Here is a 72,089-nt window from a genome sequence, read left to right on the forward strand (position 1 = left end):
GGAAAATTGATCCTATTTAGCAAACGAAATTATTTTAAATTGTATCATGCCCAAAGCATTCTAGCATTTACATACAAAAACGGAAATAAGGTCTGCGCCTCAAAGAGCATACATAGCCCAGCCCCTACTAACTGGAGAGAAGAGAGATAAATACTACTTTATGAGTACATTCCTTAATTTTAGGAGGCTCTCAGGTACCTCAGTTACAGGCAGCATTTAAGTAGCTAGCTAGATATGTAAACAGTTAGAACAAGTTTTCTTCTATCCTCTATTGATGAACCAGGGGAAGAGACTTTAGGAGCAGACTGTATTTGCATAGACACACCTGATTAGCAGAGAGACCTGCTTTGCGAAAGTAATCAATTTTGGCTGTTTTGGGTTAATATGCACTTTAATCTTGGACCTGGGGATAATGAAATGTTATTATCCTGATTGTATGACGAAAGGGCAGCAGAACTTAATGTGTCCTAACTGAGGCGGTTACCCTCACTTTAACCTCACTCTCTTACCTTGCTCATTAAGCAGGGAGTAGTGACGCCAAATCCAAGGGAAAGTCAGAGAGGATTGGAATGGGTGTTCCTACTGGGTGATGTGGTGTTACTTAAAGAGCCTGTACCAGTTGATACTCCCCTCCAGTGTCTAAAGACAGAGCTGATCAGACTCAAAGGAGAGTCCTTGTTTCTGCTCACTAATTACTCACTAGAGGTGAAATCACTGACGGCAAGGTCTAGGGCAGCACTTCTCAAACTGGGGTCTGTGGACCCCTGGGGGTCTGCAAGGGTATTTCAGGGGGCTTGTGGGCCCCACTGATCAACTCCTCCCCCTCCCTCCCAGCGCCTCCTGCGAACTGGAGAACAGCTGTTCAGTGGCATGCAGGAGGCGCTGGTAGGGAGCGGGAGGAGTGGGGACGGAGTGCACTTGGGGGAGGGTGTGGAAAGAGTCAGGGAAGAGGAGTAGCAGGGATGGAGCGGGGATGGGAAGAGGTGCAATGTGTGATGGGGTCTGGGGCTGATCGGGAGGTTTGGGGATCCATGAAAATTTTAAAATCAAAATGGGGGTCCTCAGGTTGCTAAAGTTTGAGAACCGCTGGTCTAGGGGGTTGAACCTTAGACCTTGCGTAGAGACAGTATTGCACTGAAATACAACACAAAGGATACAGCAGCAGCAGCAGCAGTAAGATTCCCCACTACCCAATGAAATCACTAAGAACTGGACTAGGTAGTGGAACCATCACAGCTAGATGCAGAGGTGGCAGGCAACAGCATAGACAACAGCGGTAGCAGCGAGCAGCAGAAGGGGCATTGCTCCCCTCAGGGGTAGGAGCTGAACTCACGTGAAAGCGCCCCTGACTTCTGGGACTTTGCTGACTTTGGACAACTGACTGTGAGTGAGCTGCAGCATGTTAAAGGGACATTTGTCTGTCAGGCTTTCACTCCACCAGGTGAGAAATTGAGGCAAAGGACACTGCCGAAGATATTGTGGGGAGGTGTTCACTTGTAGTTTGCATATTTTTGAATCATTATTGTGGTGTTTTCCCAAATTAATGCTGCATTTCCTTTCCCTTTCAATAAAAGTTTTCTTTTGTTATTCACAGACTCCTGCTTGCAAGAGGGGAAGTATTGCCTCTTAGAGGTGCCCGGGATGGTATTTAGTTCTCCCAGCTTTTTGTGTGGGGGTGTTAGGATATAGATATTCAGGCCTGTCTGTAAAGGCCTATACTCTAAGAATTTAGGTGTATTCTTATCACTGAGCTAGTTATAGAGATATAAAAGAAAGAATCAAAATCACTGTCTGCTGGTGTAAGGGCCTTCTCTGACTGTGACAGTCTGAGGCCCTGTTCTTAGGCCTTTGGCTAAGCAGCAGAGGCAGCCATAAGTTGAGAAGCGACCGGTCACATCCTCACATTCCAAACTAGTCACATTGAAATAAAGTGCTATTGGGCTGTTAGGAATACAATCCTGTCCTGATAATGCCTATCGCCTCCAGAGAAAGGGAAGTGCCTAGAAGACGTAAAAGGAAACTTAGTTTGATAGCATCCTGTTTGGTAAGAACTCACTTATCAATCGACACAGCTGGGAAACCCTTATGTCTTTATAGATGTAGTTGTGAAATCCTCACTTCTGTATTGTTTTGTCATTATAGTTCCCACTTTGCTATTGTTTATTTGCATGGTCTCTGTCTGCTTCTGTGATTGTTTCTGTCTGCTGTATAATTAATTTTGCTGGGTGTAAACTAATTAAGGTAGTGGGATATAATTGGTTAGCTAATCATGTTACAATATGTTAGGATTGGTTAGTTAAATTTCAGTAAAATGATTGGTTAAGGTATAGCTAAGCAGAACTCAAGTTTTACTATATAGTCTGCAGCCAATGAGGAAGTAAAGGGGGGAATGGGAAGAGGGAATGGGGGTGGGGAAGTTGGAATCACGTTTTGCTAAGGCGGGGGAATGGGAACAGGGACACAGGTAAGGCTCTGTGATGTCAGAGCTGGGAAGGGGGACACTGAGGAAGGAAACTGGAATCATGCTTGCTGGAAGTTCACCCTAATAAACATTGAATTGTTTGCACCTTTGGACTTCGGGTATTATTGCTCTCTATTCATGCGAGAAGGATCAGGGAAGTAACCGGGTAAAGGAATAAGCCCCTAACAGGGGGCTTGAGGCATTTCTGTTTTGCAATATTAACAGGAATCTCTAGATATGGAACCTGGCCCTTGTTGCTGCCAGCACCACCAGGTGTAAGCAGGGGTGCTAGAACAATTTGTATAGTGGGGGTGCTGAGAGCCATTTAGCCAAACTGTAAACTGTATATAATGGAAACCACTTCAAGCCAGTGCGTGTTGCAGCACCCCCAGGACCCCTAGTTCCAGCACCTCTTGGAGCAAGGGTGACAGAGGGACAGAGTCAGAGAGCAGATAGAAGTGAACAAATTTGGCCAGTTTATTCACAGATGCTTATAGGTGTCATGGAAGATTTATGTTTTGAGAAGGGATATGAAGGAGGAGAGGATGGAATGGGGGACCTATGGATGAAGAGTACAGGAGTGTGAGCCCCAGGGTGAAGGCACAGAGACAAGTGTGGCAGAGGGACATGAAAGGATCAGCTAGACGCAGCTTGGAAGGGGCAGGGAGCAAAAGTAATCATGAGCTGAGCAGTAGGTAGAAGTTAAATTGTGCAGGGCCTTGAAGGCAAAGACAAAGAGCTTGAATATAATATAAATACTGCTGTAATTCATCTTGCCAGTTGTCTGAGAGAACACATGCCAAAGTGAAGACATGGGCATGAGGGTCCAGGCCATCTGTCAGGAGAGCCTTATCAACCAGTCTGAGGACAGATTGAGTACCTCAGTCACATGATATAAATCACTCTGTCACTTCACAGCTATTCTCCCTACACTGGTTGGGGACAATAGTTTATGCTGCTCAGGGGATGACAGAGGCTGTGCTAAATAAAGGAACCATGAGGCTGAAGTGGGTTACCTATTCCCACCCTATTCAGGATCCTGGTTCATTGTTCAGGGGCTCCTAATTTAAATAAGTAACTGGTGGTTTGACATAACATCTCTCAGGTCACACCAAGTCATGTGTCCCTGTGTCTGTCAAATGGTTCTGAACATTCTGAGACATGATGCCCTCAGTCTCAGAGACTTGATTTGGGGTGACCCAAGAGCTATTTTCTCATACACAGCTAGATGCAAATTCGAGGAGCATTTGTAAAATGGAGGCTGAGCTGGGGGTGACACAGGGTAAAACACTGCACAAAAAGAAAACTTCTACAGGGACCTCCATGTTCCAGGCTATTCAGAATCATCAGATGGATATGGAGATGTATGACTTGGGGTAACACAGAAGTATAAGGAACTGGGGATAAGTAATTGACTTCAGCTTCATAAGGGATCAATATCCTTATCTCATAATTATAAAACTATGAATCTGCATGTGCACTTCACGGATACACAAATAACCTCACTGTAAGATTTTTTTTGGGGGGGGGCGCTAATATTTGGGAAATTTCTGAATGTCTGAACTGGAATCCAAGCCAATTTGTACATCCCAAAGGCAGTGTGGGAAGACAATGGCACATTCATCTGGACAGTCTGTCAGAGTGGAGTGGTGAGGGAGGACCCTGCCCCTGGACCTCTGCTCAGGTCTAACCTTTCTGTAAACTCTCACCCCCCCAAATAGGGCCCAGCCACCCCTCTGTAACTGTCCTTCCCTGTCACTGAGCTTTAGGGGTCTTGGGGGAAGTAACCTAGACTCCCACTCCACTCATGAAACCTTCAAGGGACCACCAGCTGGTTTCTCTAAGCAGAGGAACCACGCCTCTTAAATCGTCCCAGGAACAGTCTTCAGGGAAGTGGGCTGCTGCTATTTTGTACCAAGCTGGAATGCACACAGGGTGCACCTGCCACCCTGGAATGTATACTGGGTGCAGAAGGAAGAGAATCAGAATTCCATTTCTTCTCCTGCTGGAAATAGATACTGGTGCTTTTGTAGAAGCAGCAGGAGAAGCACATCTGGATTTTTGCACCTTCTGCGGGTGGAGGAGCACCAGAATGTGCTCCTCATTATAAGTGTCATTATCTTGGAGGTTAGCAGAGGCCTCAGGGTTCAGACAGGCAGGTTCAGCAGGTTCAGACAGGCAGTTAGAATATCAGAGCAGGCATGTGGAGTGGAGGGAACAGCAGGGCAGCTGGGGTAGGAAAGAAGAAGTGGTGAGTTGGCAGGGGGAAAAAATTGCATATTTGTGACCAACATGGGTTCCTGGCATGGCAGAGAGGGGGCAGGTGCACAGGGTAACTTAGACAGATAGGCTGTGGTGGAACCTTGTTCCCCCAAAGGGAAGGAGAAAGCGAAAATGCACTGACGGGGGAGGAACGGGTATCAGCAGGAGAAGGTGGGCGGGGAGCTGCAGAAATGTATCCATATCTCTCTCTCTCTCGGCCTCCTGTTTTCTTTAAGGGTGTTTTTCAAAGCCCTTTTTCTCATCTCCTCCTCCTCCGAGCACTCAGCCAAGGTGGGAAGGAGAGACTGTCTGTGATCTGAACTGTGTTCTTTACCAGCTCTTGGGTAGGAGTAGGGCATAAACAACCTAGCAGCAGCAGCAGTAACCATACAGGGAGCAGGAGAGTCTCCACAATGAATGGCATAAGGACGCCTCAGCAGGTAGGGAAAGAGCTCTAGTCCCCTATTCATATCATTTAACACAGTTGTGCTCCCTCTCTTTTCCTTCCTTTCTATGTCTCTTTTTCACTCTTACCCTGCTCTGTGCCCTAAGGGGGGTTGAACAGCTGGACTCAATCGCACTTGAGAGTTGGGGTACAAAAGCACTTGCACAGGGCCCAACACTAGGGGTTCAGGTTCCAGCATGGGGATCTACAAAGTTTGAGTTTCAACTTTGTTTTGGATTTGCCTAATTTACACATAGATAACTCTTGGCTCCCCCTCCCTGCTGCCGGTGAGACAAGATATCAGAGTTTTCTGTCTCTATATTTATCTGTATCCCCTGCTTTGCCCACATTTGTCTCTAAGAGTCTTTCTTTCCACATCTCTGTATCAGAGTGAGTGAATTTGCGGGGGAGGCTCATTTTGCACGATTCCAGTTGGTAACTGCTGCTAGAACCACCAGTTACAATTCAGAGTCATCCCAGTGGGCAGTTTTGTCTTGGAGTTGCTGTCCACAGTTAAAGATTTTAGAAAACCGGTTCCCACTGGTGGCCATTTTGAGGTTATACTGAGACCTAAGTGAACAATTTGCAACAAATAATGTATCTGATGAGGTTTTTTTATAGTATCCATAATTTGTCCACACACAAATTGCAGAATTCCAGATACACTCTTTATTCAGAATTATTTGCAATTTTTTTCAACATTTTTTTTTTAGTGTGAGCTCATTCTTCAGTTGGAAATATTTGCAAATTGAAAATCACATTGTATTGGCTAATTATATGTCATGTGGTTTTGTTTCTCTTTCCTGACTAGATGTCTTATGTAATTAATCAACATAACTGCACATTTATAATCAAATGTACATTTGCCAAGTAGGGCTAATTTGGTTAAATATATAAGATCCAAATGGAACAGAAACAATACCATATGAGTTATGTAACTAATCAACATAACATTAATTTCAAAATGTCTATTAGGTTATAATTAAAGCTGTTGAATTCAGCAAAAAGCAGAGTTCATAAGCCTTTGTTTGTATTCTAAATTGCTGTTCCATTTGTTCGTGTTCATACCCATTTTTATTTTCTGTTCAGACAAATGGGGTTTTGTTGGCATGTATATTTGGGGAATGGCTGTTTTACATACAAATACCCATATTCTCATGAGAACAAGAGTAGTTGTCATTCATTATTTCAATTTTTTATTGGCTGTTTTTATGCTTCACACTTTTCAGTCTTCCAGGTCAGGGTTCAGCAAACCATCTCTGTTCAGCAAAGCACTTTAGTATATGCTTCACTTTCAATGTGTGCTTCAATCCCACATTTTCCAGGGATTTATGCACATGCTTAAGTGCCTTGCTAAACAGAGATGGATTTAAGCATGTGCTAAAGTGTTTTGCTGGATTGGGGCTCCAAATCTGAGAGGATAAGGTCTTTGGTGCAAGTGCACCCACAGAAATCAGGCCCAGATTAACCAATGTGCACTGGGTGCACTTGCACAGGGCCCCCCATATCAAGTTTTGCCCAGTTGCCCCTCCACTATGATGGAGGGGTGTTGGGGCCCTGTGCACCAGGTTGCAGCACCACTCAGGTTTGGATCAGCCAGTCCTCTGTCATGATGGAGGAGGGCGCTGGGCCAAATCTGAGTGGTAGTGTGACCCTGGGTGCCAGGTCACAATGCCTGGAGCAGGGAGCCGGACAGAGCCCCGTGGGACAGGAACCGCTGCCTGGGTGGTAAGTGTGAGGCAGGCTTGTTCTCCAACCCACCCACTTCACCCACCGCTCCCTGGGACCTCCCATCTGCCCTGTGACAGTATTAGGATTGTAGTGCTGAGGCGGAGGGTGCTGCTGCTTGTGGCCAGTGCTCCCGCAGCAGGGCAAGGAGGAGGAGGCATTGTGCCTGCCATTGAATCAGGAGACTGCATCCACCCCTGCATGTGATTACCGTGGCAAATCATGCCTCAGGCCCACTGAATAGCAAATGGTCAAAGTGAACAGTTTGTGAACAACCCAATGGCTGAAAATAATTCATTCAAGTTATTTAGAGAATACTTACAAATAATAGCTCTGATTCACCACTGCCTTGCACCTTTTGTTTCATCATTTACACCCATACTGAGTGCAAATTAGATGTAATATGCTACCATTCTGCTTTGGTAGTGTTTTACACCTGCTTTGTGCTCATTTTGCACAAGTGTAAATGTTAATGACAAGGGAGAACCAGGCCCAGTGAATGCATAGGCAGAAATCTGTCACAAACAGAAAAAGGGCTAAATTATTTGGAGAATTTATTTGCAACAAATAATTCTACTAGCTTTAACTGTAACAGTCTCAGTTCATGTCCTCCTAGTTTATAAATCACATGGTTGTTGTATCAACCAGACAAGGTACTAACAAGCTTCAACAGGACTTTATTTTCAAAGTGGAAACCTTTTTACCAAGCTGCTTCTGCACCCTCTGTAGCTCTCTCCCAGCCTCTCAACTCCTCCCCCCTCCTTCCTGTTTCCTGTCCTTTCAGACTCCCAACAGCCCCTGCTCCCAATTCTAATAATTACAAACAACATCTAAACACCACATTCCCTCCTCTCTTAAGAAACTCTCCCAATTAAAATAAACATTGTTGTTCTAACCACAGGAACAAATATGAAACACGACACTATATTGTTGGCAAAAATATTACACTGAAAACACTGTAGATACTACATAAATAGTCTCTAGTCCAGACAGGAGGTCATCTGGGTCTGACAGGCCGTCTCTCAAGCCCTGGTTCCAGTGTAATGTCTTGTGGTGTTGGTACTACGGTGAAGTCATCCACTGCAGACTGGGTGTTGGCATAATTTCCTCTTGGTGCATAGGCAGGTGCAAGATAAGAAGCATTCCATACCCACCCATCAGAAAGTCATCGGTGTAAGGTCCTTTCTTCTCTATGATTTTAAGAGGAGCTGTGAATTTATGGTCCCCTTTGCGTAAAATTCCTGGTTTTCGTATTCTAACAAAGGAACTACACTCAAACTTTGGTTCCTTAGCATCTCACCGCTTGTCTGTGAAAGCCTTATACTTTGCTTGGCTCTGTTCAGCTGTTTTTCTCACATCGTCCTTGGTTGGGGCATCAGGTCTTGCCTTTAACAATCCAGCAATGCGTTGTGGCATATCTTGTAGCCTGGTATGCTTGCAAGAAATCAGTAGTGAAGGGTATCCACAATCGTCCTTCCAGTATAGCCGTTTGCAAACTCTCTTTCAAATTTCTGTTAAATGGTTCGATTTCCCCATTGGCTTGAGGGTAATATAGGGATGACCTTCTGTGTAAAATGTTCTTCTGTGCTAGAAAAAATTCAAACTCCAGGGAAGTAAATTGACTACCATTATCTGAAACCAGTTCTTTGGGGTTACATTCCCTGCTAAAAACTGAAGAGAGGAACTTAATTACTGTATCAGAAGAGATTTGCGATGTAAACACAAATGTTTACTGTTTACTCAGGCCATTTACTGAAATAGTCTATTAAAGTCATGGCATAATGGCAGTCAATTGGAGCAGTATCAAAGGGTCCTACAATGTCAATTGCCACTTTTTCCCATGCAGATTCAGAAAGAGGAACAGGCTGTAATGGAGGGGTACATATCACTGCTGTCTTATCATGCATTTGGCAAGTGACACAGGATTTTATGAGTGCTTCAGTTTGAGAGTCCATCTGTGGCCACCAATACAGATCCTGTAGTCATTGTTTGGTTCAGACAATTCCCTGATGTGTATCTTGTGCCAGGTGTATGAGTTTTGACTGTAATTCTTCTGGCACAAGGAGCCGGTGTGTACCTCGTAGCACACAGCCATCAAACAAAGAAAGTTCATCCCGAACTCTAAAATAAGGCAGCAAAACTGAGTGGATGACTTATGTAATTAACCTACACACTGTAAATTCCAAATTGTGTATTTTACTCTTAAATAATCAGTTAGAAATTAGCTTCCAGTGACTATTCAAGCATTTGGGCTGAAATGGCAAATTTGGCAAGAGTTGGTGTTAGTAAAACTTGAGTGCCTGAATTTTCATGGAAAGCAAATAGGATTGTGAACATGGCTGAGTCAAAGTACACCTTCCCCTTCAGACTAATATTCTTAGAAAATTGTTTCCTTGCTTTGTTCACCTCTAGATATATCTTTGCTTTAAATGCTGATTCTTTCTCTTTCCTCTCCCTCCAACCACCAAGAATTTCTCCCACATTCAGCACTTCAGTATCTGAGCACTTTACAAAATTATCATTACCACAAGACAAAAGCTTCTTCCTTAGACACTCTGGGCTGGTTTTTTTCAGCGATTTCCTCTCCTCCTCTGTCATCCCCTTTATTGCAGATGTGGGGAAAGATCAGCTGAAGAAACAAGTTTTATACTTTGCGCTAAGAGCTGTGAGCTCTGAGCTTATTTTTCATGGGAAGTGAATTCTATCCGCTTGAGCCAGCTGCTGAAAAAGCTCTGCCTTCTCCTCTCCCAGGATTAATTCTCCAGACTAACATTTTCATAGTTCCTTATTAGACATCTATGGAGACGGACAAAGATCTTTTCTAGCGCTGCACTAGTTGAAATTATGGGCCAAAGATTCAGCAAAAAAATTCAAAAGTAAATTGAACAGTTTTGTTTTGTTCAAAATTTTTCACATTGTTTTCAATTTTTGAAAAAAAAAAGGGAAAAGAAAATTAATTTTGAAAAAATGTGTTTTGAATTTCTGGATTTCCCCCACCCCCCATATCAGTTTTTACTCCTGCCCATTTTTTAAAAAGGCAAGGGGGTGTAAAAATGGGGGGAAGGGGAGTGATTTTCTCTCACTATATATACACATTTTCATACATTTCCTGTAGTGAATCATTTAAATAGAGATAGTCGGGTTTTTCCACGTATTTCTCTAACTTCTTTACCTTTTCTATCCCCCTTTTTCAGGGGAAGGAAGTTAGGAAGTAAGTAAAATTGAGAGAAACTCGGAAATTTCCAACTATTTTGAAATAAAAAATTCAAACGTTTAAAAGATTTGGATATTTTAACATTTTTGTTTAGAAATTTTTCTAAACAAACAAGTCATCAACAATAATATATTTATTTATATATTTATTCACCAAAAAAAATTAATTAAACCCTATTTTTGGAGTCTCACACACACACACACACACACACGCACACACGTACGTATCTGCCCAGGTGATTACTTGGCTTGGCTTGATTCTGTGTCTAACCTTAAAGACTGAAACAGAAAATTTGAATTTGGCCATTTATTCTGTGAGGAGCTCATGAAGTAAGCAGAGCTTTTGGGAGATCTGCTTTTATTGACATTGGAGCCTGCCTTAGCCCTGCTGCACTGCCGAATGGACTTTTAACGGCCCGGTCAGCGGTGCTGACCAGAGCCACCAGGGTCCCTTTTTGACCAGGTGTTCTGGATGCCTGGCAATCCTATCTTTATTAACATATGTAACCTATAAATGACAGGGTTCATACCCCATTTGCCCATGCCCATCCCCCACCCTGGAATATCCAGTCCCCACAACATGGAGCAGCACTGAAAATGCTGACCCACTCCTCAGTCTCCTGTAAACCATTCAGACTCCACACTCCTTCATGAATTGAAGCTAGTGATGGCTTGGAGGTGAAAGGCTCTCTATCCTCTTCCTCAGTCTCCTCCAACCAGACAGCCAGTTTACCCACTCACTCCTCTCTTAGCTGGAAGGGGCAACCTGCACATGATAGGCTCCATATCCCATTCCTCAGTCCCCTGTAAGCTATCCAACTGTCTTGTACCCCACAACTTCAGGCCAGATTGGAAGATGTAAAAGCCTCCATATCCCATTGCCAAAACCCTTTGAGTATCCAGACCTACCTGAGCTGAGACCAGACTGAAGCCAGAGACTATTTGAAAAATTCTGTAGATCAGTGGCACCCTTTGCCCCCTACAGTTTCCCAGAGCCATTTTATCCCCTTTGGACCTAAGGTCAAGGGTAGTTAGTTTGTGTTGGGCCACGTGTATCTAGCCATGAGAGGCAGAGGAGGCATTCCCCCATTCTGTATCTTCTTCCCACAGCGCTAAGGGAGGAGATCAGTGTCCTTCTGAGCAGACCCAGGACATTGTTATTTCAAAAGTTGAATGTCATTCCTTCAAACCCAACATAAAATACAGATAAGCTAAATCCAAACGCTATTATTTAGGAAATATGAAGTGTTTTAGGAACATTTGTTCTTGTCATGACCTTCACAGCACAGACCCTAAAATCTCAGCTTCTTCGCATTATTCAGAATTGTGGGTTTGGAGGGAGCACTGTAAATATCTGGTTTGTTTGCTTGCTTGCTTGCTTCTTTGTTTTAATCACTGTTCTTTAAACAAAGGCATTATTTAATAAGGAAAATATTAATACACTTTATGTAGGGTCTACTGTGAATTATAGATTACACAGCAAATGAAAAGTCATATCTTGCTGCTTCCTGTCTTCTTATACCACAACTTTCAGCATTTGAGGAGGAGATATAAATACCCTTCAAAGACCACAAGACCACAGTACTCCAGGATTTTGAACACCTTGTAATCAGGCTGCCAACCTGAAAAACAGAGAAACATATTGCAGGGGCACGGAGGGGGCACAAGGGATGGTTTTGGAGGGAGTGAAGGAGTTGCACACAGAAGAAAAGAGTACCCACTCTCTCTGTTCTTAAGCCATGCAAATTCTCCCTCCCTTTCCACCCCTTCCCTGAGACTGTCTTCACTTTCAGAGTAAAACCCAGTGTGTGTTTTTCTCCTTTTTTTGTGTTTGGTCTGGTCACTTTCTATGTTTTCTACCCTATATGTGCAGGCCCAGCTCCTGTGTATTTGATTTCCTTTCTCCTATTCCAAATCCTGCCTTAATTAGTTGGGGGCAGATTTTCAAAGGCACAGTTATGCACCCATTGAAAGCCAATGGGAACTGGGCACCTAACTGGAATGTCTGCCTTTGAAAATCCCACATTAATGATTGTGCTACCTTTCAAGGATGTAAAATACTAGATGTGCTAAGCATTATGGCCCCAGATCCATAAAAATATTGAGGCAGGTTCCTAAATTCCATTGAAATCAATGGAAGTTAGAAGCCTCAATACCTTTGTGGATCTGGGGCTAGAACCCTGCTTTTTGCTCTTCTTCTATTCAGCTCTGTATAGGATCTTATATCATGCTCATCACTATAGTATGTGAGCAGCTTCCAGCAGAGGTAGGAGCACTTTCCAGCACTGCATTAAGCAGCGGGACTAACGTCTGCCATGTCTGGTTAGTTCTCTCATATTCTCCCATGGGGAGAAGAGTGTGTAGGAGTGTCATAAAAATAAAGGGAAGGGTAACCACCTTTCTGTATACAGTGCTATAAAATCCCTCCTGACCAGAGGCAAAACCGTTTTACCTGTTAAGGGTTAAGAAGCTAAGATAACCTCGCTGGCATCTGACCAAAATGACCAATGAGATGACAAGATACTTTCAAAGCTGGGGGTGAGGGGGAGGAAGAGAACAAAGGGTCTGTCTGTCTGTGTGATGCTTTTGCCAGGAACAGATCAGGAATGCAGTTTCAGAACTTCTGTTAGTTAGTAAGTAATCTAGCTAGAAATGCGTTAGATTTCCTTTTGTTTAATGGCTGGCAAAATAAGCTGTGCTGAATGGAATGTATATTCCTGCTTTTGTGTCTTTTTGTAACTTAAGGTTTTGCCTAGAGGGATTCTCTGTGTTTCGAATCTGATTACCCTGTAAGGTATTTACCATCCTTAGTTTCTGGAGGAGTCCATTCCACACTCTCAGATCAGCCCCTGAGAAAGCTCTGTCTCCTGCACCAATGACCTTATAGAATCATAGAATATCAGGGTTGGAAGGGACCTCAGGAGGTCATCTAATCCAACCCCCTGCTAAAAGTAGGACCAATCCCCAATTTTTGCCCCAGATCCCTAAATGGCCCCCTCAAGGATTGAACTCACAACCCTGGGTTTGAGCAGACCAATGCTCAAACCATTGAGCTATCCCTCCCCCTTCTGTTTCTATACCATCTCCACATTCCTCCTCCCCCACCTGGGTTTTCTGTTATCTTTTCTCTGCTTTTATTATGATTATTGTTTATTATTAATCATGTTTATGGCAGTAGTGCCCAAGGCCTAGATACAAACACAAAGCAGCTGCTGGTCCCAGCCCAAAAGAGCTTACAGTCTGAACAGACCAGAGAGACACAGGGTTGGGGCAAGGGGGTAAAACACAAGCAGAATGAACAATGGGATGGCAGCATGTTAGTGCCATGATTTTGGGGGAGGATTTGGGGGGTCAGCTAAATGGAAAGAAAGGGAAGGATCGCTGCAGTTGGTGAGGAAGAGGTGCAGAAACTGCTGTTGAGGGTTCTGCAAGGCATGGATAGAAGCAACTGGGGAACTGGTACAATTACTAATGTCTCTGGTTACCACCCCTCCTGTGTCAATACTAGTTGAACAGGTGGAGCTAGGAAGGCATGTGACCTGGTGTGACTTTAATAGGAATGTTTCTCTCTTCATCTCCTCTCTTTTCCTCACTCCCCCTTTTCAGGCCTGTGAGGAGGATCCGAGAGAGGCTTCAAAGAAAGGAAGATGGCTCCGGGGGAAGAGCCTGCTCCTGTGTGCTCTCATGCTCAGCACTGTCCTTGGGTTTGCATTGCTTCTTGCCTACACCATCCTGACCGGTGGCCTGGGTACAAGACATGACAGTCCTTCTCCTTTCCCTCACACCCGACCCACCAGTGAGACCCCTTCCTCTCTCCTCTCCCTTCATTGCCTTTTGGGCTGAGCATCTATGCGAGGTCCAGGCCCTGGATGATTCCTAAATCTTAGGAAAACAAATGTCTGAAGTAAATAAATTGTAATAAAGAGATATTGCCCTACCCCTCTCCAAGCCCTCCCTGCCATGTGAAGGCCTCCTCACTCCCAAGCTTCCTGCCAACCTAGTGTGGCCTGGCCCAGCTTCCATGAAGAGCAGCACTGCACCTTCTAAAAGCTATTGTATTACAGTACTCTCATCCCCTTTCTCTTACCGACAGCTTCTGTATCCCTGAGCAGTATTGGTCTGTCTGTAGGTGACCCAGCAGAAATAGGGATAAGTCTGGAATTTGGGGCTGGGGCTTGGAATTGCCCCTCCTTTCCATCCCTGAATTCATAGGCCCGTCCTAGTTTTCACAGGTCCAACCAATGGAATCCTTGTACTAATAAGACAATTAGAGAGTTCCTGTCAGTGGCAGAGCTGGAAATAAAGCCCAGGAATCCAGATCCACAAGCAGTCCACTTTTCTAACCACTAGACAGATCTCTGCTATAAAGGATCTATAAATATGAAGAGGCCAAGTCATACATATCCTGTTCCCCAGTTTACTTATTTTACCCTTAGCTGGCCTTTCCTTTTAACTCCTCTCCTATCCTTTCCCCATTTGTGAGGGCTGGGGATACCCTCACTATAGACCCCTAGAAGGCTGCATTATTTCAAATCTCCCACCTTTTCCCACGTACATCATACCAACCAGTGAAGGTCTGAGCCCTACTTGTATATTATACAGGACTTTGTTTAGGCCAGTTTCCTATGTCTCAGACAGATAATGGCCCTTCCACCCTTCACCTTGAGACATTATGCTGCAGCCTATGGCCTTGTCTAGACACAAACATCCAAGGGTTTAACTAAAGATGTATTATTATTTTGACTGAAGAGTAGCTTATTTCAGCGAAGAACTGACTTAACTGGAAACCAACATAAACCACTCTTAAAACAAAATAAGAATGTCTACCCAGGAGTTTACACAGGCTTAATTAAATCAGTTTTTAAATCAACATAAGTTGGACTGGTACAACTTTCCTCTGTAGAAAAGGTGCGACAGATTTCACTTTTGGGAAATGCTTCCTGATATATCATTGTTCAGGTTTCTCTCTTTTCCCCTAGCTATGCCCTTCTCTTCCTCTCTGGTGTTTACACTCTTCTTAACCTTGTAATGGTTATCATATTCCCTTGGGGTCATTACTTGGCCAAACACCCACTGACACAGTGAATGTGGTAAGAAGATGGAAATAGGAGAAGTTCGTTGATAATCAGCTTTGTGGCCGCTTGGGTTGTGCCAAGATGGGACCTCCTCCCTGGGGTGACCCTACAGCCTTTATTTTAATGGCTTCCCTTAATTGGTACTTATTGTCATCCATCCACAAAGTCTGACATAGGATAACACTTTATTCTCTGTTCAGCAATCGTTTTTCAAAGAATCCAACACTGTGCCAAAAGCATAGGATTTTTACCACAAATAAAACTTCACAATAACCTCTCTCCTATATTTTCATACAGTTGTCCTGAATTTCCTTCACCCTGCTAATGATGGCTCCTGTCTTTTCTTCTTGCCCAGAACCTTGTGACACCGAGGAATGTCTCACGCTCCTGGCCAGACTCCTGGAGGTGAGAAATGCCACCATAGACCCCTGTGAGGATTTTTATGGCTATGCCTGTGGCAACTGGGAAGCCAACCACTTGCGCACGGAGACTATGGAGTCATCAAATGTGTTTGATGTCCTGCTGGAAGAAAACCAGCTGATCCTGAAGAGGCTCTTAGGTAGGGAGGGGAGATGGATGGTGTATGTACTGCCAGCATCCTCTTCAGTCAGAGATGTGATTACTGACATACAACAGTGCAGCCATTCCCAACAGGGACCAAACCCAACCCGTCACCTCTCTGTCACTGCAACCACAAGCATGAACCCCAGCATGCACCAGTATGGGACCGCACCACTGGGAATAACACCATCCCCCTGTCACCACAACCCCCAACATGCATCACTACAGCCTTCCCCAGAAAATGATCAAACAATTTCAATCACCATAGACACAGGAACAACCACATGGTCTCTCACTTCAGCCCCTTAAAGTCCAAATCATTTTCCTGACATCTCACACCACCACTGTTGAAGTAGCCGTGCCAATCAGGCAGCAATACAACCAACCGTGCATTGACACACAACCACCCCCATGTTATCTCCCTGTCATTGCCACCAGAGCTATAACCATCCTAGATGGGAACATAAAGCTCTCTTGGGATTCTCCAGTGCTGACTTGTGACTGTATCCTTCTGTCTCTTAGATTTCGGATGTGATCATGTCTCTCGTTACTCTCTTGGCCCCTAAAAACTATAGCAGAAACCTCCTTGCTTACAGCTAAAGCTACTGCTTTGGTTTAGGTGATTGTGGGTTGTACTTTTTAGTGTGGAAAATCCAGATTTGATCTGTACTGGTGACCATGGCGTTTATCTATGCAGCTCCAGTATGCTATATTTCGTCATGGATTATCAAACAAGCTGTAGTTCCTGCTTCAGGATGCACATTACCTCTTACCAACCCCACCTCCTCACCTGATGCTGCTTCTTGCTCTTCTTTAATTTTTGGCTCGTTAGCGTTGTGTGCTTTCCTTTTCTCAGAGGTTCCACAGCTCAGGGTTGAAGGCTCAGCCAAGGGAAAAGCCATCCAGTTCTACCACTCCTGCATGGATACCCAACAGATAGAAGCAGAAGGGGCTCAGCCCTTGAAGGAGCTCATAAATCAGGTGATCATTGTTCACACTATATTATTTCTGAGCATACGTATACCCTTACACTTCAGAAAAGAGTTCTACCAGGAAAAGGATAGAAAACAATAGGGGGAAAGGTAATCTGCTTCATTATTTGCTCCTTCATTATTGCACTTGCCAGCACCAGGTCATTGGTGACTAAGGTGTCAGTGATGGCAAGTTGGTGGCTTCTGCCCATGGAATGAGTATAATTTGTAAATGAGGAGTCATAGCCTAATTTATAACTGACGAGACTCCATGGCACAAACAGCATTTCCCTAATAGATATGATGGGCCCAACGCTCATACTTGGCTGCCTGATTTCAGGCCCTGACTATGTATTTATTACCTTAATGTCCGTTCAGGCAAGTGCAGCCTTGCAGTTTCAGAATTCCTCCCATCCTGAAGGCAGGGATATTTTTATTAACAGAAACTCAGTGTAATTCAATAAGATCCAGCCTGCAGGATAGGAAACTCCCTGCAAAAAACAGATGGAATTTTGGGGCCCAATGAATGTATGATCTGATTTAAGCACCTAAATCCCCAAGTATGAAAAATGAGCCCTAACTGCCCTGCTTGAGGGTCACAGTGAAGTGTAGACACTTTCCTTTCATCCCCCTCTACCTTCTTAAGTCACCTGTGACCGTCATGTGGCTTTCTCTCAATCTCTTGCCCTCCCCTGCCCTGTATGGCAATTTTATGTCATTCCATAAAGATAAAGTGACAGGGTCACTTTAGGGTCACACAGTGAGTGTGAAGATTTTCATGGGGTCTTCCCATTCTTCTTCATTATTTATACTGATCCTGAACCTTGGCTGTCATATTCATCATGTTCCATGGGGTGGAATTTGGAAATCAGTATCCAGCAGCTGTTCTTGCTTCTCTTTCCACCAATGGTGATCAGTAAGTTCTCTGTTTGTCACTCTTTCCTCAGGTTGGTGGCTGGAACTTCACAGGCCCCGGGAAACAAACCGATTTTAACCAGACCCTGCAAACACTCATGGGCAAATACAACACTTTCCCCTTCTTCAGAGCATATGTGGGACCCAGCTCGTCTGACCCCAGCACCAATATTATCCAGGTGAGAGGATCAGCAGGAGATGGCAGTCGGAAAGGACAGAGTCAGAGCAGTACCTATTGGCCTTTAGGATCAAACAACTGCTTAAGCTACTGCGAGTGGAAACTGGACATATCTTATGAGTATTATAAACACATTAGCTCCATAAAAAGATCTCGCAAATCTATGCAATTAAAACAAACAAGAAGAACTGTTTTCCCATGCAGTGTGTAATTAAGCCGTGGAACTCACTGCTGCAGGATATCATTGACGCTACTAGATCATTGAGACTAGAAGAGGATTAGGCACTTTCATGAACTGAACCAACATCAGCAGTAACACTATGTAAGGGACAAATTGTTTTGGTCATCAGTCCTCATGAGCTGGGAGGCCAAGGAGTCCTCCTTGCTCCAGTTTTATAATATTACATAATAAGGTATGCTGTGGATATTTTAAAGCCTTTGTCTGTCAGAGACTGGAGACCAGATACTCTGTTGTACCAGTTCCTTTTCTTACATTTTCCACTAATTTCTTAATTTTGTAATTACTTTTTTAAAAACAACAACAACCTTTATCATTCATTTCTGGAAATTGAGCGTATGGGGAGTGGGTTAGGGTGAGCACATGCAGGTAAAGTTATTTCCCTTTCTCCCCCCCTTTATCTGCCCTTGTCTAGTTATATAGTAAGCTGTCTTAGAAGGGACTGGCTCTTGTTATGTGCATAGCACAATGGGGCCCTGGTCTCAGATGGGTCTCTTGGCATCACTTATTATAAACAAGTTATGAATTTTTATTTATTATATGTAATAATAATTAGGGCTGTCAAGTGATGAAAAAAGTCATGATTAATTGCATTAATTGCACAATTAATTTCACTGTTAAACAATAGAATACTATTTATATAAATATTTTTGGATATTTTCCACATTTTCAAATATATTGCTTTCAATTACAACACAGAATACAAGGTGTACACTGCTCACTTTATATTTTTTATTATAAATATTTGCACTGTAAAAACAGTATGTTTCAATTCACTTAATACAAGTACTGTAGTGCAATCCCTATCATGAAAGTTAAACTTACAAATGTAGAATTTGATGTACAGAAAATAACTGCATTCAAAAATAAAAACAACAATGTAAAACTTTAGAGCCTACAAGCCCACTTAGTTCTACTTCTTGTTCAGCCAATCGCTCAGACAAACAAGTTTGTTTACATTTGCAGGAGATAATTCTTGATTACAATGTCACCTGAAAGTGAGAGCAGACGTTTGAAGGGCACTAATGTAGCCAGTGTTGCAAGATATTTATGTGCCAGATGTGCTAAAGATTCATATGTCCCTTCATACTTTAGCTTCAACCACCATTCCAGAAGACTGATGAGTTCTGCTCAATAACAATCCAACGCAGTGCAGACCAACGGATGTTCATTTTCATCAGCTGAGTCAGATACTACCAGCAGAAGGTTGATTTTCTTTTTTGGTGGTTTGGGTTCTGTCATTTCTGCATCGAAGTGTTGCTCTTAAGACTTTTGAAAGCATGCTCCACACTTAATCCCTCTCCGATTTTTGGAAGGCACTTCAGATTCTTAAACCTTGGGTCGAGTGCTGTAGCTATCTTTAGAAATCTCACATTGGTACCTTCTTTGCGTTTTGTCAAATCTGCAGTGAAAATGTTCTTAAAAACGAAAAACATGCTGGGTCATCATCCGAAACTGCTCTAACATGAACTATATGGCAGAATGCTGGTAAAAAAACCACAGAGCAGGAGACGTACAATTCTCCCACAAGCAGTTCAGTCACAAATTTAATTAACACATTATTTTTTTAATGAGCATCATCAGCATGGAAGCATGTCGTCTGGAAGGGTGGCCAAAGCATGAAGGGGCATACAAATGTTTAGCATATCTGGCATGTAACTACCATGGAATGCCGGCTACAAGAGTGCCATGCAAACATCTGTTCCCACTTTTAGGTGACATTGTAAATAGGAAGCGGGCAGCATTATCTCCTGTAAATGTAAACAAACTTGTTTCTCTTAGCGATTGGCTGAAGAAGTAGTACTGAATAGATTTTTAGGCTCTAAAGTTTTTCATTGTTTTGTTTTTGATTGCAGTTATGTAACAAAAAAATTTACATTTGTAAGATGCACTTTCACGATAAAGAGATTGCACTACAGTACTTGTATAAGGTGAACTTAAAAATACTATTTCTTTTATTTATCATTTTTACAGTGCAAATATTTGTCTCAATAAAATCAGTTTATGACAATTGTACGCTGCTTGCAGATAAATTTCTTGAACAGATAAAGAAACAAAAGTCATTGAATACATTATTTCCCCATCTCTAGTGTTTCTGGTATTAACTAAGTGTTTTTCCTTCATTTCGTTCCTCAGATTGACCATCCTGAGTTTGAGATGCCACCAGAGAGTGACTACAATGAAAAAGCAAATTATCCTGAGGTACCATATCAGAGGCTGGGGCAAGGCAAAAAAATGCCTACTGGGTTAAGGGATCTACTTTGAAGTGTCCCCTGATTTGGAATGGTTTGTGAGTGGTGATCACATGGGCTCAGTGTCGGATGAGATCATGGGGCTATTCTAGGGCTTGTCCACACGAGGACAGGATGGGGGTGTTTTGGAACATTTTTAGCTAACAGGTTTTTAAGTCGTGGTGTAGGAAGGGCATGTTGAAGTTTTTTAATGTGTTAGCTTGTCAAGGGGAACATGGCTTGCAAAAAACTTGTCCTGATTATACTAGGACTTTATAATCTGTTAGCTAAAATGTAACGCATTTCATCCTAGCGTGGATGAGAGCCCTTGGAATCAATCACCTTTGAATTCAGTCCAGAAAATCCAATTCCATTTAGTCATTTCATCTTCTTCATCTTCCTGAACTGGATCAGCTGAATTGACTGCAATTTACTGAGTGTGGGTCTTTCAGAGATCTTAAATACCAAAGTTCTGTCTTCCCACCATGGATATTTAAGATCCCCTGATAATCCAAGTAGAAACAGGAGTCTGGTCTGCTATCTCTGTCCAAAATTTCCATTTTGTTTGTCTCACTGTCTGGAGTGGCTAACAACTGTGAGTGCCAGTCTCAGGCAGACTGTCAGAAAACAGGGCAGACACCCCAAACTGGTGGTGTATTCTATAATTAGATTTCACCAAGCCAGTAACAAATGTGCACTCCTGGATCGCTACATCAGCCTTACCATGGAGTCATAGCCTCTCCAGCCTATCTTGCTACCCAGACAAACTGGACGTTATGATAAAAGGTTGTATAATCCAATAATCACATCACATTAGGTTACTCCCAATCCCAAAGGATCAGTCACTTACCTCAGATCAACTCTGGATCTCACATCAAAGACAACGCTGGCAGCCAATTCTCTAGTAAACTAACTAAAGATTTATCAGATAAGAAAAGAAATGAGAATTAATGAGAGGTTAAAGCAGGCAAAATACATTAATAGGTGAGTCAAAGTTTGTAAATCCAAAATGATAGCAGCTGATATAATAAACTTCTAGTTGCCCAAAAGTCTTTTTCAGGGAACACAGATGTTTCTGGGGATCTCCACTTTGGACTTTTACAGGGAAGATACCAAACACAAACCGTCAGAGGTGACGATTATTCCTTTGAATCAGTATTTATAGTTTCTGCTCACAGAAGACAATCTGAAGAGAGTCTTCAACCACATGGGCCAGTAAATTTCCATTGTCAAAAACAATGGCCCTTGCTTTGAAGTTAGCACTCTTCTTCATTTACATTTCCAAGGCTCCAATCACTTTTAATGGGTAATTTAGTTACAGGGATATATACAATGTAAGAGGTAATGTAATAGCAAACAATCCTTCATTAGTTTTCATGAAGTTTACACATCAAGTACACCCTCATTTTAACACAAACACCTTTGATCTAGGGTTATCTAGTTACAGGGATATACATAATGTAATGTGATAGCAATCAACAGGTTATAGATAAGCAAAGACAATACCATTAACAGTTCCTTTGTGTGTTCACAAATCAATTGTCCTGATTACACTGCAATACCTTTGGAGAGGAAGGATAGCTCAGTGGTTTGAGCATTAGCCTGCTAAACCCAGGATTCGCAAAAAGAAAAGGAGTACTTGTGGCACCTTAGAGACTAACCAATTTATTTGAGCATAAGCTTTCGTGAGCTACAGCTCACTTCATCGGATGCATACTGTGGAAACTGCAGAAGACATTATATACACAGAGACCATGAAACAATACCTCCTCTCATCCCATTCTCTTGCTGGTAATAGCTTATCTAAAGTGATCACTCTCCTTACAATGTGTATGATAATCAGGTTGGGCCATTTCCAGCACAAATCCAGGTTTTCTCACCCTCTGCCCCCCCCACCCCACCCACAAACTCACTCTCCTGCTGGTCATAGCCCATCCAAAGTGACCACTCTCTTTACAATGTGTATGAAAATCAAGGTGGGCCATTTCCAGCACAAATCCAGGTTCCCCCCCCCCCCAAAAAAAAAAACACACACACACACACAAACTCACTCTCCTGCTCGTAATAGCTTATCCAAGGTGACCACTCTCCCTACAATGTGCATGATAATCAAGGTGGGCCATTTCCAGCACAAATCCAGGTTTTCTCACCCCCCCACCCCCATTCACACACAAACTCACTCTCCTGCTGGTAATAGCTCATCCAAACTGACCACTCTCCCTACAATGTGCATGATAATCAAGGTGGGCCATTTCCAGCACAAATCCAGGTTTATATTTATATTTATACTGGAAATGGCCCACCTTGATTATCATACACATTGTAGGGAGAGTGGTCAGTTTGGATGAGCTGTTACCAGCAGGAGAGTGAGTTTGTGTGTGTATGGGGGTGGGGGGGTGAGAAAACCTGGATTTGTGCTGGAAATGGCCCACCTTGATTATCATACACATTGTAAAGAGAGTGGTCACTTTGGATGGGCTATTACCAGCAGGAGAGTGAGTTTGTGTGTGGGGGGGCGGAGGGTGAGAAAACCTGGATTTGTGCTGGAAATGGCCCAACTTGATTATCATACATATTGTAAGGAGAGTGATCACTTTAGATAAGCTATTACCAGCAGTAGAGTGGGATGGGAGGAGGTATTGTTTCACTGTCTCTGTGTATATAATGTCTTCTGCAGTTTCCACAGTATACATCCGATGAAGTGAGCTGTAGCTCACGAAAGCTTATGCTCAAATAAATTGGTTAGTCTCTAAGGTGCCACAAGTACTCCTTTTCTTTTTGCGAATACAGACTGACACGGCTGTTACTCTGAAACCCAGGATTGTGAGTTCAATCCTTGAGGGGGCCATTTAGGGATCTGGGGCAAAAGTTGGGGGTTGGTCCTGCTTTGAACAGGGGGTTGGACTAGATGACCTCCTGAGGTCCCTTCTAACCCTGATATTCTATGACACTCCTTTGATTTCTATTAGCATATGGATGAATTAGCTACAGCCCTGTCCTGAGCTGGCACCAAAGAAGACAGTACCACTCTGTTCACTGTTGTTCACTTCTGCTTCATGCAATTAAACAGCTGCCTCCTCCCACCCCAAAAGTAGCTGCATTTCAGTGCTAAAATGGTCCCTATATTTAAACCATTTATAAAGTATAAGGGAACTATAAGCTATTATTTCTCACTGATAATTCAGTTTTGTTCACAGGTCCAACAGCCCTACTCAGCAAACCTTGGTCCAGGTAGATACACAGGAACATTGGGATGAAAGGGGTGGTTTATGGTGATGAGATGGTGGGGAGCAACCCCTGAAAGATTAAGGGTTGGGTGGGATGGCTCAGATCCCAATTCATAGCTCTTCTACTGGTGATGGGTTTTAAATCACAGGTTGTCCGTGTGTATTTCTCATACCTGATGAAGCTGGGGACACTGTTGGGAGGGCCACAGAATGTTACCTCCACCGTCATCTCCTTCGCCTTGTCCTTCATCTCCAACCTCCAAAAGGAGGTCACCCCACTGCAGGAACGGCAGGAGAGAAGGATGCTCTTCTATCACACCACTATCAGGGAGCTGCAGGTGTGTGTCTTGAACTTCCAGGTGAGAGAGGATGTGTGGCGCCCCTTGAAGGAGCCTGGCAAAAATTGCCACTCTCCTGCCTCCTAGAGTCTCCTCTGTCACTGAACTGTCAGTTACAGACTAACATGGCTACCACTCTGAATCAGTAAAAACAATGAGGAGTCCTTGTGGCACCTTAGAGACTAACAAATTTAGTTGGGCATAAGCTTTTGTGGACTAGAACCCACTTCATCAGATGCATGGAGTGAGAAATACAGTAGGCAGGTATAAAGATCCATCTTTTCATGTGCTGTATCTTTATACCTGCCTACTGTATTTCTCACTCCATGCATCTGATGAAGTGGGTTCTAACCCACAAAAGCTTATGCCCAAATAAATTTGTTAGTCTTTAAGGTGCCACAAGGACTCTTCGTTGTTTGAGCTATCAGTGCATCCCCAATCTGCTGAGGTTGTTCTTTGCTGGTTCCAGGGTGAGACTTCCATTCTTCACCCTTTCAGTCCTGGTAACTCCTCTCCCTGCACTGTCACCACCCCTGAATCTCACTCTGGTGAGATTGGTACCACAAGGGGGCAGAGACACATTCCTATTTTCCCCATTCAGTCCTGGGGATAGGCAGGGAAGTTACATTTCAGCATTTCTGTTTGGCTTTACCTTTAGGAAAAGGCACCCACAATCGATTGGCTGTCATGCCTCCAGGCAGCCTTCCGTCCTGTGCAGTTGAACATCTCCCAGCCAATCGCAGTGCACGACATGGATTATTTGAAAGGCATGTCACGGCTGATTGAAAAATGGCAGAAGGGGAGGTAGGAGCTGATGTCTGATACTGTAGCCATTGTGCCTTGAGGAGGCGGTGATAGCTTCAGGTGTTAAACTAACCATGAATGGACTTAGTGAGTGTTCAGATGGAAGATGGCCAAGGAAACACTAAGGCACTGCAGAAGGATGACCCAGCAGGGGCTCTTCCCACTTGTAGTCATTAAAGATCCTATGGCACTTTCTGCAAACTTTGACTTGTTTCCTGGCCCAGTTCCAGCTCAGGCAATTATATTCTGCAAAACTAAATTCTTCCTGCAGTTCCAGGCAGAGGTACTGTTAATCACTCCTTGTCTTCGCTGTTAAATGGTATTGCAGTTTGCAGTTAAACAGCTGCCACAGTTTACCCAAGATATGGGTGCATTTAGTGCTGGCTGAAGTGTTCCTTATATATTAATCCCTATAAATGTGCTGCTTTGTGTCTTTTCCCCCAGGGTCCTACAGATCTATATGATCCTCTGCCTGGTTGGAAATCTCTCCCCAGCCCTTGACAGCCGGTTCCAAGATGCACGCAGGGAGCTGTTTGAAAAGCTGCATGGAAAGACAGGGGAATCTGGGATGGTGAGTCAGCTTCCCTTCAGTTCCCCCAGCCCCCAAGGGAGCTCTATAGATGCTCTGCTCCCATGGCCACCCCCACTGGCTGCTGCCCTCGATCTCTAGTCATAGAATCATAGAATATCAGGGTTGGAAGGGACCTCAGGAGGTCATCTAGTCCAACCCCCGGCTCAAAGCAGGGCCAATCCCCAACTAAATCACCCCAGCCAGGGCTTTGTCAAGTCTGACCTTAAAAACCTCTAAGGAAGGAGATTCCATCACCTCCCTAGGTAACACATTCCAGTGTTTCACCACCCTCCTAGTGAAAAAGGTTTTCCTAATATCCAACCTAAATGAAGTAGAGTTTCTCATGTTGGAGGGACAGAGTGGAAGGACATGCTGACCGTGATAGCAGCATTACTTCCTATTTCCCAGCACTTTCCCCTAGTGATGATGCCATCAAGGAAGCCAGCCCTGTACCTACTGCACCCATGGAGTCCAATCCACATTAAGAGGCTTCCACAAGGACAGGGGTTGGAGAACAACATATAGATGGGCAGGTTTCCCTTTTCTGTCCCTTCCAGCCAGGATATGAGTCCCCTCCACTTGTGGAAGTGAAGAGGGTGAACCAGCCTTGAGTTTTATGGTCATGTTTTCTGAAGTGCTCAAAGCCTTTTAGGGTTGATAAAAATCTAATTAAAATAAATTAAATTCTTGATTTGCTATGATCATTACTACACATGTACACATTTCTCTGTCCCTCTTTTTCTATGTGTTGTTCTGCCTTCATCCTCTCTCTCTCTCTCTCTCCCCCCCCCGCCCCCCAGGTACTGGCCCATCGCTGGAGGAAATGCCTGAGTGACACCAGCACTTTCTTTGAGCCTGTCCTTGCGGAGATGATTGTGCAAGAGATTTTCCCTCAAGAGACAAAGGAACTTGTAGGTATTCTTCTTCCCCCTCCCAAACACAAACTCAGCTTCATTTGCTTCTCCTCTTTCCATTCTTAGCTGATACACTGTCAAAGTCAGGTCACTTCCTTATTCCTTACAAATGTCCCATCATTCTTTGGGAGTGAGGTAGGTTATGGGATCAATATACTTATTGCTAAAATAGTGAGTACTAGGACCTCCGTCCTTATCCTCATCCCTTCAACTGGCTGGGAATATCTTCCCAGCCAATATCATCCCAGCCAATATCTTCATAAATGATCTGGAGGATGGTGTGGATTGCACCCTCAGCAAATTTGCGGATGATACTAAACTGGGAGGAGTGGTAGATACGCTGGAGGGCAGGGATAGGATACAGAGGGACCTAGACAAATTGAAGGATTGGGCCAAAAGAAACCTGATGAGGTTCAATAAGGATAAGTGCAGGGTCCTGCACTTAGGACGGAAGAACCCAATGCACAGCTACAGACTAGGGACCGAATGGCTAGGCAGCAGTTCTGCGGAAAAGGACCTAGGGGTTACAGTGGACGAGAAGCTGGATATGAGTCAGCAGTGTGCCCTTGTTGCCAAGAAGGCCAATGGCATTTTGGGATGTATAAGTAGGGGCATAGCGAGCAGATCGAGGGACGTGATCGTTCCCCTCTATTCGACATTGGTGAGGCCTCATCTGGAGTACTGTGTCCAGTTTTGGGCCCCACACTACAAGAAGGACGTGGATAAATTGGAGAGAGTCCAGCGAAGGGCAACAAAAATGATTAGGGGTCTGGAACACCTGACTTATGAGGAGAGGCTGAGGGAACTGGGATTGTTTAGTCTGCAGAAGAGAAGAATGAGGGGGGATTTGATAGCTGCTTTCAACTACCTGAGAAGTGATTCCAGAGAGGATGGTTCTAGACTATTCTCAGTGGTAGAAGAGGACAGGACAAGGAGTAATGGTCTCAAGTTGCAGTGGGGGAGGTTTAGGTTGGATATTAGGAAAAACTTTTTCACTAAGAGGGTGGTGAAACACTGGAATGCGTTACCTAGGGAGGTGGTAGAATCTCCTTCCTCGGAAGTTTTTAAGGTCAAGCTTGACAAAGCCCTGGCTGGGATGATTTAGTTGGGGATTGGTCCTGCTTTGGGCGGGGGGTTGGACTAGATGACCTCCTGAGGTCCCTTCCAAACCTGATATTCTATGATTCTATGATTTCTATGATTCAGTAACAAAGCAGAGAGTGGGGCCCCCAGTACTCATGCGCGATCCTACCCTAACAAACCACTGTGTGCAGCCCCAGCAGTCATACAGGACCGTACAATAACAGGCCAGTGCATGCAGCCCCAGTACTCATACACAACCTTCAATAACAAACCAGTTCAGCTCTAATGTTCATGAGTATCCCTACAATAACAAACTAGTGCATGCAGCGAGCTGTAGCTCATGAAAGCTTATGCTCAAATAAATGTGTTAGTCTCTAAGGTGCCACAAGTACTCCTGTTCTTTTTGCGGATACATACTAACACGGCTGCTACTCTGAAACCTGTCAGTACTTTCATGTGATCCTACAATAACAAACCAGTGCATACATCTCTAATGTTCATGAGTAACAATACAATGACAACCAGTATGAACATCATTTATGAACAACCCTAGAACAGTAAGTGCAGTTCCAGCCATCTCATGATAACAAACTAGCATAGATTACCCAGTGCTTGTGAGCAATCCTATATTAACAAACCAATATGCCAGGGCTTCTGAATGGTTCAGTAATAACAAACAAGTCTGCATACCCTGGGGAAGGGCAACCTTTTTGCTAAGGGATCAGATTTCCATTTCCATTTGTAACGGGGCGGGACTCACCCCTGCAGCACCTCGTGCTGGTCATCCAGGGAATTAGCATTTCCAGCCTCCAGAGCACCCTCTGCAGGCTGATGTCCCGCTTGCCACTGGGCCCAAGTCCCTCCTCAACCCTGGTGCCCCTTTCAGGCCGGGGTGCTGCCCCCTGGCAGTATCCCCACAGATCTGGGTCTCCCCTCCCCAAGGAACCCCCACCCTCTATCCCCACCTCACCTCAGTCTATGGCCACTGCCAGTCATCAACTAGCCCCCGTTCCCTGGGGCAGACTGCAGTGTAAGTGCCACTCATCATCGGCAAGGGGGGTTTGGACTTGCTGCCTCTGCCTACCCTTGGGCTGCCCTCTGCAACCCCAGTACCTTTCTTTAGCCTTTAACAAGGCCTGCAGCCTGGGGGGTTTCCAGGCCAAAGCTCCCCAGCTCCTTTGGCCTTCCCCCAGCCCTGGTACACTGCGTAGCTCCTAGCAGCTAAGCCCATCCCTCTCTACATCTAGAGAGAGAGTGAGTGTTTGCTCCTGGCCCACTGCCCTTTTATAAGGGCCAGCTCGGCCCTGATTGGGGCATGGCCGTGTCTGAGGCTGGTTCCCCAATCAGCCGAGGTTTGCTGCTTTTCCTAGCAGCAGACCTCTCGGCCACCTCAGCCTTCTCCCAGGGATGATTTCAAGCCCTTCAGGGCAGTAGCGGGTGGCCACCCCACTACACCAAAGTTATTGGCTCAAGCACTGAATTTATAAAGGGTTTGCAATGTATGGAAAATGCCATGAAAAAATAACCCAGGGACATGGAACAATGAGAGACTGAGACCTTAAGAGGAAAGAGCAATGAAGAAGCAGAGAAGAGAAAGAGGGAAGAAGGACACAGGAGAGCATGTCAAACTACAGCACTCAGCACCTTGTAAGGGCAGCAGTGAAGCGAATTTACTGGGCTTCCTCCAGGGCAGAATATAGGTTCCACTGTGGGAGAAGTGTATTTGTGTGTGCACATGCGTGTAGCGAAGCCCTGAACTGACTGACTGAATCCCCCTCAGACACCACCAGCAAAGAGGTGGGTCAGATTGTGTAATAGAGGGAGTTGGAACTAAATGCATTCTGAATTTTCCTTTAATTCAAGCAAAGGGAAAGTAGTCTAGAATAGATCCCATCCCATGTTAGGAGAGGAGAAGTCTAGAACTGAATGAACAAGGGATTGTGTTCTCCTCTCACCTAAGCAGAGGCAAGGGGGAGATGAGAAGAACAGGGCAGAGTTAAGGGAGCAGTGTATAGGGACAAGCCCATGGCTGAAAGGATGTAAAGAATGAATTTCTTTCTCACTTCCTGGAAAGAGGGATCCTTACCAGGGTGGGCTGTAGCTCAATTTGTGGAGCATGGAGAGAGAGTAGCCCAGGACTGAATAAACATGGGCCCCAATTGCTCCCCTCTCCTCTCAGACCCAGATATGGCATTTCCTAAGGAGCAGCTGCTTTTCGGTAGCCCTGAGTGTATCTCTCTTTCCCCTTGGCAGGCTGAGAAGATGTTCTCTCTGGTTCGAGATGCCCTCCACAGTCGGCTGGATCAGGTGGAGTGGATGGATGAGCAGACCCGACAAGAGGCCAAGGACAAGGCATGTGTGGAAGACACAGGTCACTGCGGTCTTTATGTCCCAGAAGCCCCTGGAGAATGGATGGGTGTCTGCACCTGCACATACTTTGACATGCATGCTCATGTACATGATCCTACATGGACACTTTTATACATACCTGCTCAACACTTTTAGGTGGATACACATATACCATCATAGGCACATGGTCATACACTGACATGTATATATGGAGAAGCTCAGTGTTTATCCATGCGCACCCACAGCTGCATACGTGCCAACATATATGAGCACCAACAAGCTTACACATGGAGGGAGATAAAAAACAATTCCATGGGCTTCATGAGAGCAGCTGCTCTTTATATCAGGGCTGCATTTGGCCTTAGGGCACTGACTTGGGAAAGGAGAAGAGAAAGGGGAGATGTGTTACCTGGAGAAATCAAATAGGACAGCTCTTATTTTTACAGAGCTAATTTATAAGTCCTACTTACCCTGCCCTGAAACACATTATACAGACATTCAAAATGTAAGGAATCCTCTTGGTTGTGTATATTATTTAATTTAATTTAATTTTATTTTATTTTAATGATTTAAGGTTTCTAAGCTTCAGGTGGAAATTGGCTATCCAGACAGCATCCTCCAAACTGCTGAAATGGACCAGGAATTCCAGGATGTGAGTTATACAATGCAAACATACCTGTCTTGTTACTGGTAATATACCTGTTCCATACCCAAGGGCACCTTCTGCTGGAGGGGAAGGGAGCAGAGCATACTCCATACAACTAGCATACCTTCTCCTTTCCCTCCAATGTCTTGTTTTGAAAGAGGTTGGGTCTGGAGAAGCTGGGAGATCCAGCCAGTGCTCTTGCGTCTTTGCCTACTCTGCCTCCTGTTGCGGAAGGAGAAGTTGGGGGTGGCACAGTTCATCCCCCAAAGAAGGCGTGCTCTGCTTTGCTTGTGATAATATCTCCTGCAGTCCTTTTCCACATCTTAGGTTGGAGATTTTGAGGGTTGGGAGAGAAAAGAGAGAATATTTGATTTTTGATTAACCCCATTTTCTGCCCTGTTTGGTGTTGTCTCTTTTGCCCCATCCTCTCTCTGATTCTCATCTCTCTCTTACTCTCTCTTCTGTGTCCTTTTAAATACGCTCTCATTGCCTCTCTCTTTCCTCAGCTGGAGATACATGACAATACCTTTTTGCTCAATGTGGTGGCCTGCCTGAAGGCTGTGAGGGAAAATTTCTCCCTGAGGCTCCTTCAGCCCCAGCTGCAGGATAAGTATGTTTCAGCCAACAGGTGGTGGGGATGATGTGTGGTAGGGGGCAGGTTATAGGAGGTATATAGGCATTGGAGAGGAGGTATAGGAGCAGCTGATCAGATACAGAAGACGATACAACAAAAACAAGAGGATAAGTACTCCTTTTCTTTTTGCGAATATAGACTAACACGGCTGCTACTCTGAAAAGAGGATTTGAGATATGGTATAGGAATGGGCTAAGACAGTGGGGAGGAAAGTTGCTCTTGTGGTTAATGAACTGAGCAGAAAGTCAGACAAGTTGGGTTCATTTCCCTGTTCTACCACATGCCGCCTGCATGACCCCGAGCAAGTCTCTTCGCCACTCTGTAAAATGAGGCTACTAGCACTGGCCTACCTGACAGTGGTGTGGGGAGGGTACATCCATGAATGTTTTCAATGGTAATAAGTGCCTAATAAATAAATAAAGGCAGATACAGTGTTTGTATTGAACACATGAGGTTCTGAATAATGTGAACCTATAACTCTGCCTCCTCTCTGTATGGGATTGCACTGGGGAGTCCTTTCTCTATGTCACCACCATTCCCACAAAGGTCCAGTAGGGAGAGAGATCAGGAGAAGGTCCCAAGCCATTAATAGTGGGTGTTCTCTCTCCTTTCTTTTTCTGTTTCTAGTTGGGAGGTCTTCCCTTGGTCTGTCCATTCCTACTACTCAATGAGGCGCCACACCGTGGTCTTCCCTGCGGGAATGTTCCGCAGCCCCTTCTTCCACGCTGAGTTCCCCAGGTACTAAGAGGCTGCAAAGCCACCAACATAAACCTCACCCCTTCGGCACGCTGGGTTTCCAGCATACTGTTTCACTGCAAAAGGCCAAAAAGCAGGAGGGAGGGTCCTGCTCTGACTGACCTCAGTGGGAATTTGGCCACTGGCTTCACTGAGAGCAAAATCAAAGCCTAAGTGATTTCCATGTGGGGCTGAGATAAGCCGCTGACGCTGAGTAACCTCAGACTCTTACCCTGAGACTCAGGCGGGCAGTTTTCCTGGCCCTCACAGGCAGGCAGAATATATTAGAGCAGAAGGAAAAAAGACATGAGGCTTATCAAGACAGGCTACAAAGAAGACAGTTCCTGAGCCCACCTCAATATTGGGTCACTCAAAGATGGGGGTATATTATTTTCTAGATTCCAAGAATAAATCCTGTGAAAACTTTCGGCAATCTCCTGTCCAAAATGTCTTCAAATGGATCAAAGACAACTCTGCTTCCCCTTTATAAAAAGACCACCTCTACTAAGCAACCATTTATTTATTTATTTATTTATTGCATTATGAGGTTTGTATGCCTTCCTGTGAACCATCCAATAGTACAATTCTGTTCCTCTATTATAATGAGAGCACCCCTGTTGAGCAACCAGTTGTTGTCATTGAGTGGTCATTTAAGACACATCAAACATTGTTTGATGTAATTTTTTGTCCCCCTGGAGAAAGGTTTGCACAGAGAGAATAATCCCAGACTCATTAAATTCCTATTGTACAAAAATAGGCTCTCACTATGGGAAGGAATGAAACAAGTGGTCTGATCAATATAATAATTCTTTTCAGTCTATAGTGAAACTTACACCCCCTAGCTGTAGAACACCCATGTGCCCTTGATGACTCATAAAACTCATAACAGGATTAAGAATGGGACACAGCTGAAATGAATAATAGCAAAACAAATATACTTTTGTAATGCTATGTGCTTCCACTTAATGAGTGAGTCACTTCGGAATCAGCAGATCTGCCCCCTGTATCAGTCTGATCTGCCGATTAAATTGACTGTGACGGAAGTGCGTTTGTTACGACTGTTAGCCCAGCAGAGCCAACCATTAAGAGAGAGAGAGCATTAGATTCAGGAGTCAGACATCCAGGGTTGGTTTGTTTTTTTTCCAAAAATGCAGTTTGAGGTTGACAAAAACATTTCACGAATTCATTTTGAATTCTCCAAGTTGTTTCAGTTGAAATAAAAATAAAAAAATCAAAACATTTTGTTTTGACATTTTTTAAATGCAATGTTTTGATTATTCAATTCTAAATGATTTTTCATTTTGAAATTTACTTCAATTTTATTAAAGAAACTTTTTTAAAAACTGAAAATGAAATTTCTTTTCAGGTGGAACTGAATGTTTCATTCAACACAAAGCAAATTTTTTTTCAGCAGTTTGCGGAAAAAAAATTAAATTCTCGTCAACCCTGAAATAAAAGTTAGTTTTGATTTTTCAGAATGGCCAGTAAACTGAAAAATCAGTTATACATCCAGCTGTAGTTGCAGATAACCTTTAAAATGTGAACTGAGTGTAACCAGTGCAGTGATGTCTCCTGAGTCTGCAGAACTCTTAAAGCAGCAGCTGTGAGAGAGATGCGAGCTGCTCCTATTCACTTCAGTGACCTATTGATTCTGAAATCTAGTAACGATCACTACGTACATGTCAATGTTCTTTGCTTTTTCATTATTGATCAAGACATGTAAGAAAGGAGAGGGATGATCATACTGTGGAAATTTGATTGTGAGTGGACTCATTCTGGTGTTTCAAATGGGTGGAGCTTGGTTTGTGGGTGGAGTTTGTGGGAGTACCACAACTATTTCTAGTGAAACCCCTGATTAGATTACTATCTTGCACATCTTTAGCAGACTTGTTAACAAACATCCAGTTGCAATTGTTCACTTGTACAATCCCACTGTCTTTACATTATACATTTACTGAACATGTTGATATGGAATAACAGAGACGATAAGCATGTAGCCCCTGATACTGGTTTTACATCATCATTTGGCAGAGTAGAATCATACTTGATGGAGCAGGGCTGTACAGAGAAACCCATGCTTCCCCTGCCTCCTGCAGGTTTAGCAGCTGATACCTCTTTACATTCTGTGTTTTTCAGTGCTGTGAACTTTGGAGCCATGGGAGTCATCATGGCACACGAGCTGCTTCATGCGGTCTACGATTATGGTGCGTATTGTGACCCATTCAGGGTGCAGCAACATCCCCTGGTTTGAAGTAGTAATAATAACTAAATACATGGTTTCCACTTTCAGCACGCTGACTTTAAAAATAGTTCCAGTGACCCGAACCATTGCTGTTAATTTATAATAGAATCTGTTCCCTCTGCTCACTGTCACAGGCCTCAGGGGTGTGTTCCCTCTGGAGAGCTCAGGGGAGTTCCTCCAGGATCTGCTCCCTATTTAAATGTATAGTGCAAAGGTGGGTTTGGTAAATTCAGAAGACTCAATCCCAGACCATGCTCATTACTAATGGGAGAAGTGACTGAATCCCAGTGGATACTGATAGTGCATTTACCTTCTTGGATTTCCCTCTTCTCCACAGTGGTGCCTGAGAGCTGTCCTAGATGCAACAGGGATGCATTAGTGCGGGGTACAGACTGCCTGGTGGAACAGTATGAACGCTACTCTCTGCAGGGCCTGAGAATCAATGGCACTTTCACCCTGCTGGAGAATGCAGCTGACACAGGAGGACTCGCCATCGCTTACCAGGTATCACAAACTACCTGCTGTTCTAGTCTTGTAGTTTCACACAACTCTGCCTGTGCCCCTCAGTCCTGCCCTGCAACCCCCTGCCCTGCTATTCTGGTCCTGGGCTGCCCAACTTCCTGTCCCTATGTAACTCCACAAATGCACCTCAATCCAAATTAACTGCACTCCTTGCTGATCCAGTCCTCCACCCCATCCCTCCTTCCCCCACAGCTCTACCAATGCCCCTCAGTCCTGCCTCTCAGCCCACTGCTATTCCAGTGCTGGGCTCCCCACACAGCCCTATCAATGCCCCTCAGCCCCCTGCTATTCCAGTGCTGGGCTCCCCTCACAACTCTGGCAATGCCCCTCAGTCCTGGCCTGCAGCCCCCTTGCTATTCCAGCCCTGGGTTTCCCACACAGCTCTGCCAATGAACCTCAGTCCTGTACAGCAGACCCCCTGCTATTCCAGTCCCTGGTCTTTTTTATTCCAAGACGGTCCTTTGTATGAAAATAAGTGACTATTATTTCAAGCTGATACAGGCCCCTGGAAACTAAACTGATGTCCTTCAATTCATTTGTCTTGGTCCTTGATGAATCGATACCCATATCTATGGAGGTGAAAGTACTCTGTAGAAGAAAGTTCCTCTTCAGTTTTCTGTTGCTGGGGAAGTTATGAGGTTTAATTAAATAATGTCTGTCACATGCCTTCAGATCTTTAGACAGAAGGTACTAGTGATATGAAAAGCATGGCAAGAATTTTTTGAGCATGGGTGACTCAAGTTGAAATAGTTTTTATTCAATTATAGTGCATCAAACAGCATCATCTTCTGACCTTCTGCTGCCACTGTGTGGTATTGTCTGGAATGGGAAGCACAACAGTTAGGTTGATAGGGAAGAGGGGAGGGATAAGCCATCTCAGAGAGCAAGGAGATGGGATGGGAAAGAAAAGGATGCTACACTTTCTCAGTGAGTGGGTGGATGGATGTCTATGTCCCAGCGTAAGAGCTCCAGGGCAGCACCAGCAGGCAGCACCAGCATCCACACTGGGAGGATGAAGGCTCCTGATTTCAGCTCTCCCTTGTGCGTTAAACTTTAATGATATTTGTGGGACACAATCTGAGATTTTTTATTTTAATTTATCTGTTCCTCTTTCCCCACAGGCCTATAAGAACTGGCTGAAAAAGCACAAACAGGAGAGGAATTTACCCAGGAGTGGACTCTCACACCATCAGCTCTTCTACATCAGCTTTGCCAATGTAATGAACACCCTGCTGATCTTGTCTGTCCCAGCCCATCTGGCCTCTTTTAATGTATCTTCCTCTCATACTTTCTCTCTCTGGTCTGTGTGTCTGATTATCACCATCTCCCTCCCTCCTGGTCTGAGTCTCTCCCCCAACTTCGCAGCACTGGACTGCTCCCTAAATGCTGATCAAAGGCCTCACTGAAGACCTACACCTTACACTGGGCTCTGAAGCGATAACAGACTGTCAAAGGGACCAAGCACAACAATATCTATCTACTATCCATCATTTAAGGTTTATCTAAGGCAGCAGTCACTGGAATATCTAAGAACCCTTGGTTATGATGACTGATGATAATGAAATAAATAAAACCAAATTATATTTAACTTCCCTGTCAAAAGATAATTTACTTACCGGGGAAGAGTTGGCAAGAAGAAAGTTAGGTTTGCAGGAAGGAAAAGACAGCAAGAGTGAACCTGCACCGCCACTATGATGGCTTTAGGGAGAGAGCTGATCAAGTATTTTGGTGATGGGGGTCAAGCACATAGATGGATGGATGGAGTGAGATTTTTCAGGTACCTTCCTCTTAGCAAGTTTAGGGCTCATACATAACCAAACCCTTGAGCTGCAAGTGAAGTGCACTTCATAGATCACTGGTGTTATGTTCTCATAGAGGTTCAGGGAACATAGAGATCAGCCATTGTATTCGACACTAGCTGGAGCTTCAGGGTGCTTATTGATGGTAGCCCTGAGAAGAGTGCAGAAGAAGGTGATCCAGTCCTGAGGCTACAAAGGATTGGGTCACTCTGGTAAGGTCTGCATTAGAGAAGGGATGTGGCAGCTCTAGGACCAGCTTCCAGTGAATGCAGGCAGGATTAACCAGAGTGATCAACTGGGCTTCCAGCAACAGGATGAGTCCAGTATGACCCAGACACTGCAAACCACCTGAATAAAGGCTGGACACTCCCCTCCAAAGAATGACATATTCACAGCACTGCCTGTCCTATAGGTGCTTCCCCTTCCAGCAAGCATAATTTTGGCTTTGTCAGGGCTGTGACTAAATCAACACACTGAAATAAAATAGTGACAAGTTTAGGACAGATAGATATGGATAGATGGAAATCTACCCCTCTACCATGCGCTAGGAAATGGCAGTATCCAGGTGTTGATCTGAGTGTCATCCTCTCTCCTGGCACGGTTGTCCAGCATATCTCTCTGTCTCTCCTGTCTCCTGTCATGCTCATGTTGCTCAGGAAGGATGACAAGCTGGAACCCTGCAGAACCTATGTGAGGGCTCGTGGGCAAGTAAGCCTTTGGGATCATTCTTAGATGCTGACATGATTGTTTTGTTTCCCTCCAGGGGATGTGTGGGCACCAGAGCCCTGAGAGACTGCGAGCCTTCCTGCACAGGGACCCGCACAGCCCCCCACCACTCCGTGTCCGCGGGCCCCTCAGCAACAGCCAGGACTTTGCCAGGCATTTCCACTGCTCCAGCACAACACCAATGAATCCAGCCTTCAAGTGCCACATCTGGTAATCCACATGGAGAAGGAGGGGGAGAAAGAGAGACAGGCAGAGGTATGGAGACTGGAGCTTTGTAGAACTTTTCCCTGCTGAAGAATGGCCTGCCCTCACGCAGAGACATGCTGGAGCCTAACCAATTCCTCCCCATTCCTTCTTTCTCATCCTTTTTCCCCGCCAACAGGTCGTGGTGGCAGAAGGTTCCAGTCTGGGTAGCAGGAGGGAAGAAAAGCTAAACATAGCAGCCAGTACAGTGTGTGCTACTCCCCAACTGCTCCGCATGCCCTGCCCCAGTTAGGCCAAACTTGCTCTTCAGAGTATGGGGGCACAGGCTTGCAAGATCAATAGACAAGCTGCAATCATTAACAACTTGGGGGGAACCTCACAAGTCCCCATGCACACCTCCCACCCATGCCTCCCACCCGGACCACCAGGGATAGAAGAATCTGGTTCTCTCACTCTGAAAGCACATTGGGGTGGGGGGGAGGGAGAGACATGCTGGTTACTGCTTCCAGATGGGAAGATGAGACATTTAATTAATGTACATTGCTAAAAACCCCAGCTAGATATGTTATGGCACACCTGTCTTAGCGCCCCCAATATGAGTGGGATGGTCCTGGGATTTTATCTTATTTTCTGCTACTTAGCCTAGTGTCCTGGATCTGACCTGCCTAGCTCTTTGGGATTGTTTTTTCCCCTGTTACTCTTACCTCTGACCACTAGGGGCCTGGCCCAGTGCCAGCTTGAATGGAAAGCTCAGTTCCATTAACTTCATTGGACTTTGGATCAAACCCTAGATACCCCTCCTCCAATGCAGCAGCTGCCTCTCTTTTCTGATTGCTCCCCCTGCTGACTTCTGCCGAGAAGGAATAGCAGCAGCAGTAGCAGCTATGCTCAAGCTTTTTCACACTCAGAAGAAGGGGAAGAGCATGCACTGGCTGAGGGAGAAGAAAGGCTGGAACGGTGGAACCCCTTCTGTGGAGAAGAGGAAGTGGGGAAGCAATTCATGGACAGGACAAGGAGTGGAATCTCAGGAGTCAGTGATGTAGATACAATGTTGCAAGTAATGAAGTTCCACCGGAACCATTGAGTTATGGGGGACTTCCAGATGGAATGGCACTCTGGCACGTCACTTGGTCCATAGGGTGGCAATGTCGCTCAAACAACTTTGGCTCTTACCCCACTGGGGCCCAGGCCAGATTTGAGCGGCATTGTGACCCAGGTGACACCACTCATCACTCAGATTTGGTCTGCTGTGTGATGTGGGGTGGACAATGGGGTGAGAGGAACTGAAGGGCAGCCGCCAGCCAAGATTAGGAGTTGCGTCCCTAGCCTGGGATGGGAGCGGAGTGCTGAGTTGGGCACTGGTGAGTGGCCTGGAAAGTCCTGGGGGCCGGTGGATGAGGGGTTGGGGGTGTGAGGTGTTGGTGTACTATGGGGCAAATGGGAGAGGTGGGGGGAGTTGTGGCGGACAACTGAAGATGTGGGAGGTGGTGCGGTAGGATGTGGGCCCAATGCTGGACATAAGCAACATTTTAGATTTTGGAAGGGAGCCCCTAACGTAGTCCTGCACCAGGGCCTCATCGTGTACAGTCAGGAGGAAATGGGGTCTGGGAGGATGTTATCCCTCCCGACCCCCACAAGGTGTTAGAGATTCCTACTCGTTGCCCCCAGTCACTCCATATGAAGATAACAGACAAGTCTTGTTCCCTCTCACAAAAAGGCATCGGGTTAGGGTGACCATATATCCCATTTTGGCCGGGACAGTCTCTTTTTTTAAGCCCTGTCCTGGCTGTCCCGATTTTTTTTGGCAAAACTGGGCATTTGTCCCATTGCTCTTGTCAACTGATCGGTTAGCAAGAGGAAACTGTACACATGCTCAGTTTTTCCAAAAAGGTTGAGTGCAAACCTTAGCGGGGCATGGAGGAACATGTGTGTGCGGGCGAGCAGCAATGCCAGCCCTTTGCAGGAGGAGGGCTTGGGAGAGCGGCTCGGGCTGGACCAGCCCTCCACAGGTGGGTGGCAGGGAGTCTCGGGCTGGCTCCACACAGGAAGGCAGGAGGGGGTGGAACAGCTCAGTGGTTTGAGCATTGGCCTGCTAAACCCAGGGTTGTGAGTTCAATCCTTGAGGGGGCCGTTTAGGGATCTGGGGCAAAAATTGGAGATTGGTCCTGCTTTGAGGGGGTTGGACTAGATGATCTCCTAAGGTCCCTTCCAACCCTGATATTCTGTGGTGCCTTGGGCTGGCCCCATATGGTGTCCCATGTTCCCTTTGGGAAAATATCGTCACCCTACATCAACTTAGCTAGGGCCTGGGCCTGTTTAAGGAAAGGTTGGGATGGTAGGGGATGGTTTCCAGGGTTTATGGGAGCCTCCAGAGTCAGACTAACCATCCAGATTTTAGAATGCTTCTCCAAATACCAAACTGCTTTTCAGGAATTTTTGCTATCCAGATAGGGGAGTTTTGCTGCTGTTATGTTTTTGTGACCTAGTATCGTTGTAACCAAATGTCCTGTAGTAATGCAGTGTAGGGGAGGCAAAGAGTGAAAGATGTAGTGGATTTCAGGAGCAGCAAGAAAACTGGCATTTAAGAATGTTTCTGTGTTACTAAGAACAGCCTGAAAACTATCAATTTGGAGGCCCTGATAATTAGACCTATATTTAAAAAAACAAAAAACCTAAATTCACTAGAATTGGTGAACACACCCCTCCTGCAGCTCACGGATGCCTGGTTTCTTTGTAAAGCTATCTCTGGGAAATTTTTTAAATGGTGGGAGCTGGTTTACTCTGACCATTATACAGTAACTCCTCACTTAATGTTGTAGTTATGTTCCTGAAAAATGCAACTTTAAGTGAAATGATGTTAAACGAATCCAATTTTCCCATAAGATTTAATGTAAATGCGGGGGGTTAGGTTCCAAGGAAATTTTCTGGGGGCAGACAAAAGGCATTAGATACTGTACAGTACTGTACTGTACTGTGGTTGGGAAGTGCCCCTGGCTTACCCCACACAGGCAGAGCCCGCTGCAGGCAAGGACACTAGGAAGCACCTTCGCAGCAGCAGCAGAAGCTTCCCCCCTGAAGAACAGGCTCTGACTTTGCCGGGGAATGCTCCAGGCCCTCCTCTTTCCATCCCCGCTCCACTCCAGGCCCACCTCTTCCCACCCACAATCCACCTCCTCTCTGGAGCACACCGCATCCCTGCTCCTTCCCCCCTCCCAGAAAGTCCTAACAGCTGTTTGGCAGTGCTTAGGACTTTCTGGGAGGTAGGGGGAGGAGCGGAGAAGAGGAATCTGTTCAGTGAGGAACAGCTGTTTGGTGGCAGAGGAAGCGCTGGGAGGGAGGGGGAGGAGGCAGAGAAGAGGAACTTGTGCAATGCTCCCTTGTAAAGTTGCTGCTCTTCCACAGAACCTTACAAGCAGTGGACAGAGCAGGCAGCCAAACCTGTTATAAGAAAACATTGCACAACTTTAAACGAGCATGTTCCCTAATGGAGCAGTGACGTAACTTCGAAACAACATTAAGCGGGAGGACATTAAGTGAGGACTTACTGTATTACCAGTGTGGTGATTCTTTGGGAGTAGATACTGGTATTGGGAATGAGCATCAAAATTAAAGCTGGAAAAGACCTATTAATTGTCTTATCACTGTGACAATTAGCAAGGGTTGTGGAGGATTCTCAGTCTTTGGCAATTTTTAAATTAAGACTGGATGTTGCTCTAAAAAAACAGGAATTATTGGGGGAAGTTCTATGGCCTGTTAATACAGGAGGTCAGACTAGATTGTCACAATCATCCCTTCTGGCCTGGGAATCTATGAATCCAGTGCCAGCCAGGGTAGGCCAACACAGTATATTCTTCAGCAGCACTTCTTTTGAAAGACTATTCCACTGTTCTGTTCTCACTGATTAAAGCCAAAGAGAATGTACATGAATAAAAGGTTCCTTATCTGTGTTGTTATTAATAACACTTTTGACTGAAAAATTATAATTGAAATAATCTTAAAATATTAAATGTACTATTTACTATTAATGCTGATTGATTCATTTTTGAATTTCACTCAGTATGAGAGAATGAAAATAGACTGCTGAATTTCACTTTTTTTCTGTCAGTTTTATTTTCCAGCTCTCAAGCACTAGGTCATTGCTGTAATATCAGAGTTACAAATGCTGCAGGAGAATGTTTAAATCCAAACAAAAATCTGTATTCCTTGGAGTGAACAAAGAAAATCATAGAAACATTTCTACTAGTCTTGAGAAAATGGTGTATATCAAACTCACAGTTTGATATAAGTAATAGCACATATGCTGGTGATTTCCATACATAGATCTCAAAGCACTATACAAAGAGGGTTAGATATCATTATCTTTATTTTACAGATAGGGAAACTGAGGCACAGATACACTAATGACTTAACCATTATCGCACAGCAGGTCAGTGGCAGAGATGAGAGAATAAACCATAGGTGAAATCCTGGCTCCCTTGAAGTCATTGACAAAACTCCCTTATGATATTAATACGGCTGGATTTCACCCCAGGCCTTCCAACTCTTACCCCTATGCGTTATCCACTGCATCACACTGACTCCCTTTAAAAAAACCAACCTAATATTACATATTTAAGATTACTTCCAATGAGAAACAAATGTGGATTTCTGGGGTTTTTCTTTTCTTTTATTTGTTTGCTTCCTGAATGTGTTGGCATTCCCCCCCGCCAATATTTTTTCTTTTTTTTTTACATTGGAAATTCAGGTCTTGTCAGCCATGCTTTTCTTGGAAGCCTGTTGGACTACCAGAGAGCTAGGATCTTTATGACATCAGAGAAATCATGCAAATGAAACCTGATTCATTGAGATGGAAAGAGATTTTTTTCTACTCGAACTGTTTAAAACCATTTGTTTGGTTGTTGGTGGTGATGCTTTTGTTTTTTAAACATCTGTTTAACAAACTCAAATACCTGAATAATCAGTGTGAAGCAAAGCTCTTGTAAATAGGGCATACCTTGCCCTTCAAGTATGGGCTGTGAGATCTGAGAATCTACATATCCATGTCTTCCAAGAAAGACCTCCAGCAAAACAGGAAAAACAAGATTTATTTTCCTTTTATTTCTAAGGTTAAAAAAAGAAAAGAAGGTGGTGAATACCTTACAGCTTAACTAACATGGAGTTATTCAGGGACAGCTATTATTGAATAACTCCATGTGTTGACACACCCTTACTTGGATTGTAAACTCTTTAGGTAGGGCTCCCTTTTTGTTCTGTATCTGTACAGTGCCTAGCAATGGAGTCCAGGTTCATGACTGGGGTGCTACCTTAACAAATCCTGTTAGGCCTTTTTTGTCCCTCACAAAGAAGAGCACAAGCCAAATGTTGCTATCCTTTGCAGATCACTCTTAAAGTGTTTACTGATTCCCACACCGGAACTTTTCCTCTTTGTTCAATTTTGTTCCACTAATTCCTAGTTCAGTCACCTCAAGCAAGACTCCCTGAAAAATACTCCTCTTTCCTTTGCATTTATTTCCTTCAGATACTACAGCCTGACCTAATGAATTGTGAGCAATATATACTGAGAATGATTCAGCTCATTTTGACTCACTCCATTGTACTTGGGTTGCATGTCTCCTTCTTTGCTTCTTTACAAGAAGGCTTTATAAAGAAAACCTTTACAAAAAATAAGGCTTTCTTTTCTGGTTGGTGTTTGCTTTAGAAAGATCAGCCTGATCTTTCATGTTTTTTCCAGACGACTTCTTATGGGGTGTCATAATACCTGTATTGTGAGCTTCCATAGCTCAGCTGAAGGGGTAGACATCCTTTGTCCAAACTGTTCATTCATTGGATTTTAATAAAAACAAAGAGTTCTGAACAATCTATAAACCTTTCCTGTCACAATTGCTCAGACTTCAGTCTCTGTTGACTCTAGTAATGTCATCTTTTCCCTACTTATCCAATTTCTGTAAAGTCTTTTAGGATGGACAAGACCTGAATTTCTAATATAAAAAAAAAAAAAAAGAAGGAAAATAAATTAATAAATCCTTCCCAGGCCAGCAAAAGTTGGCACAAGCCCAATTTTTAAAAATCCTTTGCAGGTCAATTTTAATATTTCTCATATGCTTTCTATTGGCTATTTTGGTGATTTTTTTTATAATTGGTATCTCAAAGTGTATTTAGTTATTTTACTCATAATTTTCATCATCAAAAAAAGATTGTGTTATGTCCCCAACAAACCTATTCTTTATTATTTAAACTGATTCTTACAGTAATCTACATTGGGCTCTGTTTTGACTTTTTTACTCCTTGTTAATCAGGAAAAAAACATTTTCTCTGGAATGTAGTTGAGAAAAATGTTCGTCATTCAGTAGTTTCTTTTCCAGCAATGTATGTAACATAATTGTGTAAGCCCTTTACACTGCTGCTCTTTCAAAGACAGAAACATCTTTAAATATGGGACATTTTTGGCCATTACAGTGTCTGACTTTATTACACAGGGCATAGTTGGCCTGTGGAACTCATTGTCTCAACATATTATGGAGATGCAGAGTAAAGTGGGATTCAAAGCAGGCTGAGATGTATCTGAGTAAGAAAATATCTGCAGTGACATTGGATAGGATCAGCTCTTATAAAGAATATCAGATCTACTAGTTTATGGATAAAACAAACACTAACTGCTTGCATTAAGAAATACCTTCCCCTGTAAGCACATGTTTGTATAGTTATGGTGGACTTTGCAGCTTCATGTGAAGCATCTGGTAATGGCCCCTGTTGGAGACAGAATACCAGACCAGATGGACCAGCTGCTGCCCTTTGTGTAGCAAGTTCCTTTCACTCATTCTCATGTGAACAATCCATGTCATTGGTTTAACCATTAACCATTAAGTACCTACAGGGTGAGTCACTTCAGATCCTTGCGCTGGTGGACGGTTAGGTATTTTGGCTGCCACACTGTAGAAACTGGGTCTCTGTCACCTTAGCAGCACCAGGTGAGAAAGGAATTAAGACTGTGACCCATAGGTAGGTCACCAACATGGCAATGCAGCGCATAAGCCCCTTTAGAGCCCCCTGGCCCAGCTCACTGAGGAGTGCTCTGCTCTGCCATAAAAAGGAGATGGGAGACAGAGAATGGAGATCCTGAGATGGGGAAGTCTGGTTTATAAGAGATTCCACAAGCTTTGGATTGAGGGTTTATTGCTGTTCTCAAGGGAGTTGGGAGATGAGCCAGGTCTGGGTGATGGGGAAGGTGCCTGTTGTCACTTGGTGTCACAGGTTCCCTAGGGTGTGGGTAGTGGGGAAAAGCACTGCTGCCTAGTAGGCAATCATGAAACGCAGGTAGACATTCAGGTTGTCTTCATCCATGAGCATGGCAATGATTTCTGGTTCTATGTCACGCATAAAAAAAAGAGCATGATGCTGCCTGTGTTCAAGGAGATGGCCAGATCCAACAGCAAATCCTTCACCACTGCGTTCCTCAGTCTTTGTGCATCCTCGTTCTGCACCATGTCAATCACCTCCATGCCTTCCCCTGTTGACGAGGCCACAAAGGTTTCTTCCATTTGCTCCCAGCCTGCAACCCGAGAGGGGGAATAAGCTCTCCTCTCTGCCTCTCTCAGTCCTCTCTGCCTCTTTCACTGTCCATCCTGTCTGTTCTCTCATTCTTTTTGGTCTCTTGCTGCTTCTATGTCTGTCTCTCCTCTCCTCCCACTCCTTTCTCCATTCTCTCCCTCAATTCCTCCTCACCCTATCTCCATGCTCTCACTCCTTCACTCCCTTCTGCACTCAGTCCCCTCCAGCTCCCCAACTGCTTCCCTTCCTGTCCCCTTTTCTCTCTTCCGAACTCCCTCCCCTCACTATCCTTCCTCTCCCTAGACATGTCCCCTTAGCCCATCCCTCACCATATTGTTGTCATAGCTGCCAAATTCTATGTAGCTCCTTGTGTGACATGCTTATGGATGTGTGTGAAGTGAATGAACTTTTTCTATACCAGCAAAATCATCTAATGCTAATAAATGAAAGCTAATGCTAGTAAATGAATGCTACACTGTCATCCGAGGCTATGAAGGTGCTCTCACCCACCTGTGACCCAAGATCATTATAGATGGGGAAACCGAGGCAAAGAAGAGGGATGAGACTTGCCCAAGGTCCTACCGCAAGTCAGTGGCAGATCTGGCAATGGAACTCAGGAGTTCCAGGCCTGTGCATGAGGCACATGACCCTACTTGTCCCTACAGCATTTTCCCTCCTCCCTTTCCCTTTCTCAACAACAATCTCTCATCTAGTCCCTCCTACCTTTATTTCTTCATGGTTGGCCCTCTCTCTCTCTTTGGTCTCTCCCATCTCTTTCACCTCCCCTTTTCTGCCTTCCCTCTTCCCACAGGGATCCAGTGCCCCTCTCCCAGAGCGTTTGCTCCCCCTGAACTTGTGAACTCTGGTCCCATCTCCCTCATTGCACAGAAGGCTGCTGGAGGTGGAATGTGCTCAAGCTCACAGCCTGCTCACTTCTCTCTCCCCAAGTGAGGCAGAAAGCAGTGAGGCCAAGTGAGGGTGGGGCAAGGGGAGGAAGCCTTGGATGCCTGTTCAGAGAAGCTCTGAGAGCAAGCCCTGCTGGGAAGGGGAGCTGAGCGGATGAAGGGGAAACCTTGCTCCCTGCCTATGAGTGGCATTTCAGCTGGCATGAGTGAGAAAATGGCAGGACTGTATCATTTAGTAATTATATTTGTAACACCGACACTCCTGGATGGGTCATCAGCAGCGGGGAGCAAACCTGAGACCTCTGGATCTTAATGCAGGAGCCTCTGCTGCCTGAGCTAAAAGACAGATTTTTCAGCAACAGTTGCAGCAGGCTTACCAATTTCTAGTTGGCCTAGCCATCCCTAGAGAAGGACAGAGTGCCAGACTGGGTATGCATCATTTACATATCATACTACCACTCAGAGGCCCTGGTCCAGAGTAGGGCCTCATTGAGTTGAGGCATTGCACCTATAGATAACTAAAAAACAAGCTCCTCTGAAATCGCCTTTCTTTATATGTACCCTTCCCTTATGCTGTCACTTCTTATCACCTTTCTTCCCTCCCCGTCCCATTCCTTTTCCCCTCTCATTCCTCTTTGCCAACCGCTATTCCTGCTTTTCTATCCATTCCCCTCCCTCTTTCTCCATCTCTAGCTGTCCCCTTGAACCCTCCCTTTTTTTAAAATCCTCACACTCTAACCCCTCCTTCACCACATCCTTTCTTCCTTCCCACTCTGCCATCTTCTCAGTCCATCCTCTCTCCGCATTGGCTCTCCACACAGGAAAGCCAGAGACAGCCTCTCTAACCTGGTGGTGAGCTCCTTCCCTCAAGCTTCCTGTCCTTGACTCCATGGAGCATGGTCTGGCTTTTTGATGGTATGAAGGCATCAGAGAACACCAGGAAGTGGGTGGCCAGGAGTGCGGCCAACAGATAGATGGTGTACCCCAGGGAAACCATCAGGATTGGATCACCCCTCCTCCACCTCTCCCGTCCAGCAGGAGATGCCTGTACTCATTGCCCCTTGAATTAATGAAGGACTCAGGATCCTCCTGGCAGACTGACTCCAGCTCAGGGTGGGCTATGACATCACTAGGCCCTTGTGACATACCGTGATGTCATAGTCTGTTGTGCATCTGCCCTGTGAACTGGGGGTGGGGGGGAGGAAGAGTCCCCTTCAGAATGGAGCAAGGACTCACTGCTAACAAGAACCTAGAATGTGGAGAGAGTGGGAAAGCACTTTGGGAATCTGTCGGATCATGATTTACTTACAGCAAAGACTGTACAAAACTAAAAGGGAGGCTAAGGAAATTGGGCTAGCAAACTGTAAGACCATAATTAAAGGGAGACCACTGATCTGAAAATCACACTTCACTCTGAACATGTTGTACCTATTATTGTTACAAGTTTCACTTCATATATTATAACAGAAACAGACTTCACAAATCATATTTGTCTCTGTTTTTGTGCCAGGGGGAAGGGATTGTGTAGTAGTTTCCCTGTATTACCAGTTAGCTAGAATCCCTGTTGTTTGTACAGATCTTTCACACAGCGCCAGTGGAGAGAATTCAGAGTAACAGCCGTGTTAGTCAGTATTCACAAAAAGAAAAGGAGTACTTGTGGCCTGCATCCGATAAAGTGAGCTGTAGCTCACGAAAGCTTATGCTCAAATAAATTGGTTAGTCTCTAAGGTGCCACAAGTACTCCCTTTCTTTTAGTGGAGAGAATCACATTTTTAAAAATAGGAAAATGTGCTTGTAAAACCATAAAAAATGTGAAAGGGACTCAGGGGCAGAGGTGGGATCTGAAACTACATTCTACTTAAGAAGGAGATGACTAGATTTCAAGATGCTTTAAATAGAAGCATATGCCCTAAAACAGCCTCCAGATGGTGCTCTAGCATCATCAGTGAAGAGACACAGCTGCTGTTATTGAGTAGTTTTATATTATAGATGAAAAAGTTATTTTAGGTCATGTCTTGTCCGTCACTTCTCTTTCCCCCAGCCTCTAGTGGATTGTCCACTACAGTTTAGCCTTCAGTTCTTTGTCTGGACCACAGTTATATGTCTCAAGTGATGGGGTTTCCAGCGTGTGGCTTGGGAAGCAATTTTCTCTAATCATTTTCAAACTCACGGTGTAACCACAGCTCCATTTGCCATTAGGAGATGCTGACAAAGTTTGTGGAATTTTAAGCAGAAAGTTTTGCACCATCATTTATAGGCTGTTCCTCTGCTTTTTGCCCTCCCGCCCTTGCACATTTTCTTATTCCTCCTATTTGTTTCACATTTTCTACCTTTCATCTATGACTATGGGACAGACTTCTGGGCTATTTACTCTTTCCTGGATATAACTGTTGGGCAGTAGCCAGTTAACAAACTTATCTGTGTCAAACCCAAAGTAATCTTACACTCTTTCTTCGGGGATGCTGCTTCTACTCTCAGGTATTTGCTTCTTTCTTGGGTGCCTGGGATTTTTAGCCTTATGCTCAGGATACCATTTCTTTCAAGCCTAGGAATTTATCAGAAGACTGAATGGGCTGGAATATGACTTTCTACATCCTGGGATGTTCTGCGGCCATCTCCAGATTCCTGACTGGGACTTTGAAACAATCCAAAAAGAGACTTGCCCCAGATAATCTTTCCCTGTTTCTACCATGAGCCCAGGCCATGCTGGCTGGGACAAGACTTCAGGAGTCTGTGGCCAAATGTTCACAAAGGCTCAGCACAGTGAGGGCCATTAGTGCCACAATAGGACCTGCAGTGTGCTGAGCTCCCTTGAATATCTGGCCTTTAGTGAGTGCTGTATATATGCCCTGCCGTGCAGGTGAGATCAATAAAGATCACTGTTTATGAATACCACTATCAAGTCTCAGTGCCTTGATTCAAGGATACTCTAGTACACAAGACACCACAGGTTCCATATGATCCCCAGATATAGGCGGTGCACACCGGATGGCTCAAGGGGAATGAGATTGGGCTATGGAGTTTTTCATCTCTTGATCACTACTTGCAATCAACTTGTCCCTGTTTAAAATGGGTGCAGTCGCTGGAAAGGTAACTCCCAGGAGCATGTTCCCTACAGAGACCCCAGGGGACCAACTGGACCCTGTTCCCAATTTAAGGATGGTGTAGCGTGTATCCCAGTGGTGTATCCCTATGGGGACATACTTATTGTTTAAAGGAGGTGCAGTACCTAGGGAGCTGAGTCCTAGGTTAGAAACTCATGGGCCCATGTCATAAATATAAAGGGAAGGGTAACCACCTTTCTGTATACAGTGCTATAAAATCCCTCCAGGCCAGAGGCAACATCCTGTTACCTGTAAAGGGTTAAGAAGCTCAGCTAACCTGGCTGGCACCTGACCCAAAGGACCAATAATGGGACAAGATACTTTCAAATCTTGGGGGGGGGGGGGGGGGGGGGAGGCTTTTGTTTGTGCTCTTTGTTTACGTGGTTGTTCTCTCTTGGGACTGAGAGAGGTCAGACAGAAATCCATCTTCTCCAACCCATCCTAATCCAGGTCTCCAATATTGCAACCAGTATAGGTAAGCCAGGCAAGGCAGATTAGTTTATCTTTTGTTTTATGTGAATTTTCTCTTTGTTAAGAGGGAGGTTTATTCCTGTTTTCTGTAACTTTAAGGTTTTGCCCAGAGGGGGATCCTCTGTGTTTTGAATCTGAATACCCTGTAAAGTATTTTCCATCCTGATTTTACAGAGATGATTTTTACCCTTTTTTTTTAAAATAAAATCCTTCTTTTAAGAACCTGACTGATTTTTCCATTGTTCCAAGATCCAGGGGTTTGGGTCTTTGATGATTTTGTAACCAATTGGTTAGGATATTATTCTCAAGCCTCCCCAGGAGTAGGTGTAGGGCTTGGGGGGATATTTTGGGGGAAGACGTCTCCACATGGTCTCTTTCCCTGATTCTTTGTTTAAAACGCTTGGTAGTGGCAGCATACTGTTCAAGGACAAGGCAAAGTTTGTACCTTGGGGAAGTTTTTAACCTAAGCTGGTAAGAATAAGCTTAGGGGGTCTTCCATGCGGGTCCCCACATCTGTACCCTAGAGTTCAGAGTGGGGAAGGAACCCTGACAGCCCATGAAACGGGAACAGGATGGTTGTATTATCTTCCCCTGATTACACAAAGGTCTGGCCACTCCGCTTTCACTTAACCCACAGAAAAATGAATCTGGCAGCAGAGCAGACACGTAACTGAGATAGCACTAACCCATACAGAGGTGCTGTAGAGAGTGACAGGACTTTGGACTAATGCCAGCACTGCTTAAAAACAGTTCTTGACTGAGCAAAAAAATCAGGAAGTAAAACTCCTAAAAATAGAGACTCTGTGCAGGGTGGAACTGGGGGGCACCGATTGGTGAGGAAGAGGCAAGTTGCCTTAGCAGCCGCATCAGAAAGAGGTGCTCAGGCACCACCCTTCCAGCACTTGAGTGTATATTGCTCTGACTCTATGCTCCCATCCCCAGATACAGGCAGGTACTCTCGTCGGAGGAAGCTCAGGGTCTGTAAGGAACTGGGAGGCATTGGGGCAGTGGGATGTTTTTGCCTAGGCCATCAAGCTAATAAAACACTCAGCACAGAGAAATTATGAGTGAGGCAATACACACAGGGGAGGAGCCTGGTAATTTCATAAGGCTCCCAAGCAACTAGTATGGTGCAATCCAGTGTTTTCCCACATTTTGAAAGCTGACTTCCCCCACCTCCCTCTTCAGGAAAATGACCCCAATCATGGTCTGTTGCTAAAGGCCTGCCCAGCTTCTGCTCTGGTCAGCTAGTCCTTTGTGCCCATCCCCACCCCCATGTTTGGGAAATGCTGGTGTCAATCTTAGCAATATGATTCTTCATAGTCTTTCCTACATGCTGTGATGAACAGCATTCTCCTTTGGCAAATCTCCCTTGGTTCATCATAGGGCCCCTGCCTGGAAGGCTTTAGCAAGTTCACTAGCCAAGCCCCCTGCTGTGGAGGGTTAAGTTATCCCTCCCACCTGTAACCTCCTCCAGAGATCTGCAGCAATAGTTCAGGTCCAACCATGTGCTCAGATACACAACTTTAACTCTGACCTTGTATTTTCTCCTGTACAGACAACACAGTGTAGATGTTTCCACTACTTGTCTGTGTATAGCACCAGGCCAACTGAATGTTTAAACTTTTATATATATTTTTTTCAGTGAAAGGGATATGGGTCAGCTGGGATGTTGAGATCTGGATTGAACAGCAGGTTGTTCAGAGGTGGGATTTTGGTTTGTGTCCCGAATGAAACCCTAATGAAAATAAGTATCAGAGAGACTTTAGCGATGTACACAATACCACTTAAGTTGGCAAAATTTATGTTGTTCAGGGGTGTGAATATTCCACCTTCCCGAGTGACATAAGTTACGCTGGCCTAAGCACCAGTGTGCACAGCGCTATGTCAGCGGGACAGCTTTTCCCACCGACATAGCTACTGACGCTCATTGGGGATGGATTAATTATGTCGACGGGAGAGCTGTCTCCGACTGGCATAGAACGGCTACACGAGAGATCTCCAAGCGGCACGGCTGCATCAGTACAGCAGTGCCACTGTAAACTCTCTAGTGTAGGCATAGTCAGAGTAAAAAGGGGAAAAGGGAAGAGTGAGAGTGGGGACTTGACTACACTAGGAAGTTTTACCACTTTAGCTGTGCCAGTATAATGAAATCCACTCCACCTCACCCCAAAGTATAGATATAGTTATATTGGCCTAAAGGTGCTTATACTAGTATAGCTGAGACCATGTATGCACTAGGAAGGCTTTACGAATACCAGTGCACTATACTAGCCAAGTGTTCCTAGTAGGGACGCAGCTTATGTCAGAAAAGCTGCACATTTGTTAGCATAGCTTCTACCACCCCCCCACCCCCCTCCCAAGTGAAATAAGCTATACCTGTAAAAGTGCAGATCTGCTGCTATAACTTTTGACAGCACAGCTCAGTTGGTCAGGGATCACACCACTTCACACTCCCTGAGCAACCGAGCTGAGTCAGCAGAAGTCTGTAGTCTAGAGTTGGCCTTATTCTGGTTCAGTTAGGGGAATAACTTGTACCAGTATAAGGCCCCTTCTTACTGAAATAAATGTGTCCACACTAGGGGCTTTTTTTGATACAACTAGTTTGGTTTAAAAAAATCACCCCTTTAATCAAACTAATTATACCAATATCACTTTTAAGTGTAGTCCACGCCTGAGAGAATGAGACCAGGAGAGAGGGAGAGGGTGTGAATCAGAGGAGGAGGGGGGGCAGGAGAGAAAGGAGGGGGGGCAGGAGAGACAAGGTGTGGAGAAAGTGAATACGGAAGTGTTATTTACCCCTTCACATAACACAAGAACCAGGGATCACCCAATGAAATTAATAGAGAGCAGGTTTAAACCGAACAAAAGCAAGTAACTTTCACACAACACAGTCAACCTGTGGAACTTGATGCCATGGGATGTTGTGAGGGACAAAAGTAACACTGGGTTCAAAAAAGAATTAGATAAGTTCCTGGAGAACAGGACCATCAATGGCAATTAGCCAAGATGGTCAGGGATGCAACCCCATGCTCTGAGTGTCCCTAACCCTTGACTGCCAGAAACAGGGACTGAATGACAGAGGATGGATCATTCAATAATTGCCCGGTTCTGTTCATTCCCTCTGAAGCATCTGGCATGGGCCACACTCAGAGGACAGGATACTGGGCTAGATGGACTATTTATTTGCCCCAATATGGCCGTTCTTATGTTCTTAAGTAAAGAGAGAGAGGTTAGCAGGTGTGTGTTGGAGTGGGGAGGGAGGGGGTGAAAGCCCCTTGGCTCTGACATTGCAGTGTGCATGGCCATTCTGCATTGCTGGCTTCCCTGTCTGAGCTAATTGTTCTTTGTACTCAGAATCTCCTCACGCTTGGACTCCCCCAGCCTGCGCTCTGACAGATTGCAAGGCAGATTAAACACCACTTACCATTTCTGAACTAGGTCGGCTTCCCCCGTGCCCCTGGAAACCTCACCGCACACTTCCCCCTCCTGCTGTGGCACTACCCCCATTCTGCTAATATCAACCCTAACTCCTACAAGCTACCAACCCCAGCCCACCCCCGCTCTTCACCATCCAAATCCAGAAACAACTGAATTTCTGTGCCCCTTGCAATGGAGTCTAGATGCAGCTCCTATAGCCCTTGCAGAAGGCAGCCCCAGGTGCTAGAGAATAGCCTGACTGGATCCCGGGTTGCCAGTCATCCAGTTTTCCACCGGAACATCCAGTCAAAAAGGGACCCTGTGGCTCTCGTCGGTACCACCAACTGGGCCATTAAAAGTCCAGTTGGCGGTGCAGCAGGGGCCCGGGGCTAAGGCAGGCTCCCTGCCTGCCCTAGTTCCACGCAGCTCCCAGAAGTAGCTTCCAGGTCCCTGCAGCCCCTAAATGCATGGGCAACAAGGAAGACTCCGTGCACTGCCCCCACCCCTTGGGAAGGCTCTGCAGCTCCCATTGGCCAGGAACCACGACCAATGGGCGCTGCGGGGGTGGCGCCTGCGGGTGTGAGGGCAGTGTGCGGAGCCTCCCTGGCTGCCCATGCACCTAGGGACCGCACTTAAAGGACCTGGCAGCCGCTTCCTGGGAGCTGCAGTAAGCACCACTGGGACCCCGCACTCTGAATCCCCCCCACATTCCAACCCGCTGCCCCAGCCCAGTGAAAGTGAGTGAGGGTGGGACAGAGTGAGCGACGGGGGGATGGGGGATGGAACAAGTGGGACTGGGGCTGCGGGGAAGGGGGGAGGAAGGGGTGTTTGGTTTTGTGTGATTAGAAATTTGGCAACCCTAACTGGATTCCTGTGCCCCCTAAATGGATTCTGGGATAAGCTGCTTAGAAGGGAAAGGAGGAATGAAGCAATGAAGTAGCAATGTAGGAATGTAGCAATGAAGTAGGAGGAAGCCCAGGACAAAGGCATTCAGGGGGTTTGCAGGTGACTACATCTTTCAGGGCTCTACCTAGCAAGTGCTCTCTGACATGATCTAAAGGGAGGGAGAAACAAAGGCCATATTTCCCAGCCACTCTCCAACAGAGGCAGGTCCAGCCACTGCACATGGATCAGCAGTGGGAGAGGGCTAGGACAGAAGGGTTAATGTACCCTCTTCCCCGCCAAGGTGAGTGAGCTGGCACATGAAATCCAGTCAAGCAGCTCTACGGTCCAGTGGAGCACAGAGCCATCAGCCACACCAGGGGGATTATTACTCTCCACATCTGATGACTCTCCTCTTTTGAGGCCAAACTCCAATACATTTGCAGGGGGGAGGTGGAGAGGCTGTAAAGTCATTCCCAAGATGTGGGAGTGAAGGCCTCGAGGCAAAAAGCAGCCAGTGGAGGGAAGAAAAGAAATGGATTAAGAGATCATATCAGTGAGGTTTCTGCATCCTCCCCCCAGGTGGTGCTCCTCAAAGGACAGGAGAGAGTTAAACTACACAAAGACTCCCACAACCTGTCTGTGAGCACTAGGTGCAGCAGGCTGGGACACTGGCAGAACTAGGGGACTATGGGGGCCCAGGGCTGGGATAGAATGGAGGTTGCAGGGCAGTACTGTGGGGGAAGGAGGGAAGGGGTGAAGGACTGGATCAGCAAGGAGTGCATTTAATTTGGATTGAGGTGCATTTGTGAAGTTACACAGGGACAGGAAGTCAGGCAGACTGAACTGCAGGTCAGCAAAGCAGTGCATTGGCACAGGTGTGTTGGGAGTACTGCACTAGGAGTACTAGGGGGTGCTGCAGGTCAGAGACAGGTACATTAGGAAAGCTCTATGGGAGCCCCACGATTGGACTAGTGGGGAATGCTGCTGGTATGGACTAAGTGACATTGGCAGAGCTGTGGGGGAAAGTGGGGCCAGGGCTGGAATAGAAGTGGGTGCTGCAGATCAGAATGTAAACCTATTGGGATGGAGGTGAAGGAGTTCGTACCAGGCTCCAGGGGAATTGTCAGTGAAGTGCCTCAGTCCAGAGCCCACAGTAAGACTGGCACAGTGATTACAGACTGTGATAGGAACAGCATGGTATCTGTGCTGGGAGTCAGTGAGTACACTGCAAGGTCTGAGCGGCCATTCCTCCTGGGGCAGATAATCCATTACAGCTCTCTGTCCTGCTTATTATAAGGGTGTTAAGCAGTTCTGCCAGAATCTGTTTTTCATGCTTCTCATATTCATTCTACCTCTAGGCATGCCCTCTTAGCTCTTTGTTTTCTCATGCAGCATTCATGGCCTGTAAGGGGGACTTGGGGGAAAGGGCAAAGTAGTACAGAAACCTGACATGGGGGTTCAGCAAATAACCCCTTTCCAGCTCTGACACAGAGAAAACATCCTGCTGCTTCTGTTACTGCAGGTGCCAGCAGTTGACAAATAACAAGCCTGAGACCCTGTTACCCCAGTGTATGGCTTGCTTCTCTCTCCCTAGCTGGCTGTAGCAATAAGATGGAAGTTATGGTGATTTGTGAGCTATAAGAAAGTCATTTTAGAAGCTTTGCACAGACTGTGTCAGATATATGTTTCCTCTGCAAACTTATCTTCCTCCTCAGCATTGTGCATGAATGCCACTTCCTTACCTTGCCCTCTGCCTCTCTCATCCGGGCTTCCATCTTCTCCTCTTGCCTTAATTAGGATTACAACAGTTTTTAAAATATAATAAAAAACCTATAGGGGCTACCTGCCATAAATTACCAAACAAAACTAGATCCCCCACAGAACACCAAACTCCCCTCTCTTCACACAGCTGATTTCTCACAAAGGCCACCCTCCTCAGCAGTCCATGTGAATAGATGGGACTTACAGCATGCTCTGAGGATCAGGAGACTAGCAGTAACATTTTCAAAAGCACCTAAGTGATACAGGAGCCTAAGTCCCATTTTTAAAAGTGACTTAGGGACTTAGGAACCTTAATCTCATTGAAAGTCAATGGAACTTAAGTTCCAGAGTTCCAAGTTATCAAGTCATGTTGTTTAAGGCCACAGGGGCCCACCAGATCATCCAGTCTGACCTCCAGTACATCACAGGACACCAACATCTGCACACTTAACCCAACAACCAAAAAGAGACCAAAGTATTACAGCCCCAGGAGACTAGAATCATAGAATTATAGAATCATAGAATATCAGGGTTGGAAGGGACCTCAGGAGGTCATCTAGTCCAACCCCATGCTCAAAGCAAGACCGATCCCCAATTAAATCATCCCAGCCAGGGCTTTGTCAAGCCTGACCTTAAAAACTTCTAAGGAAGGAGATTCCACCACCTCCCTAGGTAATGCATTCCAGTGCTTCACCACCCTCCTAGTGAAAAAGTTTTTCCTAATATCCAACCTAAATCTCCCCCACTGCAACTTGAGACCATTACTCCTTGTTCTGTCATCTGCTACCACTGAGAACAGTCTAGAGCCATCCTCTTTGGAACCCCCTTTCAGGTAGTTGAAAGCAGCTATCAAATCCCTCCTCATTCTTCTCTTCCGTAGACTAAACTAGACTAGTATGTGCCAGAGGCAGAAAATAGGAGTGACCAAGACCCACCAGTGCCCGAGCCCCCTACAGTGGAAGGGAAATGAGTGCCTGAGTCACTGTTAAAAATGAGACCTATGTTACTAAGTCACTTAGGTGGTTTGGAAAATTTTACATGTGGAGGTAATTTGGATTGGTGGAAGTCTGTGTCAGAGCAGAGGGCCTCTAACAGAGAACACTCTACTGCCAGCCCCATCTCTTAAATGGAGGGGCAGCCTCTGCGAATCATAACTGTGGCAGTATGGTATGAGGGGAGAGGCCAGGTCTCAAGTTGCAGCTGTGATTACTGCAGCTCCTTTAGAATCATAGAAGATTGGGTTGGAAGAGACCTCAGGAGGTCATCTAGTCCAACCCTCTGCTCAAAGTAGGACCAACACCAACTAAATCATCCCATCCAAGGCTTTGTCAAGCCGGGCCTTAAAAACCTCTAAGGATGGTGATTCCACCACCTCCCTAGGTAACCCATTCCAGTGCTTCACCACCCTCCTAGTGAAATAGTGTTTCCTAATATCCTACCTAGACTTCCCCCACTGCAACTTGAGACCATTGGTTCTTGTTCTGTCATCTGCCACCACTGAGAACAGCCGAGCTCCATCCCCTTTGGAATCCCCCTTCTGGTAATTGAAGGCTGCTATCAAACCCCCGCTCACTCTTCTGACTCTTCTCACCCAGTTCCCTCAGCCTCTCCTTGTAAGCCATATGCCCCAGCCCCCTAATCATTTTCATTGCCCTCTGCTGGACTCTCTCCAATTTGTCCACATCCCTTCTGTAGTGGGGGGACCAAAACTGGATGCAATACTCCAGGTGTGGCCTCACCAGTGCCGAATAGAGGGGAATAATCACATCCCTCGATCTCCTGGCAATGCTCCTACTAATACAGCCCAATATGCCATTGGCCTTCTTGGCAAAAAGGGCACACTGCTGACTCATATCCAGCTTCTTGTCCACTGAAATCCCCAGGGTCTTTTCTGCAGAGCTGCTGCTTAGCCAGTCGGTCCCCCAGTCTGTAATGGTGCATGGCATTCTTCCTTCCTAAGTGCAGGACTCTGCACTTGTCCATGCTGAACTTCATCAGATTTCTTTTGGCCCAATCCTCCAATTTGTCTAGGTCACTCTGGACCCTATCTCTACCCTCCAGCGTATCTACCTCTCCCCACAGCTTATTGTCATCTGTGAACTTGCTGAGGGTGCAACTAATCACATCATCATTAATAAAGATGTTGAACAAAACTGGCCCCTGTGGTTCCCAGTTCACTGACATCAGAATCATGAGGCAGGTCCCAGAAAATAATGACACTGGCTTTAAAAGCCTGAGATTTTTTAAATAATACATTCTGGGCCGTTCTGGTTTCTGAGTACACTTGGTTCAGGTTTTTCTCTGGCTAGCAACTTACTTTTTAAAATAAAAGAAAGCAAAGATTTTTGTGTAATCACTTGACTCCAGGATCTGGAGCTTGAAGAAAAACACCAAATAGTGTGAAATGCATGCTAAAATCACAAGACTGGGCAACATCTCTTGTTTCTCTCTACTCTCTTCCCTTGCTCCCTTTGTCTGTCTGGTAACAATCTCTCCTCTGTCTCCTGACATATTATTGCTACTCTCAGAGTGGAAGCCTCTGCAGAAGACAGCCTCTATCTATTTTCCACTTCATTAGCTTGCCATCCCTTTTCAGATCTCCACTAAAATGTATCTTCTTTCTATTGAACATGAGGCAACTTGACTGAGTGGCTCAAGCACAGGACTAGGGAAGGATTCTTCTCCCCCAGCCCAGCCCAGCATGGCCTGGCCCCTGTACCAACATTAAAACCCAAGTAACACTCTGTAGCTGGTAGGGAAAAAGAGAGAATTCCCTCATCACAGGTGCTGCATAAAGCACCCAAGGTAGTTCTCTGAAGGACACTGCACAAGCCCAGGTAATGGGCATGCCAAGGGTGGAGGGAGCTGAGAGTGAGATGGAGGAAGGAGCATGACCATAGCACAGTTTTATGACATTACCAGCAGTGCTACTGCTCATAGGGCAGCCTAAAAATTTACTATATCTTAGACACCTCCTGTCCCACAGGGCTGCCCAAAGCGTGAGAAGCATTGAAGTGGATTAAGACACCTTAGCTCTGTGCACCTGAACTGTGAGTTCTGAGTTGTGCCTCTCATTGTCAGGCTCTGCCATGGACTTCCTTGGATGAGTCACTCCACCGAAAATTGGAAAGAACCCTACTTGCCCACTTTCCTGGGAATATGGCTAACTCTGTCTCCACTGCATGGAGCAGGGGAAAGTCTCTTCTGTCTGAAGCTGCTCACACAATCTGTCTGTTGCAACTCCTTCCCACGTCATAGAATATCAGGGTTGGAAGGGCCCTCAGGAGGTCATCTAGTCCAACCCTCTGCTCAAAGCAGGACCAATCCCCAATTTTTGGCCCAGATCCCTAAATGGCCCCCTCAAGAATTGAGCTGACAACCTTGGGTTTAGCAGGGCAATGCTCAAACAACTGAGCTCTCCCTCCCCCAACCCAAAGGGAGAAATAAATTTGGGAAAGCAGCCAGGAAAGTAACAGTCAGTAGTGGCACTTATGTCATGTACCAGAAGATGGGGTAAGTAAGATGAGACACTAGGGGGTGAGCAGAGACCCCAAGCATTCAAAAATCATGTGTAAGACTCTCAAAAAATCACGAGATTGTCTTTAAAATAATGGGATTTTTTTTTTAAAAAAGTTGAGCTAGTTTTGCTTGCCTTCTGTTTTTCAGCCTTAGGGTCCATGTTTTCAGATGTTTGTCTGCACAACCAGGAGGGCTAGAAATTTGATACTTTTTTCTATTAAAGAAAAGCTGAGATTCTGATGTACTCAAATGGCAAGATTTAAGATGAAATAATGAGAACTGGCAACATCAAGATACATTAGGGATTGGGGATGCTGGAGTACATGATGAGCATGTAAATTTCCAGGTTACGTAGGGTTGGGAGGGTGCCAGGAGATTGGGTCATGGGCAGTTTGGCCGAGTGGATGGAGCAGGAGTCAGTCCTAGTGGGCAGAGTGAGGGCCAGAACCAGAGTCAGAGTTTTAATGCAAGAGCCCAGGGACAAGGCAGAGTCAGAGCCAGAGGGTCAGAAGTACATGGAGCCAGAGGAAGCAGGAGCAGGTTGGAACAAGGCGGGGTGCAGGGCAGGGTCTAGGCTGGAGCAAGGTTGTATGCAGGTCATGATCTAGGGAGGATCAGGGCTAGAGGCAAGATGAGCACCAGGAGGCAGAGAATCTGCAGGCATGGGCATTGAGCAACCAGCGAGCTCCTGCTGTTGCTGGGCCTAAGAACCAGCGTTCTGGCTTGCTCAGCCAATCAGGCAGGGCAGTGTATCAGGCAGCCTCACTGGCTCATTTGGCCATACTCCTGACAGTGGGGCTCTCTGAATTTTGTTTGGGGACCCATCCAAACACTCTTACACTCCTGCCCTAAAGTGAGACATTTATAGACTAAGAGTGAGGGTCTAGATAATACCTTGCACTTCACCTATCCCGAAATACTTTGCAAACCAATATACAAGCTATATAAGGATCTCTCACATGTAGCACTCAAATAAAACCATTTCCACAGTGGGACCCAGCAGACATATTCCACTAATGATAAGTCTTTTCACTTCTAGATCTCTTTATCCATTTGAGTGTTCAGTCTCCCTATAAGATAGGTCAGTATAGTATGTAGCTATGTAGGGAGGCACAGTACAGTTACCCAAATTGGTGTTTGGCCAAGAAACCTGGGGTAACTTCCTCATTGCTGTACAAAGTTCTGTGGGATCTTTAATTTAATGAATATGAGTGCCGAGGACTTCAATTTTATGTCATACCCAACACAAGCATCTAAGCAGAGGGGCTAAGGGTCTCAGGATGGAGGTCAGAACAGCAGCACAGGGCTTCAGTTAGGGAATCCATGAGCACAAGACCTTAATGGAGGGTCCTTGGGATTGCAGGACCTTCATCCAGAGCATCTGTTTGGGAGCAAGGCTACAGGGCCACAGTGAGTTCATTGCAATAGGCATGGAAGGCCGTGATTTGGGGTCTGTTGCAATGGCGGGGGGCAGGGAGGAGGGCGTGACATGGGCGGTAAGGCCAGGGTTCTATACCTACCTGTCTTGCTGTGGAATCTGTGTATATCACTGCTACCCTATGTACCTTGGGTTCACCATCTGTGAGATGTGGGCATAATGCTGCTTCTCCTCCTTTGTAACGTGCTCTGAAATATATGGATAAAAGCACCATATCAGGGCTAGGTGTTCTTATTTCTAACAGTTGTAATTACTATCAAGTTGCAACGGGGGAGGTTTAGATTGGATATTAGGAAAAACTTTTTCACTAAGAGGGTGGTGAAACACTGGAATGCGTTACCTAGGGAGGTGGTAGAATCTCCTTCCTTAGAGGTTTTTAAGGTCAGGCTTGACAAAGCCCTGGCTGGGATGATTTAACTGGGAATTGGTCCTGCTTCGAGCAGGAGGTTGGACTAGATGACCTTCTGGGGTCCCTTCCAACCCTGATATTCTATGATTCTATGATTCTATTATTGATATGGGGGCCACTGGAAAGGGAGTGCAGGCTATCTACTTGGGCTACCTTGGGTCTGGGGTGCCATGTCTCAATGAATGTGCTTACCGAAAGCAATGGTAGGAGGTTGGCGTAGAGCTGCTGCATGGAGTCACTGAGTGCACTGGCAGGCCACTGCGTTCATTCCTCCCCGGGCACAGAATCACTGACATTTTTCTGACATGTTTTCTTTATGAATGCGCAGTTCTGCTGGATTCTGTCTTCATTTCCCTGTTCCAAAGTAGAGCACATGATTTAACTTTTCATTTGCTAAAACATGCGAATCACTGTTGCAATCTTCTTCCAGGCTGCAATTAGGGTAGGATGAATGAGGGCAGTAGAATGTTAGGCTCTGGGTGCTAAGGGAACCTGGTGTCTGTGAAACTGGAGGTGCAGGGGTTCACTTGCTATCTCAGCTGCTGCCATAAACTGCCTCTATATTAGTGAGCTCCATCACCGACCCATTTAGATATCCCTTTCTAACAAGACAGAATGTCCAGGGTTGAAAAGAACTAAGTAAACAAATAACTCTGTGTTTAAAATTTAAATCCTGATTATCGGAGAGATTATTCTTATTTAATTCTCATTATTCTAATCACATTCTCCAAATAGCCACTGAATATTATAATTTAACCCAGATGACTTTAACTTCCGAATTAGTAACAAAATTGAAATCACTGCAGTTTGCTTCCTCTTTCCCAGTCTCTCTCCCTGTTTCTATCTCTGTATTTCCCATATCTGCCATATTCATGGAGCTTATGTAGCTACGTAAATTTTGGGGTGATGAAAAAATTATCTTTTCCAGGTGTTGTACCTTTAAATATAAATGGTGAAATCCTGGCTCCATTGAAGTCGTTGGTAAAATACTCACGATTGTGAGTCATTTCAAAATGGCTGGTAGAGAGAATTTGATCCTCTGCTCTCCCATAGACACCTTATATTTGTTCTTACTTTATTTCGTTGCTTTCCTTACTCCTTACCAGGAAACAAAAGTCAGCCAGACTGAATGGGAATGTTTTGCTATTTGTGTATGGAAAATATAACCATTTTAATTGTGCCCATGAAGGTATATGGAGAAAGAGATGGCGGACGCCCATTTATATTCCATTGAAATTCATTTTCAACATAGTTTGAAAAGGCAGATGGGGCAAATGATTGCTACAACAATAAAGAACTGTCCTTCCCAAATACTGGCACTGCTGGGACCTACAGTGTGTGAGTTGCTCTACATGTGTGTGTCCCTGTCTGTATCTCCTTCTCTTGAATGCCTGGAGCTCTCTCATCTCCTCCTCAGAGATATTTCCTGTACAATAATCATAAAATAATAGCCAACAGTTAATACTTCCCTGTTACAAGACAAACTTAATATAAAGTGTGCACCATATGCTGAATGTTTAAAATATCTTTTTATGTTTGGCCCAAATATTCTCTGGTACCATGGCCTATCTTTGCTGTTCTCACAGCACCATGGCAGAGAATCATTCTGGAATATGCATTCTTCCCACAGTGTTTTTGACAGTATGACCTCCAAATATCTAATCTAATCTATCTGTCTTGGAATTTGTACTATGCTCATCACTGTGATACCTGTGCTCAGATATATGATGAGTTTGTTTGTGTTTGCCTCGTAGTCTTGCCCTAGGAAATAAATAGCATGGGGTTTTGTTTGGTTTTTGGTTTTTTTGCCGGGGGTGGGGGTTTGTTTTTTTCTGGTTGTTGTGGGGTTGGTCCTTCATTCCAGAGATCACAGAATCATAGATGTTAAGGCTGAGTTGGATCTCAAATGTGACCAAGTTCAAATTCACTGAGAGCTTCTTATCATGTTATATGACAACCGACCCCCAAACTCTCCATATTCACTGTAGTTATAAAGTGTGTCCCTGGTATTTTTCCACTAGAACCTTTATTTATAGCTTCTAAGGGTTGTCAAGTATGTATGATCTGAACATGCTATTATTAATGGAAAACCTTTATTTTATATAATGGCCTTCTTTCCAATGGATCTTAAAAGGCTTTACAGATTTAGTAAAAGTGTTACAGAAATTGCCTACATAGTAGAGTTAAGATTAGCTAACAGATAATAATAGAAATAATTATAATATTTGCTTGGTAGTGTAAGCCATAGTTAACACTGGAAAATGCTTTTCCCCTGTTTTTATTTGTTCATAACTTTTAAAGAAATTATCCATTTGGGATTCCTCTTGGAGGAAGAGCATACTAGTCTCTATCTTCAAGTGCAAAGGAGATGTGCAAGAATATAGTAATTACCAATCCACCAAATTCATGGTTCATATTATGAAATTATTAGAAAGAATTATTGAGAAAATACTTTGTAAGGAAGTGGAGCACCAAGTAGATGACAACCACTTTGGGTTTATGCCTGGGAGGTCAACAATGGATGGATGTAGTATTTGAAACCCAAATATCGCAGAAATACAGGGAGACGTGCAAGGCATTTAGTGTTTATGGGTTTAGAGAAGGCTTATGACAAGAGTTACTAGAGAACTGATATGGTGGTGCCTGCTGATGCACAATCTGCAAGGATATATGTTCAGACTATCATGGACAAGTACAAGGGTAGCAGAACACTAGTGAGAAGAAGCTGTGGCTACAGTGAACCATTCACTGTGAGGGTAGGTCATCAATGATTAGATTTAAGTCTTTTGCTATTTGTTGTTGCAATGGACACCTTGATTCAGGGCATTAGGGGAGAGGCTCTATGTATCTGCTTTTCACCAATGACATGTTGTGTTGTGAAGATTAATACAAACTGGAAAGGGATCTAGAATGACAAAGGGCTGCATTAGAAGAAAATGGTTTATGAATCTACCTGCTCCTGCAAACCCTGCAATTTTTCACTTTGAAACTTTTTTTTTCTCCACTTTCCAGGACCAAGTCCCAACTCCAGTCTCTAAAGGTAGTCTGTTAACTCTGCTTTTGACTTTAAACCCTGTTGTGCCAAATCATCTTTAACCACCCCTAACTAATTTACAACCCTTCAGCAGCCCTTGCTGAAGCACCAAACTTGAAAGATTACTGGCAGCTTCCCATAATGCTGCCCTTACTTCAAACCTGTCACAAGTGGCCTGAAGTGCCTCCTTTCCCTGGAAGGCATTCAGTCCCCATGGGCAGGGACCTTCTTCCACTACCCATATACCAAAGGAGGGTGGGCTCCTCAGCCACCTCCCATCCCCCTGGGTCCCCTAACACTGCCTCCATTTCCTTTTTAATCTCATCCCAGGTTGACCTCTGCACCTGGTATGGGTCCTGGTTCTTCCTTATCCATTTATCCAAAAAATTCTTTACCCTGGCTTGCCAGAATCCGCAACTACCATCACGAGAGTTCGCTATACCCCCTCCAAGCAGCTGTGCGGACTGTTGGGGAGGGGGATTTACAAGCCGCCACTCACCTATCCAATGCGATGCATCCAAGTCATGGCACCAAGATGTTAGAGGGCTTATTCCTTCACCCGCTTACTTCCCTGGTCCTTCTCGCATGAACAGAGATCAACAATACCCCAAGTCCGAAGGTGCAAACAATTCGATGTTTGTTGGGGTGAACTTCCAGCAAGCAATGATTCCAATTTCCTTTCTTAGTGTCCCCCTTCCCAGCTCTGACACCACAGAGCCTTGCCTGTGTCTCCGTTCCCACTCCCAGTTCCCATTCCCCCCATTAGCAAAACATGATTCCAATTCACCCACCCCCATTCCCCACCTTGCTTCCTCATTGACTGCAGACTATATAGTAAAACTTGAGTTCTGCTTAGCTGTACCTTAACCAATTATTTTACTGCAATTTAACTAACCAATTATTGCAACATGATTATCTAACCAATTATATCCCACCACCTTAATTGGTTTACACCCAACAAAATTAATTATACAGCAGACAGAAACAATCACAGAACCAGACATAGATTATACAGACAAATAATAGGGAAATGGGGACTACAGTGATAGAACAACAAAGAAATGAGGATTTCACATTCCAGCTATTGAGAAGTGAGTTCTTGCCAGACAGGATGTGATCAAACTAAGTTTCCTTTTACATCTTCTAGGCTCTTCCCTTTCTCTGGAGGTGATAGGCATTAACGGGGCAGGACTGTATGCCTAACAGCCCAGTAGCACCTTATTTCAATGTGACTAGTTTGGAATGTAAGAATGTGATTTTTGCTTATCATAGAATATCAGGGTTGGAAGGGACCTCAGGAGATCATCTAGTCCAAACCCCTGCTCAGAGTAGGACCAATCCCCAATTTTTGCCCCAGATCCCTAAATGGTCCCCTCAAGAATTGAACTCACAATCCTGGGTTTAGCAGGCCAATGCTAAACCCAGCTATCCCTCCCCCCATTATGGCTGCCTCTGCTGCTTAGCCAGAGGCCTTAGCCTAAAAACAGGGCCTCAGACTGTCACAGTAAGAGAAGTCCCTTACACCGGCAGATAGTGATTTTGATTCTTTCTTTTATACCTCTATAACTAGCTAAGTGGTAAGAATACACCTAAATTATTAAAGTATAGGCCTTTGCAGACAGACCTGAATATCTATATCCTAACAGTGCTTTGTTAAGAGGGACAATGAGAAGCCAGTAAAGCTAGATGGTATGGAGTTAAAGTCTATGCAACAATTTAAATACTTTGGTTCATCATTAAGTCATGATGGGAAGGTGGATGGGAATGTTAGGAGTCGCAGGAAGAGGGAACTGACAGGAATTCTCTGCAATAAGAATATGACAAATAAACTAAAGAACAAAGTGTATACAACCATGATTAGGCCAGCCATGATGTATGCATCAGAATCCTGGCCAGTGATGAAGAGAAAAGTACAACTACTTCACACGGTCAAAATGAGAATGCTCAGGTGGAGGCTGGGTAAGTTGAGAGCTGATAGGCTATGCCGGGGCAGTCAATAGGCAGACAGAGGGTCAAATGTGAACTGCAAAATGCTTTTGAGTGGACCTCCAAATTTTGTATTTATTTATTATTATCATTATTGCTATTTGTAAGAGTACAAAATCTAGTAGTCACAGAACAAAGACCACGAGGCAGACCCAGAAAATAGTGGTTCAAGACACAGAAGGAGAACATGAAGAAGGTTGGTATCAGCTTGGAAGATGCACTTAACAAGAACTCTTGGAGACAAAGAACAAGAGCAGCTGACCCCAACTAATGGGACAAGGCAAAAAAGATCCATTTGGGCTGAAAATTTCCATTATGGTAGGTAGCATAGGGAAAATCTCTTCAGTCATTTTGGAATTGTATGTGGCTAAAATACAGTTCTTTCTGTAAAAAAAGAGAGAGAGGGAAAGAAAAGATTGCTACACTTTCTTATCCACACAGATAACTAAAGTCTATATTATGCCAGTAGGTAGCATAAATCAGTTCATAATCATACCTCAAATATTATATTCAGTTTTGATCACATCATCTCAAAAAGGACATAGATTAAAAAGTTTCAGAGAAAAGCAGCAAAACTGGAAAGGTTAGAGCCATAGGAGGAAGGAAGGTTTCCATATGAAGAGAGATTAGATAGTTTATTGTATAGTTTGGAGAAAAAAACCCCAGAAAGTGACATTACAGAGATCTGTTATGACAGGAAGCAAATGCTAACTGGATGAGCCAATAATCTGATCTGTTAATGGTAGGAATCAGGATAGCAGATTAGATGCATATTAAATGAGCATTGGCCAGGAGTTAATTTTTATAATTGACCAATCGATCGCAGAAAATAGGGACTTAAAGGGGGAAAGTTGTTATTAAAATGACTCTTGCCTCCTGAGCTATCGACTCTAACCTCATGATTAATTTCACAGAGAGGAGGATGTGAGTGAGGAGAGTGTATTTGCTAAGCATGTCTCTGGATAAACTCAGTGACTCCAAAGAATGTAGTGTGGAAAAATGCCCTTGGGTGGATGGAGGATGCTCAAATGGAAAAACACTCTAGACACAGGGTCTGGATGAAGGTCACACTGAACAGGCCATCAATCACTGACCTACGGTATATTTGGGGCAGCCCAGGAGACCTGCCCTGTATCCCAAGACCTTGAAATTAGAAGAAGCTGGGAAGGAATGAGGGCCCACAATGCCAGTCAGTAACCCTCTTGCTCTCATGAAGAATCAAGCACATGGGATGTTCAATGCATTACAGGAAGATGAACCCCAAGTTCATCTTGGGTCCAGCAAAGGGCAACAAAAATGATTAGGGGTCTGGAATACATGACTTATGAGGAGAGGCTGAGGGAACTGGGATTGTTTAGTCTGCAGAAGAGAAGAATGAGGGGGGATTTGATAGCTGCTTTCAACTACCTGAGAGGTGGTTCCAGAGAGGATGGTTCTAGACTATTCTCAGTGGTAGAAGAGGACAGGACAAGGAGTCTCAAGTTGCAGTGGGGGAGGTTTAGGTTGGATATTAGGAAAAACTTTTTCACTAGGAGGGTGGTGAAACACTGGAATGCGTTACCTAGGGAGGTGGTCACTACCCGTTGAGCCCGACAATCTAGCCAGCTTTCTACCCACCTTATAGTCCATTCATCCAGCCCATACTTCTTTAACTTGCTGGCAAGACTACTGTGGGAGACCACGTCAAAAGCTTTACTAAAGTCAAGGAACAACACGTCCACTGCTTTCCCCTCATCCACAGAGCCAGTTATCTCGTCATAGAAGGCAATTAGATTAGTCAGGCATGACTTGCCCTTGGGAAGTTACCTAGGGAGGTGGTGGAATCTCCTTCCTTAGATATTTTTAAGGTCAGGCTTGACTAAGCCTTGGCTGGGATGATTTAGTTGGGGATTGGTCCTGCTTTGAGCAGGGGATTGGACTAGATGACCTCCTGAGGTCCCTTCCAACCCTGATATTCTATGATTCTATGATTCTAAGAGATTCATAGATATTTCGGTAGGTTTGTAAATAATTCATGAGCAGAAACATGGGCCAAATTTGTTGGATACCTTTTTTTTGCAGTGAATAATTCACTGAGTTCCAGCAGACACTTAGGATGATGGTGCATGAAGAATAGACTCCATCTAGAGGTTGCCAACCCTCCAATATTGTCCTGGATTATGTCATATGAGGAAGTCTCCAGGAATACGTCCAACCAAAACTGGCAACCCTAACTCCAGTTCTCAAGTTTTGGTGGCTCTACTGTTCTAACAGGAGAAAAAATGTATCTGAGTCAGTGAAGTAGGCACAGGTATGATTCAGGCACAGTGGTAGCAGATGTGTTGCGTAACAAAGTGCCATTTTTACACAGCTGTCATTTTTCAGACCTTAACCGCACTTTTAAGAAGTTCGTAAATGACAGAGAAACATGGCAAAACCTTGACCGGATACTCTCATTACACCACTAGAGGGCAGTAACTCACTTCTCGGTGCAGCGAAGAGAAGGGTTGAGAGGAATATGTACTGGTATGCATTGTTACACCATATTGCAATCATGCCACCCCTGGGCTGTGATCTCATCGGGTCTCTTAGCTAAGTAAATTCAGATTAGGACACTTGGACTGGAGACCCAGAAATAACCTCAGTGCAGCAGGTGATTTTGTAGTGGGTGCCTGTACTCTCTGAGTCAGCCTGAACTAGTGTTGTGGAATGCTAGACTGTGCAGTGCTCCCTAGCACTATGGTGGAGAATTGAGATCAGTACTGAATCAGGGAGAAGTAAGCCCCCGTACTGAGTCACATTCCAACATAGCATTCCCTAGTATTATGCTATGTTATTAACTTCAATGCTGACTCTATGAGATGGGTGCCTTCTACTGCATCACCAGCAGTACTTTCTGCAGCATCCCCAAACTATAAAAGAAACTAAAGTACTGAAATATAGTGAATAAAAATAATTTGCACCACAGCAATATGATAATCTCAGGTTTACTGGAGGCTGCAGGGGGCTAAGTGCCTGGAGAATTTTTTGAGGCATAGCTATGAAGGGAGGAAATAACCTATTAGGTAATCTCTTATCTCAAACCCTATCCCCCCAAGCACCAAAGCAATGGAACATTTTTCCTTACAGTCTATTTTCCAGCACTTCATCCAGTTTAGTTCTAAATAATTTAAGTAATGGAGCTCGCCCCATCTTATTTAGGAGACAATTCAGAGATTAGTGTATATAATCGCTAAGAAAATGAGCTTTAAATGCTCTTACTTTTATCAGCATCAGGGAAATTAAAAACCTCTGCATCCTGTGAATTTCCCAAAGAGCTGATCTCTGAAATTAAATCCCCATGGATAAAAACAATCTCCTACTCGAATGGGAAAGCACAGAAGATTATATTTGACTGCAATGAATGTCAAACCTGGGAGAGAGGGGTTTTGTTTTTTTTCAAGACTTTTACCCTTTTATCATGTTCCTAACTTTGCAGCTGGGGTGACAGTTCAAAATTTTTGCTACAAAGTGGAATTTTTTTAAACTCCCAACATACCTTAAGACTACTGGCTTAACTGCAGCTGGACTAGAGGTTTTTCGTCTTCCTCTGCTAGGGTAACCAGATGTCCCAATTTTATAAGGACAGTCACGATTTTGGGGTCTTTTTCTTATATAGGCTCCTATTACACCCCGCACCCATCCCAATTTTTCACACTTGCTGTCTAGTCACCCTATCCTCTGCAGCATGGGGCATGCGTCACTTGCAGGTTTAAACTAGTGTAAATGGTGGATTCTCTGTAACTTGAAGTCTATAAACCATGATTTGAGGACTTCAGTAACTCAGCCAGATGTTAGGGGTCTTTTTCAAAAGTGGATGGGTGAGGTTCTGTGGTCAGACTAGGTGATCACGTTAGTCCCTTCTGATCTTAAAGTCTATGAATCTATGAGACTACTCTGGGGTCTTGTGATTTCATCAGATTTCACCAGCTATATAGATTTTAGCCTATGTGCCGCTTGGATGGGATACCTACAAGGAATATCCAGACTGCTGCAAGAGCTAGTGGAGGGAATGCTCTTCCCGCTGACTGAAGACCATTGACCAGGCATGGTATTAGGGGCACACAGTACTGCTCAAGATATCAACAAAGACATGGGCCATTAAAGAGCCTTGACACATGACACTCTTTGGTTTTAGTGTCCTGACCACATCACAATTCCCTTTAAGGAAAAGTCCTATATAAGTTAATAAGGATGTTTTACCCTATAGAATTTAAAAGGGAATTATATAATTTGTATGGAATTTTTAAATCCCCCTATAAAATTTAATAGGTCAATTAAAAATTCCATTGAAAGGTTATCAATTCTCAGTTAAATTCTGTAGGACTTTTTTCTATAGGGGTTAGTTAGGTGTATTCTAGCGTCATCAAATTACCCTTGCATTTTTCAATTGGATACAAGATTCTTCAGTTCCTAACCTAAACTGTTATATACTTGGCACAGTTCAACAGCTAGCAAGCTCCACCTTGATGGTGGCTGCACTTTAGTGGTTGGTGGGGTGAGTGATCCATGTGTATACACCACTTTTGTACCCCTCAAGATAAAATTTTGTAAAGAGCTGTGAGATAGTATTATTAGCATGCTCTTCCTAGAATCTCTAGGCATTGTACTGTATTTCACTACTGCTTAATTTTGTTTTACTTCAATATGTATTTTTATGCATTTACATATTATCTTTACAGGAGCATAATGTGGCTTGGTGTTGTCTGCATATGTAAGCTGCTATAACTTGGCTGAGGAACTATTGTGTTGTAACACTATCCTTTAACATGGTAGGAATGCAGTGTAATTCAAAACCTAAAGAAGTGATGTAAGTGGCTTGTTGGATGCACGTATACTCTTTATCTGAAGATGGCAGCATATCCCTGACTGTATGAACCATTCCCTTGCTCTGGAATGGCTGTATCTCTCTCATGATTTGTGAAATAGGGGCCATCTAAGAGGAAACGTTTAAGAGGTGTGAACTGGAATCCATTGTGATTGGGATCACAAAAGCTATCCTGTAATCTTGTTTCAAGCAGGTTGAACATGAAGAAGAGATTCAGAGAGGAGGGGAACAAGAGAAAGTGAAAGAGGAAGCAAAAGAAGGAGGGCTTTAGGGAGTGGATGGACCACAGGACTGGGAGCCAAGACTGGAGCCCTGATCATGGTCTGCTACTTACTCTCAGCCTGGCCTTGGGCAAGTCACTTGACCTCACTCTGCCCCAGTTTCTGCAAGTGTAGAATGGGTGTGACTATACTTATAGCCCACAGAGATGATGTGAGTATTGGTTAGTCAATGGCTGCTCGGTGCTTTGAAGATGTAAAACCTGTTCTAAATGCTAGGTATTGTTATTGAGGCAAAGAGCCTAGTGTGTCCATGAGGTGAGTGGCATGGATTGGGGAGAAAAGTTAAAGTTACACCCAAGTACAACCACAAAAGAATGTAAGTTTACCAAAACGCTCTCGTCATGAGCAAGTTCTGTTAATATCATCAGCTGTCACATTGTCTGTTCTCTGTTTAACAGAGATCTAAGTCTCTTCAGGAGCTATAAATGGGGGGCTCTTGCAGCATGTCAATACACATAGCTTCTTCCTTAGATGGAACATCCTCCCTCACTCTTGTAATATCCTCCATCACACCCATTAGCTGCTCTTCACATTGCAGGTATTGTAGGAGAATAAGGTGCACTTTACCATTTCCTCTTTGGAGAAATATTTGAAGCATCTCTTCTCCCTTGAATTTTTTTCTATTCCTAAGGAGATGTTTGGACCCTGTGAATGAAAGGGGGGGGGGGGGGAGAGAGAGAGCTCTCTTTCTGACTTGTCACAAGTTAAATACATTGGATCCAATCCTACATTCCTTAGGCACTCAAAATTCCCACTGAAGTCAACAGGAGTTTTGTGAGAATAAGGAATGCAAGGGTCAGAGTCATTTAGATTAAAGGAATCCATACCCTATAGTGAATGAATCATTTGTGACTATAATTTAATTTGCATATGCTGGCATCAACTATTTTGATTACAGTCAAGACAATAAAACTGCCTCCTGCCTTGGCCTCAGCTCCTCCAGATGGTCAACACCCAAGGCTCTAGTGTTCCTACATCATGCTGCAAACAGACATGATCCTGATGTTGTCTTCTGACTCGACTATCATTGAAATAGACTTTAAAAGACAAGGGTCCAGTTTGCTCTAGGATAATATCTGGAATTCACGCTGGCTGTTGCGTAATGTAACTTTGGGTATAGATTAGGCCCTTTAAGCCTCACAATACCCCAAGAGTTAGGGAAGTATTGTTATTTTCATTTTGCTGATGAGAAAACTGAGGCACAGAGAGGGGAAGTGACTTGCCCAAGGTCTTGCAGTGAATCAGTGTCAGAGCTAAAAGTAGAATGTAAAACTCTTGACTCCCAGTCCACTGATTTAAAACTACATTTCCTTGCACTGGAATGGGAAGTACTGGGATTGATTAGGCCATCTAGTACAAATCCACACACAGCAAGATTTGATGCATGAAAATAAGAATGGGAAGCACCAC

At 44.6% G+C, this 72,089-nt stretch overlaps 1 protein-coding gene across 19 annotated transcripts; it reads left to right on the top strand.

Annotated features, from left to right (window-relative positions):
- The first annotated feature begins 4,933 nt into the window (after window positions 1–4,933).
- KEL (Kell metallo-endopeptidase (Kell blood group)) lies at window positions 4,934–48,420 on the top strand. Of its 19 annotated transcripts, none has more exons than XM_037911483.2 (19): window positions 4,934–5,163; window positions 13,716–13,905; window positions 15,540–15,743; window positions 16,602–16,726; window positions 17,664–17,810; window positions 20,184–20,249; window positions 23,476–23,509; window positions 23,655–23,843; window positions 24,502–24,610; window positions 25,092–25,218; window positions 26,019–26,129; window positions 29,469–29,567; window positions 30,139–30,216; window positions 30,717–30,820; window positions 31,472–31,582; window positions 33,716–33,783; window positions 34,159–34,325; window positions 35,465–35,560; window positions 36,906–43,327. In XM_037911483.2, exons 1-19 carry the CDS (start codon window positions 5,137–5,139, stop codon window positions 37,080–37,082), a joined length of 2,229 nt encoding a protein of 742 aa, XP_037767411.1. In that variant the 5' UTR covers window positions 4,934–5,136; the 3' UTR covers window positions 37,083–43,327. The 19 variants fall into 19 exon arrangements, 17 of the variants coding, with proteins under 17 accessions (XP_037767411.1, XP_027686540.2, XP_027686542.2 ...); XR_005227182.2 differs by lacking the exon at window positions 23,476–23,509 and adding an exon at window positions 48,070–48,420 and having other exon boundaries at window positions 4,937–5,163; window positions 24,502–24,647; window positions 36,906–38,433; XR_006290222.1 differs by lacking the exon at window positions 23,476–23,509 and adding an exon at window positions 48,075–48,420 and having other exon boundaries at window positions 4,937–5,163; window positions 24,502–24,647; window positions 36,906–38,433.
- The last annotated feature ends 23,669 nt before the right edge of the window (window positions 48,421–72,089 follow it).

This window comes from Chelonia mydas, chromosome 1 (assembly GCF_015237465.2).
Source record: "Chelonia mydas isolate rCheMyd1 chromosome 1, rCheMyd1.pri.v2, whole genome shotgun sequence".
NCBI classification, from domain to species: Eukaryota; Metazoa; Chordata; order Testudines; family Cheloniidae; genus Chelonia; species Chelonia mydas.

Excerpts from the sequence above, each read along its gene's own strand:
- KEL (XM_027830739.3), top strand. The coding sequence starts at position 5,137 with ATGAATGGCATAAGGACGCCTCAGCAG. Across the intron at positions 25,219-26,018 it reads AGACAGGGGAATCTGGGATG|GTACTGGCCCATCGCTGGAG; the intron begins GTGAGTCAGCTT and ends CCCGCCCCCCAG. Across the intron at positions 29,568-30,138 it reads GACAAGAGGCCAAGGACAAG|GTTTCTAAGCTTCAGGTGGA; the intron begins GCATGTGTGGAA and ends TAATGATTTAAG.